This window comes from Cryptomeria japonica, chromosome 10 (genome assembly GCF_030272615.1).
Source record: "Cryptomeria japonica chromosome 10, Sugi_1.0, whole genome shotgun sequence".
NCBI classification, from domain to species: Eukaryota; Viridiplantae; Streptophyta; class Pinopsida; order Cupressales; family Cupressaceae; genus Cryptomeria; species Cryptomeria japonica.
The window spans coordinates 628,005,925-628,078,013 of record NC_081414.1 but is presented as its reverse complement, the minus strand read 5'-3'; positions in this window follow the sequence as shown (position 1 = coordinate 628,078,013).

Here is a 72,089-nt window from a genome sequence, read left to right as displayed (position 1 = left end):
ATAAATTTGACCACTTTCCTAAGTGAATATTTAATATTCATTTTAATCTCATTCCTCTATTTAATTAATTTCTTTATATTCATCTATTTGATTAAATAAATTACTCAATTTATTTAATTAAGTTCACCTAAGCATTTTCTAACCTTTAATTAAATAAATCGCTTTATTTAATTAATTCCCCTTTCTCCCCTTTTAATTAAATTGATCCTTGCAAACAAATAAATCTAATTTATTTATTTAAATCCCCCACTTGTATTTATGCAGGTTGCATCTATTTAGTTGAAATAAAGTAATTTTATTTTAATCAAATTCCTTTTCCCTCCACTTGCATTTTCCTACATCTCCCACTTGCCTCCTAAACCCTTCTAGATTCTCCTAATCCATCTCCTAATTATTGTCACAATCCTAAGCAAAGGGAAGTCACTTCTCAAAGTCTCCAAAGTCTTTGAAATGCATTAAAGGCTTTATGTCCTCAACAAGTTAACCCTCAAAGTCTTTTAAACCATTAAAGGATCTTACATAACCATTAATGGTTAAACTCAACCTTTTTTCATGATTAGACACTTTCTCTCTAACTCAACCCTCATCTAACCCAAGGGTCTAATCAAGCATTCATGGCTTTAACCTTGGCTATCCTATTAGCCATTGTACAAGAGTTTATCCCTTGGGTAAAAGCTTTATCCAATGGATAACCCTAATCTAACCTTAACCCTTACTTCCTAGGGTAACCTTCATGTCTCCTCAAGTATTAAATGCTTCTTTCATATCCTCAAGCAACCTCTTGTTGACAATTGTCACCATTTCATTGGTGAAAATTGTAAACATGGATTGATTAACTTTCAATCTTGGCCCTTGTTAAGGTTATCTAATCTTGACCATCCATTTCCCTATTTTTCCTATAAATAGAGCTCTCATTCTATCATTTCCATATATCCAAGTTTTATGCATCTAACTTGTAGTCATTTTACTAAGCATCAAACCTCTCTTTGTTAAAACATATTAAACATTTAGAAGCACTTTAATATCATAGCATATCCATGTTAGACTAGTATATCTTGTTAGGATAGGATTACTAATCTTTATCATAGCATCATATTCATATTAGTTTAAATTATTCTAGTTTCAATATTATACATGTTGTAGGAATGCATTCATACTTATAAGCAAACATCACTCGTTCTTGGAGTTGTCATTCCCAAGTCACTTTGCTCAGTGATATGAGAGAAAATACATTGACTTCTGGGATCTATGAGATAGAGAACAATGGGACATCCCTTGGGAAGTTGAGCTATTCAATATAGCTCCTATAACTTGCACCAAGAGTCTCATTGGTGTGTGGACACTTTGAAACTTGATTTTATATTTATGTTGCCCATATTTCCCATACACATTTCTGGCGCCCACCGTGGGGCCCGACCCCATTAATCACATCACTTTTGATGCAGGAGCAAGATTGCAAGCACGCGAAAAAATCTGTATTAGCGCATTAGACCCTTTCATTAGTGCATCAAGACTTTTTGTTAGTGCTTCTGGTACACTGTTTAGTGTGTAAGACCCATCCCTTGGCACATATAGACTTTCTATTACCGCATAACATTCTGGTTTTTATTCTGTACGTTGGAAAAACATCGTAGCGCATTCGGTAATCAGTATAGCGCATAGGAGTCATTCTATAGCGCATCTGTAACTTTCTATAGTGCATATGTGCAGAAGCCCAGCGCGTGATTCTGGCAGAAGTAAAAAGTTAGGCTTGTATAAGCTCACCTCAGATTTAAAATTTTCACTAACTGTTATTTTTGCTGCAGATTACTAATCTTTGTTTGCATATTGGAGGAGTTTTATTTTAGGCATTTAATTATTTTTGTTTCTAACTTTTTCAAGTTAGTTTTAAAAATAGTTCATTTTCCTATTAGTTAAAAAGAACTACGAACTCATTTCATTTTGCAAAGGATTAAAAAGAACTACAAACAAACTTTCAAAGTTTTGCAAAGGTTAAAAAGAATCCCATTTTCTTTTGGTGTTGCTTAAAAAGAACCTCATTTATCCTTTGGTGCTTAAAACAAAACCTAATTTTCATTTTGCAAAGGATTAAAAGGAACTACAAACAAACTTTCAAAGTTTTGCAAAGGTTAAAAAGAATCCCATTTTCTTTTGATGTTGCTTAAAAAAAACCTCATTTATCCTTTGGTGCTTAAAACAAAACCTCATTTTCATTTCGCAAAGGATTAAAAAGAACTACAAACTCACTTTCATTTCTTTGCAAAGGATAAAAATAATCTCACTTTTCTTGTTTTTGTATAAAGCCAAAAAGTTTTTCATTAAGGATTGATTTCAAAATTTTCCTTTTGTTGACCAACATCACGATTTACTTTGTTTGCCTTGTCTCGAAAGTGGAAGGTATATGCTCTCCCCTTAATTGGGTGACCAAAAAATAAAATCACTCTTATGCTTTCTTTATTTCAAGAATTTAAATCCTTTAGTAGGCTTGCCCTCTCGAGTTGCTCTTAGAGCGCCATTAATGGCTGGTGAGAGGGGAACGACCTAAGTGGGAAATAATTTTATCACTAAGTATTCCAACCCACTATAAAAAAATGTGGAGGCTGATGAAAGTCCCCTTCAATAGGTTTGATCAGTGATTAGCCTTCCCCCAGTATCTTTAAGATATGTAAAGCCTATGTTCTAAAGGTTGGGAAGCCTCCCGAGGGAGTTTATCACTGAAGACTGAATGAAATCCTGATCAAGAACCTTAGCACTAGAAACTTTGAGCCAAGTTAGTATCCAAACATTTTCTACATCATAGTGCAAGGGTGGGGAATAATCTGCCCCCAAGATAACTACTCAATTGTGAAGCAATTCACTTTGAGTTAATTTCTGGCAAAAGGCAAAAAAATGGGCACCCTCTAGGGGGTGACATGATTGTTTGAGTTGATAGAGTATCAAGACTAGTGGGCTATGATGTTGTTAATGACTCTTGAATAAAGAGTCTGCCCGATCTGTATTACTTGTTATCTAATCCAGTGAAAACATCGAGGATTTGAACACATCCTCACAAAACATACACTAATTGTCTAGCATAGGCAAAATTTGTTCTCTTTCATGCTGTGTTTGCAATTTATTTTTAAGAAAATCATCTATCCAAAACACAAGTTAAAAATCCCCAAAAACAACAAAAGCAAATAAATCAGGGAAACTTAGCATGTAGGAACAACTTCCTAGCATGTCTCAACCATTATGTAGCGCGTCTCAACCAAAACATAGCGCTTTCAACAGTCACATTAGCGCATAACCAGTATCCTACTGGTAAAAATTTTAGTGGCAATTTTTGACACTAGTCTAGTGCATTCAAACACCAGCTTAACACATCAGAGACATACCTTAGCGCTTTCAGCTTAAACAATAGCGCATATCAAGGACATATTAGCGCGTGACTTTTCCAACCAAGTCAATTTCAAATAATCTGAGTCAGTGTGTAGGAAAGGTAGATTAGCACATAGAGAAGCTTTTGTGACACATCTGGAACATTTGTTAGCACATCCAGTCTTTGTTTTAGCGCATATTCAAAAACCCAGAAAAAAAAAGAGCAAATCAGGCCTTTCATAAAAAATTCATCAACAGTCTTGAGTACCCTTTTTAGTCTTTTATCAAACTTAACAGTCAAAATCCAAATCAAATTATCAGAGAAAACAATTCCAAAATCAAAAAGGCGTCCTTAGAGAAATTATTTTGAATCCTAAACTAGCTCGAGATAAGACTTAATCCAACAAAATTAGGCAATATCATAACATTGATGAAGGCTTCACCACCCAACAAATTCTATCATAAACAACATATCAAGTTTAAATCTTAAGTTGTCAAATCAATTTTCCATATCGGGAGACTTTATCCATATCATTTGACACACTTTGTCACGGAGGAGAATCTAACTAAACCTCTACTTGATAAAGTAAACTTGAGTTTTCAAATGAAGTATTCAAATCCAACATCAACGACAACAATTGATCATTCATGTATGACCACTCCTCATATTTTGAGAATAACAAGTCTTCATCACAAAACTAATTTGAAGTAGAGACAACCTAGTTATAAGGCACTTGAAAAAAGGAATAAGTTTCTCTATATCAATCGTGCACTCTTGCATCACATGCGATTGTATATACAAGGAAAAATGAACGAGTTTGACAAAGAACCTTTAAGAAGCATAACTTATATTCAGAAAGAAACATTCAACCAACACCTAAATCGAGGAGGAAGGATCAATCCCACTTTAATCCCACAATTATGTATCACATATAATGAAGCTCAACTTGAACCACCAACACCACCCAGAACTCCCATAGAAAATAAAGAATTCATCACGGTAGAAATTTTCTAAATGCCTGCTGTCGCTCAATCTCAGAGAAATAAACAAAGAGAATCACAACTAGAATCAAGTATGGGTCATAGATTATCCAACCCTTTTGATGAGTATTCTAACAAGGGTGATACAGAGATCACCGAGGAACTTCTCCAAGAGTGTTAAGAAAACCCATCATTCCAAAGGCTCATGGAAAGACTTATTAATGCAGACAAGGAAAAATATATACTCATGCTAACTAGAAAAGGAGTTAGACTTCCTGAAGATTTCGATGCCAAAAACTTAAGGAATGTAGATAAAAGAATTTTTAGAACAAGGTCTAGAAATTACGCCTATCAAGACCAACAAAGAGAAGAAGAAATGCATGACCCAGAAATCATACATGAACAAAACAACACCCCTGAACACAACCATGCTTGCAATCAGGACAATCTTAATGAAAGGGAGGAAGATCTCCCTCGACATACAAATGCACCCATGGTCGCTCTTACACAACAAATCCAAATGCTACAAAGGCAAATGCAGGACATGCAACAAGGAACCATAGTGTGATACTCCTTGGACGAGATCTGTCTTTATCTTTTTGACAAGAGATTGAACATGGTACCTTTTCCTCCAAATTCAGGTATACCAAAGTATGACAAGTACGATGGTAAAAGTGATCCCCATGATCATGTTCGGGAATTTTTTACCATAAGCCTAGAGTTTTCTCATGATGACACTTACTTAATGAGACAATTCCCATGCAGTTTGGGAGGGAAAACAATGGAGTGGTTATCTAAACTCACAACTCCCATCAGATCATTTGATGAGTTGGTAAACAAATTTGTCACACAATACTCTTATATTATTCAACATGCAATAACCATGTTGGATGTGTGTAACACCAAACAAAAGAATGATGAAAGATTCATGGTGTTTCTTTAGCATTGGAGATGCATGGTTTCGAGATATCCTCGAGACGTGCCTGAAAAGGAAAAGATGGAGATCTTTATCGATAATCTAAATAGTGAGATGAGTTATCAACTCAAACTCCAATGCATACCATCTTTTTCCAAATTGATAGAAAATAGAATCCAAGTGGAGGAAGCCTGCATCAAGAAAGGAACATTGAAGTTCTTTAAGGAAGGAGCTAACTGTGTGTGTGAAAAGTGGATCTGTATCTGAATACACAACACTTTAATTAAGTCATTAGATGCATGGTTAGTAAATCAATAATCAATAATGAACAATAAACCATTACAAAGCAATCTATTGCCTTCTAGTAGATGCGAGTTTAGTCTTACTCTCAGATGTTTATAAGCAATAGAGTGACTAGACGACACCTAAACGAAGGATTTAATCTATGTGATCATGAATTTGAGCTAACTGAATGCAATATTTAAGCTAGATATGCATGATTAGTCTAACATGATTTAAACAATATCAAGCTAGATGATTTAATAAGGATGCAATAATTAATATGTAATATCTCAATGCACAATCTCAATGAACCTAGAGCAAAAACAACATAATAATAATATATTCTCCAGGATCCTTGATTAGGAGATGAGAGCTTGAATTTATAGAAAATTCAGAAAGAAACCAACGACTGAGATCAAATGATGATGAGTGGTCAAGATTTTCCAAGAATAAGCACAATCCAGGTGAATTGATGTGATTGGCCGCTTTTCTCAGTTTTAAAGGAAATTGAACTAAAATTAAGATAAAATCATAAAAAACTGATTTATTCTCTATTTCATTCAATTTTGATATTTAATCGTTTTAATTGATTTCTTTGAGATATTTTTCAATTTTTAGTTTGATTATCTCCATTTGATTTCTTTTCTCAAATTTTAATTCTTTTTTCCAATTAATTTCCTTTTTTGATGATTTAATGGCAAATTAATTTATTTAATTAAGTATACTAGGATATTCAATAAAATAAATAGGATAATTGTTTTAAAATGATTTACTTGGAATGATCAATTAATTAATTAAATATTTAATTAATTTAGAGTGATTACTTTGCCATGTGACATTTGATGATTTTATAAATTAATTGTGTGCTCAAATTTAATTTTAATTGCCTTTGGTTAGGACCTTGGTGATGTTGTCAAGATTAGGGGGCCTATGGTTTAGATGACCATTTTTAGGGTATTACATTTTCCCGTCTTTGAATTAATGTGCGAGCAGTGCATTGGTTTAAAGAATAGTTAATGTCTAGGAGATACCAGTTCTGAACTTGATTGATCATGAACTAGATGAAGAGCGAGGTATTCGGTTTGTTTTGAAGTGATGAAACTGAATAGAGTTGATTAAAGTGAAGCCGATCCCAAACTTGATTGAACTAGGAACGATGAAGAGAAAAGATACCAAACTTGAACTTGATGGATCAAGAAGCAGATCTTACTGATCTAGAACTTGATTGAACTAGACACAGTAAGCAAAAATAAAACTGATCTTGAACTTGATGGATCAACCTACGATGAGCAAAGATAAACTGTTTAACTTGATTTGATGCAATGAAACTGAACACCTGCTTAGATTGAGTGTGTGATCAAAGATACTCTTTAAACCCTTGATTGAGTTTAAACGAATAATCAACTTAATGAAAGATGATGAAAATGAATAACGTTAAGAGACTAATTTAGATGAAGAAATTATTAGCTTGATTTGATGCGATGAAACTGATATGGCCCTAGAGATTGATTTGATTCAGATGATTGAGAAATCTCAGCTTGATATGAAGCAATGAAGCTAAGGTGTCCCTAGCGATAAGGTCTTGTTTGATGAAGCTTAGTTTCTCGACTTGTAACGAAGATTTTGAAAGAAATTCTCGACTTTGAGGATGTGATCATTGATGATGATGATGTCATGAGTATGCCCCCTCGAGAGCAAAATCAAAAGATAGCGAGGGTTGCACAGTGATTTCAAGTAATTTTTTGAGTGATGATAAGTTATTTGAGCACAAAGATAAATGTTAAAGATTAAAATTAGTTGGTTTGAGAATTAAAATTGAGATTCAGAGTGGAGTGCAAATTGAAGAAAAGAATGAGCTTTTGATGAAAGCGCTAAGTGGTTGTAGTTGTATGAAAATTGACTAGGAAGATGATCTCAAATTTTGATTTCGATCCTGAAAATGGAATCAGGGCGAGCGAATTAGCTTAGGGTACAGTTTTCACATCCATCAAAGCAAGTTGAAAAATTAGGGTTTTGGCTATATAAGGGGTCCATGTGTCATTTTCAATTCATTTTAAGCTCTCCAAGTTTGAAAATTTTAAATCTCTTTGCAAAGAAAAATGACCATTCTGATCTAGGGGCATCATTTTGAGCGCCAGAGATGTCATAATCAACTATGAAACTACGACCCAATGGTAAATGATCGATCTTAAGCCTGTTTGATTTCTTAAATTTTGAATTTTGGTTGATTTTTTTGCATTTTAGAGTCATTTAAATTTGTGTGTCGTGGTTTATCATGCGAGCTAAGACTGTTTCTCGTACGATAAACTATCTTTTGAGTGGTTTGTCGTATAGGCATGTAGGGTTTATCGTCTGATGTGGAATCCACCTCTCATACGAAAGTATGCTTGAGTGCCCATTTTATCATGCGATGTATCATGTTTTATCATATGGTGATAGTTTGTTGTGCTAGGTGTAATCCTGATTTGTACAAGTTTTTGCCTGTCTGTGAAAACTCTTATGAAAAACAACAAGCATGTTTGAGGGTCAAAACATTAAATTTGAATTTTGTATTTTGTATATTTGGATTTGTAAGAATGTTTAGCATATTTTTAGCACAATTTGGATCATGTGCTGACACGGTTTATGTTTGATTTTGGAGGTTTGATCGCCGGATATCTTGTTTCGATATGTTTATCCGCCGATGATGGGATTAGTTTGCGGTTTATTAGATGCAAATAGGGTACATATTAATTTGTGCAGATTTGGATACCCTCTTCAGATATCGGATATCCGTGTGAATCATGGGATGCTGATTGCATTACTAGAGTGGTTTCATTTAGAGCATAATACCTTTCATTTACCTATGGGAGAGGTGATGATCACACCTGAGGATGTATATCGGATTCTTAGGATTCCATTTGCTGGCGACAAGGTTGATTATGATTCTGCTCAGTGGCTGGGTATGTTAGCATTGAGATGGATATTCCATGATGAGACTATCCTTGAGCGGGGTATCACATGGGATGTTCTAATGAGCAGGTATAGTGAGCAGTTTTTGCTGGCATGCATGTTAGCAGGTATCCTTGGTTGTTTTGTTATGCCAGATAGGGGACAAGAGGATTTTCTGTGTGGTTGGGATAGGATGCTTGAGAGGCTGTTGACTCATCCTAAGAGATTAGGGTGGGGATCTTATTTACTTGCCCATATGTATCATGAGATGCATGAGGTTTTGTATTGAGAGGGCAAGAGTATGGCAATAGGGGTTTTGGTTTTGCAGATATGAGCATGGGAGCATATCCCAGTATGCAGGTCGATAGTAGATGATTCGAGAGAGCCGCACCGACCCATTGTTTATTGCTATTAAAGTTATGTGACTTAGCCTCATTTGTGCAAGATAGAGTATTGGAGGAGACAATTGGATGATTTGATTGCAGTATTATAGAGACCGTATAGGGGTTTGGAGCTATGGGATGATTGGAGAGCGCAGAGGAAGGATATGTTCATGACTAGACCTCTCATCAACCGATCAGTGTCTATTATTGAGTGGTTCATTGTATCTAGGGTGATGAGGCAGTATGGCAGACCACAGGGTATATCTCAAGAGTTTACAACCTATGCTCGATATGGAGAAGAGGAGAGACAAGGATGGGCTCCAAGGTTATCATATGCGTTGAGTATGCAGGAGTTAGTCGGTTTACAATGACTGAGATGGGATTATTTGGAGGATGTTGCAGATGTGGGGGTATTGACCCAGTACAAGGATTGGTTCCAGATACATCCATTTCCTAGATTCACAGATCCTAGAGAGCATGTACCTCTCATAGAGGAGGCTAAGGATGAGGCACCACCATAGGTACGGGTACCAGTTTAGGTACAAGGACGAGGATAGGTGCAAGGAGGTGGATAGGTACAGGGACCAAGAGCAGATGCACCTAGGTGGGCAGGAGGTGATTCTGGGGTTAGTAGCAGCAGTGTGCCGACTAGGGTGAGACAACGACAAAGAGGGGAGGGTGGATCTCTAGGAGCTATTTGTGTTGAGGCACAAGAAGATGTATACCTTTGTTGATCCTGCACAAGGGATGGAGGAATATAGGGTCCTTAAATGGATGGAAGAGATAAAGGGGAAGGTGTGTACTTGGATTTTGGTTTACTAGGGTTACCAACATCTTGAGGAATGTCACTGAGGCCATGACCCTTAATATTTTCTTTAATATGCAGAGGTTCTTGTATGTGAAGGTCTACCCCTTTGCATTTATAAATATTTTGACTTGTAGGGTCATGATAGGGATTTTTAGGCATGATGGATCTGTGAGGTGAACATGGAGGATTATGACAAGGAGATGAAGGTATACTTTAATCTTGACGTGGAAGAGGACCATTGGATAGAGTAGGAAGGGTGTTTGACTCTTCATTTTAAATAGAATCACTTGAAAAAGTGGAAGAGGCATCATGATCTTGTTTAGGAAGGATTCTTTGCTCTTGAGATGGAAGGGTATCATCTTGGAAGAAATGGAAAGGTATAATGGGATCCTCATGGGATTCTAGGGAGATAGGATCTTTTTAAACCATTGGATGAGATGGCCCTTGAGATAGCCCTTGACGATCAACATGAAAAATTTCATCATTAGGTTCATTATTTGAGGGATATGATATGGATTTTTGTTGAGAAGCCTTAGGAGATGAAGGCATCATGGAAGGGATGGAGGATACATATGAGCCATTGCTAGACACATGTTCATAATTTTGATCATGCTTGGAAATGACATCTAGTTTCTCCTTAGGTGAATTTTTAGAATTTTCAATTTAAATAACACCATCATCAAGGAGGTCTTAAATTTTATCTTTTAATTCCATACGCATTGAAGTCTTATGTTTTTTATGCCTATGGTATTCATAGTAATTATTCAAAATTTCGCATCCCCATGTAGTCTTTTTAGGTAATATGATAAGATTGTTCTTAAGAAGCTCTTCCAAAGCTGACTCAATAGATTACCCTAAAGGTGTAAACTGTTTATCTAGGGGATATATGTCTTTTTGTTTTGGTGAAGATGTCTTGTGATCTTGAATAAGATTTGGCTTTTGATTTTCAATGACTTTCTGTTCCATCTAATGTAATTGTTTTAGCATTTCTTGAAGTCTAGTGTTTTTAATATCATGAATTTTTATCTCAATAGGGGTCATTGAATCTTTTCATTGGGCTTGAATGTCATATATTTCTCTCTTGAGATCTTGAATTTGTTGAGCCAAGGTAGCCATGGGTTACTTACTTTTGTCAGAATTTTTAGAAGAGCTTCTGGTTTGAACAAGATTTACAACCGATGGGACTGAGAGCTAGATGTGTTGCAGAAGTCAAGATCAAATTGAAGCTAGTTGTTTGTTTAACGTAATGATCTGAGAGAAGTAATTAAGATCTAGTCTGGTTTCAGGAATGATCTATCCTGTATAAGACGTTATCTAGGTTAACTCAGGTTTGATAAGTAGTTGATTGAACTAGCTGAGAGATGATCGACAAAATCGTGCAACACAATGACATGGGTACACTATCAAGATTGTTTATGCTCAGAATTATGATAACCAGTTTTATGCTCGCTGTAGACTGATTTGGGCAAATTTGACTATTTTGATTGACAAGATCAGGAATTCGGACGATAGATTTATCAGACCCAGACGACAGTTTAGCTATTTTCAGATGATAAACATAGTTTTTTGTATGAGTTGCTACCTGATTTCATACGATAGCTGGGTAGACTCCAGATGATAATCTACTAATTGTGATGTATATTCGTACGATAGACTTTAAAGGGCCAGGCGACAGTTCTTCAGATTTGTACGATAGGTTTTACAGAGCCAGATGACAAATTATTAAGATAAATGAAGATTCATATGACAATAGGTGTAGCAGAATGACAATTCAGCAGACTCGTACAACAAAGGATTGGACAGAGACAAGATTCTGATAGACAAAGTTTCAATGACTGACGAAGACAAGTTTTTGATAAGGACTAAGTTTTTGATGTTTGACAGAGACCAATATTGGACACAGAAAGAGTTTTGATCACTGAGTTTTTGATATTTTTGATTTATTTTCTCCAGTTTCAGTATTTTAGTTTTAGTTTCAGGGATTAAAACACAACAAACACACAAGATGTATAATGACTTCAATCACAACACACTAACCCTATGGAAGTTAGCTTCGAGAAGAAAACCTTGGCTTGCTAACTTAGGTACACACCCAATAGCTAATCAGAATACAATCATTGAGTCTCATGCAATGGATTCTCAATGCCATATTAGTTGACTCCAAATGCTAATGGGGGCATGGTATGGAAAGTGTCTTGGGAGAGTTACTATCTCTCTTGCACAAAGATCATCCCCCTTTCAGAGGTGAATTGGATAGCTTCTATCTTATAATTCTTAGTTAGGAATTCCATTCAAAATTACCCCTTGAAGTCACGCAAGCATGATTGAGGCCTATAGCTCGACAAGGTACCAAAACAATCTGTAGTCACGTAAATGTGATTGAGATTGCGAGGCCCTAAAAAATGCCCGATATGAGAGATCTCAAAGAGAAAACTCAAATAATCCCATCCTCTGAGACTTTAATCACCAGAGGCCTATTTATTATAGTGAGTTGGAATGCTCAAGTCCAACTATACTCACTTGGGTTGTTCTCATAGGGTGATTACTTTTTTGCATTGTGACAGGACCGCTAAAGGTGTACAAATCTCAAAACTTAGAAAAAAGATTCAAGGGTCTAGATTTCAGATTGTCTATAAAAGACAAGAGCATACTCTCGTACCTCTGAGATTTTTTTGAAAACACAAAGGACAAATTTGTTCTTTAACCAGATAGCAATTTAAGTACCTAAACAATTGAACTTTAAAGAATACACGATGTTTAATTGATTTTCTTTAGGCAACCTACAAAACCAACGCATCAATAGTCATGTTCTTTTTGATTCTTTGACAAGCGTATGCTAGATTGATAGATTCTTTGACAAGCGTTCTACAGAAAATTAGTTAGGTTGTAAAAAATGTTAGGCAAATAGAAGAAAAACCAGGGTTAGTGTTAGTGTTAGTAAAATCCAAATTCAATTCACGAAAAAGCCCTAGAAAGTACACTATTTTTGAAATGACAGAGTATACCTTCCCGTACGAGTATTCTCACAGACCCAAACGATAAAACACAGAGTCAAATAATCAGAGCATAAAATCGTACGAGTATTCTAGCAGAACCGCACGATAAAAGAAAGGTCTTAACAAAATGTCGTACGATGAAGGAAGTATACTCGTACGATATTTAATAGAGGCTGTACGAACGAGACCCGAAAGATGTAAAAAACTGATTTTGAGGCCGAAGGATTGAATTTTGAGCCCCACGATGGGCGCAAAAAATGTGTGTATAAAAAGTGGACATGTATCTGTAAGCTGTATGTGAATACACAACACTTCAATCAAGTCATTAGATGCATGGTTAGTAAATCAATAATGAACAATAAACCATTACAAAATGACCTATTGTCTTCTAATAGATGCGAGTTTAGTCTTGCCTTCAGATGTTTATATGCAATACCAGTGACTAGACGACACCTAAATGAAGGATTTAATCTATGTGAGCATGAATTTGAGCTAAATGAATGCAAGATTTAAGCTAGATATGCATGATTAATCTAACATGATTTAAGCAATATTAATCTAGATGATTTAATAAGGATGCAATAACTAATATGTAATATCTCAATGCATAATCTCAATGAACCTAGAGCAAAAACAACATAATAACAATATATTCTCCAGGATCCTTGATTAGGAGATGAGAGCCTGAATTTATAAAAAAATCAGAAAGAAACCAACGACTGAGATCAAATGATGATGAGTGGTCAAGATTTTCCAAGAAGAAGCACAATCTAGGTGAATCGATGTGATTGGCTGCTTTTCTCAGTTTTAAAGGAAATTGAACTAAAATTAAGATAAAATAAAAATAAAAACTGATTTATTCTCTATTTCATTCAATTTTGATATTTAATTGTTTTAATTGCTTTCTTTGAGATATTTTTCAATTTTTAATTTGATTATCTCCATTTGATTTCTTTTCTCAAATTTTAATTCTTTTTTCCAATTAATTTCCTTTTTTGATGATTTAATGGAAAATTGATTTATTTAATTAAATATACTAGTATATTCAATAAAATAAATAGGATAATTGTTTTAAAATGATTTACTTGGAATGATCAATTAATTAAATACACATTTAATTAATTTATAGTGATTACTTTTCCATGTGACATTTGATGAAATTTTAGAAATTAATTGTGTGCTCAAGATTAATTTTAATTGCCTTTGGTTAGGACCTTGGTGATGTTGTCGAGATTAGGGGGCCTATGGTTTAGATGACCATTTTTAGGGTATTACACTAACTCATCAAACACTCACCCCTTTAACAATAAAAACTACAACACTTTAGACAAATCCAGATCTTGGACAAGAAACAAAAATGTTGTTAATGATGGGGTAGTTGATGCTAATGATGTGAAGTCCAACGAACCGATTTTGGCTTTATCAGGTAACTCCCAACTAACAAAACTAAAAAAAGTGCTAATCAAGGCACTAATACTTATCTACAAAATACCAATCAAGGACCTTGAATTTCAAACACCAACAACAATACCCAAGGCAACACCAATAACCAAGGCAACAACACTAACTGATGGAATAATACAAACCAGAGAGGTAACACATACACTTTCCCGAATAGACGCACCTACACACCATTAGGGAAAACCTTAGAATCAAAGTTTCAAGAACTCCTGGAGAACAAAATTATCACATTGCCATCCATAAACAAATTTGAACCCTAGGTCAAACCACCATGGTGGAATGACTCGCATTTTTGTGATTTTCATCGAAACAAAGGACATCACACAAATGAATGCATGAGGCTTAAGAACATCATTCGGGACATGATTGATAGTGTATACACCTAAAATTGGTTTGAAGATAATTAATTGAATAAGCAATTATTTAATTAATCCCCCTTCCCAATTTAATTGAATTCACTAAGCAATTTGATTAAATTCCCTCTTTCATCTACTTATTAATAGATCTAAGGATTTATTTAATAGGTTCATTTTCATAATCTCCTTTGATTAATTAATCTTTCCCCCATCTTCAATTAATTCTTCTAATCCCCTAATTAATTAAACAAATCAATTTCTGAGTTGTTGAGAATTAATTAGTCTTATTTGAATTTTTAAATTCAAATTACCCACATGCCTCCTAACTTCTAACCACCTAACCTAACCCCTTCTAAACCTAACCCATTTCATCTAACCCTGGGTTTAATTAAACCTATCTTAGCTTGCACATCCTAACCTCCTTATCCTAACCTCCTATCGCGTGGATACTCTTTCCTTAGACACTTGCTCTCTCATGAGAAAAGCTTCTTGACACTTGTCACCATAGAGATGACAAATGTTCCCTTTCATCCAACCTCTCTAGAAGCTTCTTGACACTTGTCACCATAGAGATGGAAAATGTTCCCTTTCATCCAGCCTCTTTTCCAACCTCCTCCAATTTCACCATTGATATCTTCAGACTCAATCTTGACCGTTGATTCCTACCACCTCACTCCTGGCCTTGGAAATCCTATAAATATCCCCCATTTTGGAGCAATAATCATCCCATCTCATTTGCATTTCAAGCATTGTTACTATAGGCACATATCTCTTAGCATATCATTTGAGCATTGTTATTATAGGCAATTGCATCTTAGATCTAGCTTATTTTCTAGCATAATTGCTGAATCATGTAGCTTAATCATTCTCTTTTGTAGCTTAAATGCATCATTATCATCTTAAATCCTCCATCTAGATGTAGTCAAGTCACTAGAATTTGCTTATCTAGATCTAAGAGCAAATCTACACTCGCATTTATTAGGAGGCAATATATCGATTAGCCATGGTTTTATCTTTATTTGTTTTAAATTTTCTAACCATGCTTGTAATGATCTATTGAGTGTTTTGTGTTGTAGTTGCAGGTATATACTTCACAGGCATGACATTTTGGCACCCACTGTGGGGCCGAAATTATCATTTTTGGCCTGTCAAGCTTCATTAACATTCATCTCTACTCGGGTCTGGTTTAGAATTTCGTATGAGCTCCTTTGTTGGCTCGTACAAACTTCTTTGTGAGTTGGCACGATAGTTATTCTTTACTTGTATTAGCTCATTTCTCTGTAGTACGAATGTGTTTCTGCATTCTCACAATATCTAAAGTTCTATCGTACGATCTGGTAAAGCATGTCATACAACTTTCTGCTTCTGTTTTCTTTAAAAGACTGCATTTTAGGGTTTTCAAGTTTTAATCCGATCATTATTAATGTTAACCCTGGTTTGTTTATGAGCTTTTTGGCAGCCTAACTAGTTTTGCAGGACGATTTTCGAAGATACGCTAGCCAAAGACTTATTTCAACCAAAGACATCATGATTACTAATGGATCTATTTTGCAGGTTGCCTAAGAAGAAATCAACAAAACTTTGTGTATTTCTTAAATTTTTCTAGGAATGCTTGTCTTTTGCTAAAGGAATGAACAATTATGTATTTTGTGTTTTTGATGATAGGAAAATATGCTCTCACCTTTCTTAGGTGATCAGAAAGCTAGACTCATCTTTTACTTTCATTAGTGCATATATTTAGCGGGCCTACCCTCCCGAGGAGCTAATAAATCTTAGCCATTAATTCCGATGAGAGGGGAACGACCTAAGTGGGAACAACTAACGCCAAGTAATCCAATCCACTATAAAATAAATGTGATTTGATGAAAATCAAGTCAACGACAGTGCTCAAGAATAGCTCTCCTTCGTACCTTTGGGTATAGCAAACCTTGGTTTTCAAGGCTAGGAGACCTCTTAATTGAGTATTATACCCCGACGTGTCAAATGAATCCTTTACTAGTGCCAGTTAAATTAGAAGCTACCTGATTCACCTCTGAAAGGGTGATAATATTTGTGCAAGAGAGATAGTAACTCTCCCAAGACACTTGCCATATCTTGCCCCCATTAGCGTTTGGAGTCGGATAATACGACGTTGAGAATCCATTGCGTGAGACTCAACGACTGTATTTTGATTAGCTATTGGGTGTGTACCTAAGCTTGCAAGCAAAGTTTTTCTCTCTCAGCCAACTTCCTTAGGGTTTAGCATGCTTGAGGTCACTTAACATATCGCATGTTTGCTGTGTATTCATCCCTAAATTAAAAAAATCAGACATCTAAAACTGGAAAACATAAGCAAAACATCAGAATTCATCGATCAAAATTCAACCAAACAAACACATTTACCTTTGTTCTGTTATTTGTCGTATGAGGCATTTATCTTACCATATGGTTTAGAAAATTTTATCATACTGACTGGTCATTTGTTGTATGAGATTAATCTTTAGTTGTATGGTTCATAAAAGTTTTTTGTACGAGCCTGTTCTTTTTCACATGAAAATCCTAGTTTGTCATATGGTCTTGTATCTTTTGTCGTTCGAGGCTGTATAGTTTGTTGTACGAGTCTCTATTTCTGCAAGTCCAAAGCTGTGTCTTGCATGCCTTTTTCAGATCTATCATTTTTGCTTGATCAATTTGCAATAGTCATAAATGCATGTTCTCTGTCATTCTGTGCTTAGATTATCTCCTTGGTTCACTTGGTCAAGTTATCATCCATCAAAATCAAACTTTAGAACATAAACACCTTAATATTTTCAAGTGCTCACCCTCAACAAGTTCACGATCTAAACATCTCAAAGTGCATTATCACCCTATTTGATAAACTGATCACTCAAACATAGTTTCTCGTCAGGATCCATCATCCTTTATCATGAAACTGAATCATCTGGTCAAGATAATCTCATCCCGCATCGTAGGATATTTCGTTCCTACTGGACCCAGTTCTTATCAAATCATCATCATTGCACTCCAAAACTGAAGATCGAAAAAACTTGCAAACCTTTAAACACTTGAATCATCTTTTTCATGTTATATCGCTCTATTACATTTACATTGACAGTTGATCACTTATCAAAACAACTTTTGGACAATCGAACCCCTGGAATGGAAACATAAACATTTGAAATAGCTAAAAATCATATCAACATGACATACCAAAGCAAAACACATGAAGAAAACATAAGAAGCCAACATATCAGAGAAATCAAACAAATCCAAAATCAAAATCCAACTATGTCAAAACCTCACAAGGATTCAAATAAATCTCCAAAGAAAAGTGGCTCTTTTATGCAACTCTTAAAGATATCCCTAAAGGATTTGGTTGAGAAAGATCAAAATTGTGCACCTATGCCTAGCAATGGCTCATCCATCTATAAGGAAATTGACTCTACAAAGGCATCTATTCCTACACCTATTGAAAGCTTGCAAAAACCTTCAATAGCATCATCACTAAAGAATACATCCAAAGATGAAGTTCCCCAAGGGATATCCATAATTGCCATCAAACCTATTTCAGAGGATCCTATTGAAAGCTCATCTCCTTCATATCCAAGCATTAATTCATTGTAGCATCCCCATAACGCTCCCTTGCAAATTGAAGTCCTCAATCATAGAACACTTGTTAAATGTGTCCTAATAGATGGATGAGCTGGCTTAAATATTTGCTCTTTGAGTCTTGTCTGTGCTCTAGGTTATTCAGAAGATGCAGTTGATCCCTTGAAAAGGATAAAATTCAAAGCATATGGTGAAGAAGAACATTACTCTAAAGGAATTGTGGTATTACCCCTTAGAGTGGGACCTTTTCAGAAAGACACAACATGCTAAGTTCTAGACTTAGACTTATCATACAACATACTCTTGGGAAGACCATGGATACATGACATACAAGCTGTTACATCAACATATTATCAATATCCAAAGTTTCCCTACAATGGATAGGAAATCACAATATCAGCAGACTCAAATACATTGCAGTGTTGTAGCAATATGAAATCAGCTCAAGAGGTCATACTTTCACATAACAAAGAGGCAACATCTTCAAGCACACAATCCAAGGAACAATCATTTCTAGAAATTTTTTCAAACATGGAAAAAAATGCAGCTGAAAGATCGAGGGAACAAAGAATATTTTCTATCATGGAAAAAAAAACAAGAGCAACTTCAAATTGAAAGGGAAGAAGCAGATGTAGATGTCGATGTCGATGTAGTTCACACGTATGCAGGACAAACATTAGGAACTAGCCTACTTGAATCAAAATCAGGAGCTACTTGCGCGAGGTCATTCTGATAAGAGTATCATTCTAGACATGGAAATATATACTAAAAGCCTTGACATCTCTATCATGACCCCTAATATCTTTGACATAATCCAACATGAGGATCCTTTATCCTTAATTCATCCTGAACCTATGGACTGGGAAAATCAAGGACATACCACCATTGATACTTTTCCTAATGACCATGCCATATCTTTATATCTTAATGAAATCGAACCCACAACAACTTTCACCAGGAATTTCAGCAACGTATCTTCAAGTCAAGTGGGTGCTAAATCTCCTAGTCGCAAAAGTGAAAATCAGGTATTATGCAGAAACCCATTTCTTGGCAACATTAGACCACAAAAATGTAAAAATAAAGGATGCATCTAATGGTGAAAACCTCCTCAAGGTGCCGGAAGATGGGAGATTTGACACCTTACCTGAATTTAATCAAGAGAGGTCATTTATCCATGTAGAAACAACACAGATAGTTATCATTGGCACAACTAATCTATATCCAACAACTTCTCTATCAGAACTAGCAAGGCAAAAATATTCGCAACCCTTCAAAAGATAGCAAATCAATTTTACCTGGTCATTTACAAACATTCCAGGGTTTGAGCCATATCTTACAATACATCACCTGAATATTAGTCTAGGAGAAAGCATCAATAACAAAACACAACATGGATGAGGAGCAAACATTCTATTCATCACACCATAAGGTCATACAATTCCAAAAGCATACAAATTAAGCTTTTCATGCACCAACAACACATCAGAGTATGAAGCTTTGGTTTCAAGTATCAAAATTGCTATAGAATGGAACATTACACAACTTCAAGTCTTTGGAGACTCTCAGCTCATCATCAATCAAATCAATGATGACTATCAAACAAAGGATGAAAAATTAATGCCTTATAAAAAGATGGTTGATGATATCAAGAAATACTTTGTAGAAATAACTTTTCAGCAGATTCCAAGGAATGACAACAAAGCAGTAGATGCCATGGCTACACTTGCTTCTCTACTTCAGACACAGGAAAATCAACAATGTTATGAATTCCTGGTGGAAGAGTTGTTATACCCTGCTCATAATTGTCCTGATTCCCAAACTATCTATCACCTTGTTGGGCATGATTCCTCCCGATACGACCAAACTTACACATACCTAAAAGATAACACCTTACCTCCTAACTTATCAAAGAATTAAAAGAGAAACTTTATTCACCAATCCTCCCATTTTACTCTCGTCACGGATACCCTGTTTAAACAAGGTCTAGACGGTACTCTTTTAAGATGTCTCGAACAAGAAGAATTTGAGAAGGCCTTACATGAAGTCCATAATGACATTTATGGCACTCACTCAAGTGGTCTTACCCTTTCAAAAAAAATCATACGCTTGGGCTATTATTGGCTGACTATGGAATGAGATTCTTTTCAGATAGCTAGAACATGCAAACAATGCCAGATCCATGGGAATTTGATTCAGGCACCAGCACAATAAATTCATGCTTTAGCAATATCTTGGCCTTTCTGCCAATGGGGTCTTGATCTAGTATGAAAGATAAATCCTTCTTCATCTAATGGTCACAAATTCATCCTGGTTTCTACAGAATATTTCACAAAATGGATTGAGACAGCACCTCTCATAAATATCACAGGAAAACAAATTGCTGCATTTATCTTGAACTACATCATCTATCGCTACAGAATACCAATGACCATTATCACTGATAATGGGCGACTATTCAAGAATCAAGATATAGAAGAGATATGTGAGAAATTCAAGATCTAACATAGATTATCCACACCCTACTATCCACAAGGGAATGGACAAGCATAAGCATCAAACAAAACTATTTTAAAAATCCTCAAAAAGACAGTGAATGATGCTGGAAGAGATTGGCATATTCAATTAAACCCTGCTCTATGGGCCTATCGTACTAGTATCCACACACCAACAGGTGCCACACCTTTATCTCTTGTTTATGGATCAGAATCAATACTGCCAATAGAAGTAGAAATACCTTCTCTACGTGTATCATTAAAAGGTTTCATCCCAGATGAAGAACAATGAGTATCTATATTACAAGAGTTAGAACTGATCCATGAATGAAGACAAAATGCCTTTGATCATTTAAAGGTATATCAACAAAGAATGTGCCAGAGTTATAATCATAGGGTCAAACCAAGAGTCTTTCAAGTAGGGGAACTAGTACTAAAAGGAAATCCATGCAACCAGGCAGATCGAGAAAAGAAAGGAAAGTTTGAACCAAACTGGTTAGGTTCGTTTGTGATCACAACAACATTTGGATCATGAGCATATCAGCTATCAACACAAGATGGAGATCAACTTGAAGAACCCATCAAAAGCATGCATCCGAAGAAATTTTATGTCTGAAAAAGAAGAAAAAATCCAAAAACAGTGAAAAAGCAGAAAAATCAAAACAATGAAAAAAGTAGAAAAATACAAAAAAAACAAAAAACAAAAAAAAATCAAATATGAGAAAAAAGTGCAATAAAAATAGATGGTGAAAACTTGGCAAACAGGTGCTATCTGTCTGCTAGCTCTTCCATCTATTAGCTCATGCATCCTTCCGCTTGCATTCTTTTCCATTAGTGCTATTCATATGCATAAATAAAGCCTTGTACATACCTAGGCATCTCATGGTTTGGATCATTGAGTATATCATAACAAATTTGTTTCTAGGCCTGGGGCAAAATCCTGCACTTAGCTGGAGGCAAAATTTTTGATCATTTTGAGCTTAATCAAACAGGTAGAACAAATGATTAGACAACTCTTATCAAGCGAAAACTGAGACACATCCAACATTGAACACAAGATTAAATTATCAACCATCAAACTATCACAAAGTTAGTTTAAACGCATGGATGATATCTTTTGAATAATGATTTTAGCATGATTGTTCAACTTTTTTTCTATATTGATTTTCGCTATCATGATTTCTGAGTAACTCTAGGATGTCTTTGACTAGAGAAACAAGGAAGAAACTGTTAGGTCCCGGAGACAACTGAGAGGGGGGGGAGGTGAATCAGTTGTCTAATAAATTCAAGCCAAAAACCAATTAACCAACTTAATGCTTAATATCGGTAAACCAGTTAAGTATGCCGGTAGACAGTGTTAACAATAAATTGCTATACCGGTAAAGATTAATGCATGAAACACAAACATAAAGTCATCCACAACACATAACAACAATATTTGTACGTGGAAACCGTGTAAGGGGAAAAACCATGGTGGGAAACCTTACCCACAATCAGATGATACTACTGCAGATAGTAAGTGTACATAAATGGGGTCTGCACATGCAGAAAGGCCAATAGCCTAGAGCTCACTGCTCAATCACAAAATGGGAGTCTCACTGACTACAGTTGGATGGTTAAATCCAATAAAAATGTACTGTACAAAATAGCATCTTCATATGCTGGATTCAGTACCTGTGTAATGCTGATATGCTTATACAAAAACCTAACTTCACCTTCAAATGATGTCTTCATGTATACCTCTGCGTGATCTCGCATATACTTTCACTCAATTCTTTTTCGCATTGCACATTTGATCTTACAAATAAGATCTTACATTTATACCATAACCTAAGACTGATTTTAGTAGGTCGGCTCTACAAGATATTACAATAAAATCATTTTACATACAATATAATATTCGATGCAATAACCCATTAAACATGTTGGCTTGATGCATTTACATCAATAATAAATCATCTCCATAGTGTGCCATGCTGATCTGGAAAAGATAAACCTACCGGTGTAACCCTAGATAACTTGGACCTATTTGCTGGTAAAAGCAAATATGCAAATATGAATATACCAATGATTAATTCTTCAAAACAAAGTTTCCACATGATGTCTTCGACATTACCAAGTGTCTTCCATATCATTCCAGATATCGTTGAACATTATATCTTGCCGGTGAACCATATATCAATAACTGTGCAATAGTTACTTGCTTGCCGATGAATGTTGCTGGATCTCAAAGTGCTAGTTTTTAGTAGGTGTTGACATCAATGACAAAACCATACCAAAATACCAACAATCTTCCCCTTTGGCATTGATGGCAACACAAGATGGAAAAACCATCAAAGTGCCAAAAACATAAATGCCAAATACCAAAAACCAACAATCTCCATTTCTCCCCCTGGGAGCAACATGTGTTTATCCAAAGATTTATTTTCAATACCAAACTCTCCTCAAAAGATAATGTGTTTTTCCATAGATATCTCTCCCCCTTTGATATCAAATGCCAAAGCTACAAATTTTTATACAAAATACCAACTACTCCCCCTGAGAAGTAGCTTCCTCATCAAAGACCAGAATAAAGATTTGTCTTTTTAATTCTGCCTGTTGATGATAATCATCAACTGTCTAAGTTTCTACCGGTGGTGGTATGACTCCAAGTTGTTCTCTGAGATGTTCAAAAGTCTCCTTAGGCAAAGGTTTTGTAAAAATATCTGCAAGCTGTTCTTTAGTATTTACATAAACCAGTTTTATCTCCTTTTCTTCAACTTTTTCCCTTAGAAAATTCAGTTTGATAGAAACATGTTTAGTTTTGGAATGTAATACCGGATTCTTAGATATATCAATTGCTGCAGTGTTATCACAATATATAGTAATGGGTTCCTTGCATTTTACCTTTATGTCTTTCAACATTTGCTTAAGCTATAATACCTGTGTACAGTTAGTTGTTGCTGCAACATATTCTGATTCTGCTGTTGATAAAGATGTACAACTTTGTTTCTTACTCAACCAAGAAACTAATCTCTTTCCAAGAAAGAATGCTCCTCCAGTGGTGCTCTTTCTATCATCCACATCTCCTGCCCAATTTGCATCTATGTATGCACATAGATCAAAATTTTCATCTCTAGGATACCATAATCCAAGATTTGTTGTGCCTTGAAGGTACCAGAAAATCCTTTTTACTGCTGATTCATGATTTTCCCTAGGATTACTTTGAAATCTAGAAACAATACATACTGCATTCATAATATCAAGCCTGGTTTGTGTCAAATACAGTAAACCTCCTATCATAGATTTGTATCTAGTTGGATTAATAGGTGTAGATTCATCCCTTTGAGATAATTTGTCATTTGTAGTCATAGGTGTGCTTACCGTTTTAGAGTTCTCCATCCCAAATTTCTTTAGTAATTCTCTCAAGTACTTGGATTGACTCAAAAATATACCTTTATCAGTCTGTGAAATCTACAATCCTAAAAAGAATTTTATTTCTCCAATCATAGACATTTCAAATTCTTGCTGCATTTTAATGGAAAATTCCTTACATAATCCATCTTCTCCTCCAAAGATTATATCATCAACAAATACTTCAATAATCAAGATGTCATCATTAGTTATTTTGTAATATAAATTGCTATCTGCATTTCCTTTAGTAAAACCAATCTTTAAAAGATACTTATCCAATCTTGCATACCAAGCTCTTGGGGCTTGTTTTAATCCATACAAAGCTTTTCTTAACCTGCAAACCATATCATTGTCATATGTTAAAGAAATTCCATCAGGCTATTCAATATATACTTCCTCTTCAAGATCTCCATTCAAAAATGCACATTTAATATCCATTTGATAAACTTTGTAGTCCTTGTGAGTTGCAAAAGCCAAGAATAATCTAACTGCCTCAATTCTGGCTACCGGTGCAAAGGTTTCATTGTAATCAACTCCTTCTTTCTGAGAATATCCCTTACACACTAGTCTTGCTTTAGTTCTAACAACCTTACCATCTTCATTAAGTTTGTTTCTAAATACCCATTTGGTTCCAATTACATTTTTATCTTTAGGTCAAGGAACTAATGTCCAAGTATTATTTTTCTCAATTTGTCCTAATTCTTCTTCCATAGCTTTAATCCAAAATTTATCTTCACATGCCTCATTGACAGATGATGGTTCAATTTGAGAAATAAGACATACCTCTTCATTTTCCAATCTTCCTCTTGTCATAACTCCTTTAAATTTGTTTCCAATTATTTGATCTTCAGAATGATTCAATCTTACATACCGAGGAGTCTTAGTTTGCTGTTTTTCTTCAATTACTGCGGAATCCTCTAATGATACCAGAGTAACTGGATCTTCATTTTGTATCGGTGGATTCAGTATAGGTTCATTTGTCACACTTTCTGTTACCGGTTCAGAGTCTATATACCTTGAAGTTCCTCTGAATTGTTCATCAATCTTTACATTTGTACTCTCAACAATTTTCTGCAATCTCTTATTGAAACATCTATATGCCTTGCTCTTAGATGAATAACCAAGAAATATTCCTTCATCACTTCTAGGATCAAATTTGCCAATATACTCATCTCTTCTAATATAACATTTACTTCCAAAAATTCTGAAATACTTAAGAGTAGGAGTATTACCAAACCATAGTTCATGAGGAGTCTTACCGGTTTCACCTTTGATGTGAACTTTGTTGAATGTATAGATATCAGTGCTAATTGCGTCTCTCCAATACACATGTGGTAGATTTGCTTCTGATAACATACTTCTTGCTGCATCCAAGATAGTTCTATTTTTCCTTTCAACAACTCCATTCTGATGTGGTGTCTGAGGTGCTGATAACTTTCTTCTGATTCTATTCACTTCACATAATGTATTAAAGTCCTTAGATGTGAATTTTCCTCCTTGATCTGATCTTAAACATTTGATTTTCTTACCGGTTTCATTTTCAACCATTGCTTTGAACAGTTTGAACTTCCCAAGTGCTTCTGATTTTTCTTTGAGAATAATCATCAATAATTAGCATGAAATATCTATCACCTTTTAAGCTTTTAGTTCTAGCTGGACCACATAAATCAGTGTGAATTAAATCAAGAGCATTATTGGATTTTTCTGGAATACTTTTGAAACTAGCTCTAACTTGTTTTCCAAATTGACATTCCTTACAAATTGTATTATGAGGTTTCACAATTTTAGGTAGATCTCTAACTGCCTTAGAAGTACTGATTTTTACCATGCAATCAAAGTTTACATGACATAGTCTCTTATGCCATAACCAACTTTCATCTATATGTGTAATCAAGCATGCCTTTTCACTATTATTCAAATGAAAGATATTGCCTCTAGTCTGATTACCGGTTGCAATTTCCAAACCAGTTCTATTCATGATTTTGCATTTTCCATTTTTAAATTGTAACTGAAATCCCTTCTCAACTAATTGACCAACACTTAAAAGATTATGCTTTAATCCTTCAACATAGTAGACATTGTCAGTGTTATGCTTACCATCAAGATATATTGAACCCTTACCTTTGATTGAACAGGCTTTGTCATGTCCAAACCTTACTAAACCTCCATTGTATTCTTGAAAGTTCAAGAATTTGCATTTGTCTCCTGTCATATGATGTGAGCATCCTGAGTCGATGATCCATTCATCCTTTGCTTCAACTTTAGCTGCTAGGGCTTGTTCTACTGGTTGAGCAGTATGTGTCGGTTGATCTTCTTTTATAGAAACAAAATCCCATCCATTGTCTATTGGATCCTCATCAGAATCATCAGTCACACCTTCATCAGCAATGTAACAAGATTTGTCTTTGTTCTTCATAAATTTGTATCTCTGATATTCCGGATTAGGCTTGTATGTTCTTCTAGCTTCTTCTCTTAGTCTAGCATGTCTATCAGGGCATCTCAAAGCCATATGACCAATCTTATTGCAATTAAAACATTTAAAGGGTGCTTTACCCTCATACTTACTTCCAATTGGGCCTTTTGGCATTTTCCTTGCAAATAGTGCTTCAAGTTCTTCAAGCTCTTCATTCTCCTTTCTGGATTCTTCAAGTTCTCTTGCATAAAAGGCTCTCCAATCTGATTTGTCAAATGATGGAGCAAATGATGTTGATGCTTTAAAGGCCAAATCAATTTTTATAGTAGCAACATGACCAAATTCCTCAATTTCAAAGGCTGAAAGTTTTCCAATCAATGTATCCCTAGTTACTGATGTATTAGGCATTGTTCTCAACTCATTTATAGCAGTAAACTTCATTTTATATGCTGGTGGTAATCCTCTTAATATTTTTGAAACAATTTCATCCTCACTCAGAGTTCCTCCACAACATTTAATACCCAAAACAATTTCATTTACTCTCTCCATAAAAGCAGAAATCCTTTCATCTTCTTCCATTTTCAGATGTTCATACCTGACTCGGAAGCTTTCAAGTTTTGCAATTTTGATTGTGGAATCTCCTTCATTTAGTGTTTCCAAATGATCCCAAATAGCTTTAGCAGTAGACCTATTTGATAATCCCATGATTTGTTGATCTGATAATGCGCTCAAAAGTGCTTCTCTTGCTTTGCAATCATTCTCTTCATCTTTAGCTAAGGTAGTTGGAGCAGTCCGACTAGCTACAATAGTAGTATAACCATTCTTTGTAACTTCCCATATGTCTTTGCCAATGCAATTTAGATGTGTCTCCATTATGATCTTCCATATCCCATAGTTGGTTCCATCAAGTTTAGGACTGTCCTTCCTAAAGTAATTAGTAGACATTGGATCTCCTCAAGTTGTTAAACTTCTGCAAAAGAGGACTAAGCTCTGATACCAATTGTTAGGTCCCAGAGACAACTGAGAAAGGGGGGGGGGTTGAATTAGTTGTCTAATAAATTCAAGCCAAAAACCAATTAACCAACTTAATGCTTAATACTGGTAAACCAGTTAAGTATGCCGATAGACAATGTTAACAATAAATTGCTATACCGGTAAAGATTAATGCATGAAACATAGACATAAAGTCATCCACAACACATAACACCAATATTTGTACATGGAAACCGTGTAAGGGGAAAAACCACGGTGGGAAACCTTACTCACAATCAGATGATACTACTGCAGATAGTAAGTGTACATAAATGGGGTCTGCACATGCAGAAAGGCCAATAACCTAGAGCTCACTGCTCAATCACAAAATGGGAGTCTCACTGACTATAGTTGGATGGTTAAATCCAATAAAAATGTACTGTACAAAATTGCATCTTCATATGCTGGATTCAGTGCCGGTGTAATGCTGATATGCTTATACAAAAACCTAGCTTCACCTTCAAATGATGTCTTCGTGTATACCTCTGCTTGATCTCGCATATACTTTTACTCAATTCTTTTTCGCATTGCACATTTGATCTTACAAATAAGATCTTACATTTATACCTTAACCTAAGACCAATTTTAGTAGGTCGGCTCTACAAGATATTACAGTAAAATCATTTTACATACAATATAATATCCAATGCAATAAACGATTAAACATGTCAGCTTGATGCATTTAGATCAATAATAAATCATCTCCATAGCATGCCATGCTGATCTGGAAAAGATAAACCTGCCGGTGTAATCCTAGATAACCTGGACCTATTTGTCGGTAAAATCAAATATGCAAATATGAATATACCAATGATTAATTTTTCAAGACAAAGTGTCCACACAATGTCTTTGGCATTACCAAGTGTCTTCCATATCATTCCAGATACCGGTGAACATTATATCGTACCGTTGAACCATATATCAGTAACTGTGCAATAGTTACTTGCTTGCCGGTGAATGTTGCTGGATCTCAAAGTGCTAGTTTTCAGTAGGTGTTGACATCAATGATCAAACCATACCAAAATACCAATAGAAACATGATATTGTTCTTGTCCACTGTCTATAAATTAATCATTAATATGTGCAAATTTGTTTCAGGACATGATCATCAGAGTATCATTGAAGACATTTTTGATTTGCGTATTGAAATGATTAATATTGCCTATTTTATGCAAGCAATGCTAAGGTCATCTCAGTTCAATTATACCTCGATGCTTGTGCTAACTTGCCATATCAAAATCTAGGAAAGCAGTGCTCAAGTCATCATGGTTTAATTATACCATCGATGTTTTCACTCACTTCCCACATTTTAAAAAGCTCAATGATGACAAAACACAATAATCCAGTGACTGGTCCGATCGTAGCTTTGCATTTCATTTGCATTTGCATTTGCATTTAGCTTGCATTTCATTCTTGCATGGGTTCCCGCATGCTTCTTTTATCCAAGGTTCAATCTATCACAGGAATCATCAAGGTATCATCACAAGTGTATACGCAATCAGACTAATGACTCATATCTCTCCAGATATTGTCAAGCCAACAAAAATCTTATGCTACCCTCTCAACAGAATCAATATCAACATATCTAAATCTTTCTACAACTTCATATCAACAAACTGTCAATTCTTTATCCAATAAATCTTATCAATTCTATCAATTGATCACATCTAAATATATTCTATCATGTTTTATACAGGATGTATCTTTCCTGAAACCAGATGTTCTGATCATGTCTTATATAGGATATATCATTCCTGAAACTAGATGCTTTGATCATCTTTGTCTTATACAGGAGGTGTCATTCCTGAAACCAGACTGAATCTTGATCTTATCAATCTAATCAATCAAGCTTTATCAATAATCAAGAACCACATCACCGTGATCATAGAACTCGCATTTTCATCAACCACGGTTGCGGAAATCAAATCATTTCTAATCGGATATCAATTTCGCAAAAAAACACAAATCTTCAAAGATCAATTATCTCAATTGATCTCTCGAGGGGGCATCATCATACCACAATTTATCAATCAATATCCGAGGCATCCTATCAAACCAATATCATCATCAAAATGAGATTATTCTTTGAATCAACGCGTCATCACACCTCGCTTCAAAGAGGGGAAAAATGTATACACCTAAAAATGGTTTGAAGATAATTAATTGAATAAGCAATTATTTAATTAATCCCCCTTCCCAATTTAATTGAATTCACTAAGCAATTTGATAAAATTCCCTCTTTCATCTACTTATTAATAAATCTAAGGATTTTTTTAATAGGTTCATTTTCATAATCTCCTTTGATTAATTAATTCAAATTAATTAATCTTTCCCCCCATCTTCAATTAATTCTTCTAATCTCCTAATTAATTAAAATAAATCAATTTATGAGTTGTTGAGAATTAACTAGTCTTATTTGAATTTTTAAATTCAAATTACCCACATGCCTCCTAACTTCTAACCACCTAACCTAACCCCTTCTAAACCTAACCCATTTCATCTAACCCTGGGTTTAATTAAACCTACCTTAGCTTGCACATCCTAACCTCCTTATCCTAACCTCCTATGGTGTGGATACTCTTTCCTTAGACACTTTCTCTCTCATGAGAAAAGCTTCTTGACACACCATAGAGATGAAAAATGTTCTCTTTCATCCAACCTCTCTAGAAGCTTCTTGACACTTGTCACTATAGAGATGGAAAATTTTCCCTTTCATCCAACCTCTTTTCCAACCTCCTCTAATTTCACCATTGATATCTTCAGACTCAATCTTGACCATTGATTCTTGCCACCTCACCCCTGGCATTGGAAATCCTATAAATATCCCCCATTTTGGAGCAATAATCATCCCATCTCATTTGCATTTCAGGCATTGTTACTATAGGCACATATCTCTTAGCATATCATTTGAGCATTGTTATTATAGGCAATTGCATATTAGATCTAGCTTATTTTCTAGCATAATTGTTGAATCATGTAGCTTAATCATTTTCTTTTCTAGCTTAAATGCATCATTATCATCTTAAATCCTCCATCTAGATGTAGTCAAGTCACTAGAATTTGCTTATCTAGATCTTAGAGAAAATCTACACTCGCATTTATTAGGAGGCAATAGATCGATTAGCCATGGTTTTATCTTTATTTGTTTTAAATTTTCTAACCATGCTTGTAATGATCTATTGAGTGTTTTGTGTTGTAGCTGTAGGTATACACTTCACAAGAATGACAGATAGAGGTGATTTAATAGTTGATGGTCTGAAAACAAACCGTGACCATGACACCTTTAAAAATCCTCTTCCGAATTACAACAAGGGAGGATCTTCAACATCAAACGATACCAGAGGAGCTTGTATAAATCACCTGTAAAATAACACCATCAATCACATGTTGAAAAATGACAACCAAATAAATTTCATAAAATTTAATGACAAACAAGATCACGCATCGATCAATGTAACCACTAGAGCACAAAAATACGTCTTGAAAGGGCATACATCAACATCCACCACTATCCCCAAGAATCAATATAATTTGGTTGATCAACTGTAGAGAACTCCCACTCAAATATCCATACTCGAGTTACTCAAACTCTCACCAGAGCAAGCACTTGTCAAAACAAATGTTACTAAAGATCTGGACATATATAGATTCAAAGCCATGGTGATTCATATGACATGGCCTCATAACCTTACATTTTCTGAACACGATAATGTCTCCTTGAATCATCCACATAATACTCCTCTGCACATTTAAGGCTTAGTCTATAAACATTGAGTTAAAAGAGTATTAATAGATGGAGGAGCTAGTCTTAATATCTATACTTTAAAGCTTATTCGTGCATTGGGCTTCTCCGGGAAATCTATTGATCCAAACAAAAAGATCACCATCAAGGCCTATGATGATGAAGAAAGGCCATCCAAAGGAATAGTGATACTACCTATTCAGGTAGGACCCATACAAAAGGACACTATGTGCCAAGTCTTAGACATAGACTTAACATACAATATTCTATTGGGTCATCCTTGGATACATGAAATGCAAGCAGTGCCTTCAACATACCATCAGTGTATCAAGTTCCCATATAAGGGACATGAAATTTCCATATCTGCCGATAATAACCCTTTTTAGCATTTCAATGCTATGGGGGTAGCTCAAGTCAACCTCACTCCACACACCAAGGAGGCTAAAGCTTCCTCAACATTCGATCATCATCAAGAAAAACTCAAGTCTTTATCCATAGACTTCAAACAATAGATGAAAATCAAAGATCAAGGCTTGGGGGAATAATCTTTTGAATCCATGTGTCTATCAAAATTGCCAACATCCCCAAAAACTTATGGACAACCTTCGACATCAAAACATCAAGCAACACAACCCATCACCAAGTTTGATGGAAAATTTATCCAATTGGGCACACTAGCAACTTAATAAGAAGAGATAGACATCCTTAGTTGTCCATACAAGGATGAGGAAGAGGTCAGAGATGCTACTATAGAGGTGGCCATACCAACACAACAATATGGAAAAGGACTCCGGATCATGCAATAGATGGGATACAATGACAAAGGACCTATAGGCAAGCGTTGGGAAGGCATTACAAAACCACTAGAACTTCCTTCACAATTTTCACAAGACAAAATAGGATAGGAATATGGACACAACATACCACCTAGGTAAAAATAAAATAAATATCAGAAACCTCAGTGGAAAGAAAAGAAGAAATATAATGAAAACTCATGGCAAGAGGCACTACACCAAGCAGCTGAAACAACAAGGAAAGAGAAAGAACACCAAGAACTAGAGAAATGACAAGAGGAATTGGCCATTCAAAGGGAAGAAGCATCTTATAAGATAGTGCATCATATGCAAGAACCTATTCAAACCAAGGTAGAGTAACCATCCGAAGAAATTCCTACTCCCCAATGGGAAACAATGTATGAAAAAATGCAAGGGGTACAAAAAGGCTTTGATTCCGAATCAGAAAAATCTACAAAACTAGTATCAATTATCAGAGATCTTTTCTCACCCTACAACATACCTGTTAGCAGCAGTGAGAGACTTTGGGACAATACTTCTAAAACTGGTTCTAATGAATATGAATGAGGTAGCTATTTAGATATTAATTAGGATATTGAGGTAGGTATTATCCATTCATACACACCCCTTTCTGAGGAGGGACCAGGTGCAGAGTCTTGATCACTTGAATTCAGACCATGACATATCTACAAGGCTAAGGAGAATGAGAAACAACAATACAAACAAGTCTACATTGAAGATGATACCATCAAAGACCTTGACAATATCATTAACCTAACCAGCATCCCAAACAACTATAATGCTACCTCTATCATGACACTTACCACAACCAATCTCAACCCACCAAATGACTCTCTACCACTCGTATTTCCTGATCTCGTAGACTGGGAAGAACCTAAACACCATGATATACCTATTTTCCTAGATGATGAATCCATTGTCCATTATCTATGTACAACCAATCCAGAAACATGCTCTACCAGTAAAAAAAATAACGATATCTGCAACCAGGGGAGTGCCAATTCTCTTAGTCGCAAAAATGAAAGAAACAAAGGGTGTAATACTCAAAACTAGTCAATGACAGTATTAGATCACAAAAAAGTAAAAATAAAGGACGCATCTGTAGGTGAAAACCTTTTTAAGGCACCTAATTATGGAGGACTTGACACTCTTCCTGAACACTACCAAGAGAGGTCACCCATATTGATCAAGCCCACTCAATTAGTAAACATCGGTACAGAAACAATAGTAAAAGCCATACACCTAGCAGAATCGCTGACAGAAGAAGAGCAACCAGATTTTATGAAATTCTTCAAGGAAAAGAAAATCAATTTTGCTTGGTCCTATTCTGATATGCCTGGAATATATCCAAACCTGATCATGCATCATTTATCCATCAGTCTAGGAGCTAAGCTGGTGAAATAAAAGTTAAGAAAGATGAACCCACATGTGGCATTGTTTGTCAAAGCTGAACTAAAGAAGTTATTAGATGCCAAATTCATTTGACCTATAAAATATGCTGAATGGATTTCAAACATTGTACCAGTTTCAAAACCTGATGGAAGCATCAAAATATGCACATATTTTAGAGATGTCAACAAAGCCTGTCCAAAGGATGACTTTCCTTTGCCCAACATCGACATAATTGTGGATCTAATAGTAGGCCATGCAATATTATCATTAATGGACGGTTTGTCAGACTATAATCAAATCAAAATTGCCCCAAAGGATCAAGATAAAACTACGTTCACCTATCCATGGGGAACTTATTGTTGGAACGTCATGCCTTTTGGCTTAAATAATGTTGGGGCAACTTATCAAAGAGCCATGATGACAATCTTCCATGATATGATGCGTTCCTTCATGCAGGACTATGTGGATGATTTACTGGCTAAATCATTCACCCGAACATAACATCTGGGCATATTAGATTAAAAAATTCAAAGATTGGAATAATTCAAGGTCAGACTAAACCCTAAGAAGTGTGTCTTTGAGGTCACATCAGGCAAACTATTAGGCTACATTGTGTCCATAAAGGGAATTGAAGTAGATCCGGTGAAGGTACATGCCATCATGGAGATGCCACCTCCTAGGAACATTAGTCAACTTAGATCTCTACAAGGATGAGTGCAGTCTATCACGCGATTCATAGACCAACTAGTAGATAAAGTCTACCATTCAATTATCTACTACATAAGAACATACCTTTCAGATGGGAAGCCAAGTGTGTAGAATCATTCTACCAACTCAAGCAATATCTAATGAATCTGCCAGTTCTGGTACCACCAATAGCAGGGAAGGTGCTCATTCTCTACATATCAACAATTGAATTATCATTGGGGGAATTTCTAGCATAAGAGGATCCAGAAGGCAATGAAAGAGCCATATATTACATCAACAAAACATTAAATGTATATGAGCTAAATTACACATTCATTGAGAAGGCTTGTTTAGCTGTGGTGTTCGTCTCTCAAAATTTGTCACTACATGCTAGCTCATATAATCAAGCTAGTAGCAAAAATTGATCCTCTCAAGTATCTACTCAGCAAAGAAGCTCTTACAGGATGATTGGCTAAATGGGTCATGATTCTCCATGAGTTTGATATCCAGTAAATAGAACGTCGGGCTATTAAAGGACAGGTAATTGCAGATCAATTGGTTAAAGCACCGCTACCAGATAAACAACCAATGCAGGTGGAATTTTTGGACATGGATATACTCACTGTCACACCCAAGCAATGGACCCTGTGATTTGATAGTTCCTATACCGAACATGGATCAGGTGATGACATCTTGTTCGTCATTCCAGAAGGGCACACAATTCCATGATCTTATAGACTGATGTTTCCATGCACCAACAACATCGTTGAATATGAAGCCCTGGTCACAGGAATCAAAATGGTTGTGGAGTGGAGAATCACAAAATTGAGAGTCTATGGGGGTTCTCAATTAGTCATCAATCGGATCAATGATGAATATCAGACAAAGGATGATAAACTAATGCCCTATAATAGAATGGTGGATTATTTCAAACAGTAATTTGTACACATCACCTTTGAGCAAACACCAAGGTTGGACAACAGAGTGGCTGATTAAATGGCCACTATCTCTTCACTCCTTCAAATTCTAGAAAAACAAAGTCGTTATGAGTTCTTGGTAGAACAATTTTTTTCCCCAGCCTATGAAAATTTTGCATCCTAAGTCATCTATGCCTTAATCAGTTCACACTCCCCTCTATATAGGACAATCTATGATTATCTTAAGAACAATACCCTTCCACTCGATCTCGCCCGTAACAAAAAACGTAGCTTCATTCGGCAAGCCGCCCGTTATACCTTAACTGTTGACACCCTTTACCGTTGAGGTCTAGATGGTACTCTTCTTCGTTGCCTTGATCATAATGAATCAGAATCTACCTTACAAGAGCTTCATGAGGGTATCTGCAGCACACATTCAAGTGGTCCTACTCTTGCCAAAAAACTTCTGAGAATGGGATATTACTGGCAGACAATGGAGAAAGTCTCGTATCAATTTGCAAAGAAATGTCCTAAGTGCCAAATTCATGGCAATCTTATCCATGCACCAACATAGGAGCTGCATCCATTTACAACATCTTGGCCTTTCTGTCAGTGGGGACTTGATATAGTAGGGAAAATCCATCATTCCTCTTCAAATAGAGACAAGTTCATTATCACTGCGATAGAGTATTTCACAAAGTGGATTGAAGCAGTCTCGATGACCACAGTAACTGGAAAACAAGTTGCCTCATTTATTCTCAATTGTCTAATTTGCAAATGCAACATTCCAAGTTCCATCATCATAGACAATGGGTGTCCTTTCAAAAATCAAGACATACGAGAGCTCTGTGAAAGATTCAAAATCCAACATCACTTCTCTAAACCTTACTACCTACAGGGGAATGGTCAAGAAGAAGAATCTAATAAAACAATCTCGAAAATCCTTAAGAAGACAGTAAATGATGTAGGTAAGGATTGGCATGTACAACTCAATTCGACACTCTGGGCATACATGACTAGCATTTAGACACCTATAGGGGATAGGTCATATTTATTGGTGTATGGATCAGAAGCAATTCTACCTCTTGAGGTAGAAATTCCATCTCTCATAGTATCTTTGAAAGGCCTCATACCAGATGAGGATAGGTTGCATGAACTAGAGATTCTTGATGAAAAATGCCAACATTCCTATTGATGAGTAATGATGAACAACTAATACTCTAACTGGTACTGAGAGGGGGGGGGGGCTGAATCAGTATAGACAAAAAATTGCTTCAATATTTTGACACTCTCTGAACACAGATAACTGGTTGTCTATACCTCTGTACTTAACCATAGCAATACCGGTTAACATAAATACTTCAGACAGCTAAACCGGTAAAAAAAAAGTACTTCAAATAGAATCCAATAGTTCTCAAATCTAGATAGCTATTTTACCAGTTTGATCATGCATGAGTTGCATTAGTAACATCACAACCATTAGCTCTGCATGCATATTCAACTTGAACAAAAACTACTCAATCATCACATGAAAAATACACTGCCCATGACACACAAATTTTTCACATGGAAACCCAAATGGGAAAAACCATAGTGGGGATGAATACCCACAAGATTTGTTTTGAACTCTTTTTAAGTCCACTCTGTTAGGATCCTATTCTGGTTAAAGACTTTACAATAAGGTTCTATTAGGAACCGATCCTGTTAGGGATCACCCGGTTAAGGGATGGCTATAAACCCTGTTAAAGGTTACCTCACTAGAGGATTTAAAGAACTCAATGAGTTTGAGTCACTTGGTTAGAGGACTTGCAACAAGTGTGTTAAAAGCTACCCGGTCAAGGGATTTTATTTCTGTTGAAATGGTTAGAAGACAACAGATAAAACTCCAATCTGATAACAACACTACTTTGCTAAGGTAGATCCTTTTCAGTTCCTCTCTTCTGCAATCACACTCTGCAGACTCCTTACTTCGGTTTGGTAAGTATCAAGTCTTCAACACACATACATAAACACAAATTTTTCCAACACAAACAATAACAAACATCATCGACCTTATAGACAACAATTAGGTCGGTAGCATAAACCCTAAACCCTAAACATTTAGGTTTTCAGTTACAAGCAGTCTGATCCTGACCGTTAAAATGAATTGCATAGAATAAAACAATCTAAGAATGATCTCAAGTTATTCTACATCGTCCAATCTTCACCGCAACTGGAAATCAGTAACCCATCACGCGTTCTTCAGACATTGCTAAGAGAAACTCACATTCTTGAGGTAGACATTCAATGCCTTTGCTCTTCATGCACAAGATCCTCAAAGAGATTCTTCACATGCATAAGATGACATGGCATCTTGATCTCATCCTTATCTCTTAACTAAATCATCACAAAATATCATTGGTTGCACTCCACAAGTCAGATCGCCAAACCAGAAACCCTCGAGCTAAACTGAGACTACAAACCGATAGTCAAACTATGAACCCCAACACCGGTTCACTCCATCCCAGTTAACTATAGCCGCTTCCAGTCTTCACACCGATTTATACCGGTTCACCTACTTGAACACCATATATCGGTTCACTTATTGACATCAATGACAACATACATTATCACCGCTTCATCATATGCCAACAATCTCCCCCTTTGGCATTGATGGCAATACTCAATGAATCCTTGCTTAGTAAAAAATATACACCAGTTGACACTATACCTGTGCAACATAAAAGATCACCATCACCCAGACTGATCGGTGTATACATGCTCAACATCTTCACTCCAAACAATATATCTTCTCCCCCTTTGATAGCAATGCCAAATTGGAGGCATAAGCTTCCAAGCTCCACCATGCTGCTCCCCTTGTGGAGTAGCATCCTTCAACACATAAATCCTATAAGATTGGTCACTGCAGTACCCGACTAATGTGGAGCACACATCTTTAATTTACTTCATGAAGGGGCAAAACCCCTAATTCACCTCTCAAATAGGTAAATGTAGTCTTCGGAAAGGGCTTAGTGAATATGTCTGCTAGCTGCTCCTTATTGGAAACATGTTCTAATACAACCTCTTTATTCTAAACCTTTCTCTCAAGAAATGATACTTGAGCTCAATATGCTTGGTCCTAGCATGCAGTACCGATTTTTTGGAAATATTGATTGCACTAGTAATATCATAGAAAATACTCACCGATTCAGATACAACCACTTTGAAGCCATCCAGTACATGCTTCATCCAGATTGCCTGAGTGTAGTTCATAAAAGTTGCCACATACTCTGCTTTAGCTGTAGACTGGGAGATACATCTCTGCTTCTTACTCATCCACGAGACTAGTCTTCCACCGAGGTAGAACGCTCCACCGGTTGTGCTCTTCCGATCATCCACATTACCTACCCAATCTGCATCAATAAAAACTTTGAGATCAAATTCACCATTATATGGATACCACAATCCATGATCAACTGTCCCTTTTAGGTACCTAAGAATCCTCTTTACCGCGACTAAGTGGGATTCTCTTGGAATCTTCTGAAAAATAGGCCACTATGCCCACTGCATGAGCAATATCCGGTCTGCTGTGCACCACATAATGCAACTTACTGATCATTGATCGATACTCCTTCTCATTCACCAATGCTGAATCATCCTCCTTGATCAATTTGCAGTTAGTCACCATTGGTGTTCCGACCATTTTGCTCTCCTCCATGCCAAAGGTCTTCAATACCTCTTTGATATACTTGGACTGGGTAATGAAGATACTCTCCTTCATCTGCTGAATCTGTAGACCAATGAAGAAATTTATCTATCCAATCAGAGACATCTCAAACTCTTTCTTCATTTCATCTACAAATGCATGACTCATTTCATCATCTCCTCCAAAGATTATGTCATCCACAAATACTTCACAGATCAGTATCTGATCACCTTTAGACTTTAGGTAGATGTTGTTGTCCTCACTTGTTCTTTTAAATCCTATCTTCACAAGATGAGAGTGTAACTATTCATACCATGCCCTTGGTGCTTGTTTCAATCCATACAACGCCTTGTATAATATACACACCATGTTACTATCCTCTAACAAAGAAAACCCATCCGGTTGCTCATTATACACTTCTTCTTCTAGGATTCCATTCAAGAATGTAGACTTCACATCCATCTGGTATACCTTGAATCCCTTGAATGCTGCAAATGCAAGTAGCATTCAGACACCTTTCAGTCTAGCCACTGGGGAAAATGTTTCTCCATAGTCTTCTCCTTCTTCCTAAGCATATCCTTTACATACAAGTCTTGCCTTGTTTCTTAGCACTGTGCCTTCTTAATTTAGCTTATTCCTGAAGACCCATTTGGTACCTATGACATTCTTGTGTTCCGGTCTGGGTACCAAGGACCATGTTGCATTCTTCTCTATCTGGTCCAGCTCCTCTTCCATTGCCTTTGTCCAGTCTTCATCAGTAAGTGCCTCTCTAGTGGTCTTAGGCTCGAATTCTAAAATCATGCAGGAGTTTTCTTTCACCTTTCTCCTTGTGAGTATCCCTGTATCTTTGTCTCCAATGATATGCTTTGGATCATTATGCTATTTACATACCTAGTAATGACCCTAGCTAGTTCTTCTTGCTTTTCCTCTTCTTCTTCCTCTTCCTCTTCCTCTTCTACTGCAACTTCTACTGGTATAGAGACATTGAGGTCTTTCTGGTGTTTGCAACTTATTTCCTTCTCAATCGATTCCTAGAAGATTACACCCGGTTCATCTTCCGCTAGCTTGCTGCTAGTTTCCTCAGGTTCCTCAGGGGATTAATCAACCCTGACATTGATACTCTCAACAATTTTTTGAGTCCTCCTGTTGTAGCACTTGAGAGCTTTTCTTTTAGTGGAATATCCCATAAATATTCCTTCATCACTCTTAGCATCAAACTTTCTCAGATGCTCACCTCTCCTGATATAGCACTTGCTGCCACATACTTTGAAATAACTTACCTTAGGAGTTCTCCCATTCCAGTACTCGTAGGGGGTTTTGTCTTTACCTTTCTTGATGAGTACCTGGTTCATAGTATAGACTGCAATGCTTACCACTTCTCTCCAAAACATGTGAGCTACCTTTCCTTGGATCAACATAGTTCTGGCCGCTTCCACTATAGTCTTGTTATTCCTCTTTGCTATGCCGTTCTGCTATGGTATCCTTGGGGCAGAGAACTGCCTCTTGATGCCGTTCTCTTCATAGTACTTGTTGAATTCATCAAAAGTGAATTCACCTCCCTGATCGGTTCTAAGACATTTTATTCTTCTGCTGCTCTCCTTTTCAACCAATGCTCTAAAGGCTTTGAAAATTCTAAACGCCTTAGACTTGTGTTTCAAGAATGTGACCCACATCATTCTTGAGCAATCATCGGTAAGAATTATGAAATACCTATCTCCCTGAATACTTCTTGTTTTCATTGGACCACACAGATCGATATGCACTAGATCAAGTAAGTTCTTTGCTGAAAAAAACTTACCTTTGAATGTTGAGGAAGACATCTTCCCTAGTTGACATTCTCTATACAAAGAATTCTCTGGTTTGTTTAGCAGAGGCAATCCTCTTACTGCCTTGATCTTACTGGCCTTTACTATATTGTTAAAGTTTATATGACATAGTCTCCTATGCCATATCCAACTATCATCAAACTTCACCATCAGACACTGACTACTTTGGGCATTCAACTGAAACAGGTTTCCTTTGGTTTGTTTACCGGTGGCAATAAGTTCACCACTGTTTCCAATTATTCTGCAAACTCCACCTTTGAACTCCGGAATAAGTCCTTTGTCATTTAGCTGAGCAACACTCAAAAGGTTGTGCTTAAGGCCTTCCACACAGTAGACATCATCTTCATTTCTCTTTCCATTCAGTGAGATGGATCCTTTTCCTTTTACCATGCAGGGTGCATCATTGCCAAACTAGACAACACCTCCATCATATTCTTCCAGAGTCATAAAATTTCTCCGATCACCAATCATGTGGCGAGAACACCCGCTATCAATGATCCACTCATTAGAGTTGTCAATGTGAGAGATAAGGGCTTTCTGGTTAGACACCTCTTCTTTGATAGCTACGAACACTATGTCCTTACTCTCTTCATCCTCAGATTCTTCATTGGTAACACCTTCATCCACTGCAATAAGATAATTTCTCCTACCTCCTCCTTTATACTATCTAAACCTTTCCGGTTTATCCTTATTATCATTGTTAGGACAATTAACAACTATATGTCCTATCTTATTACAGGAAAAACACTTCAAAGGAAGCTTACCTCTATATTTTCCTGTGCCTTTTGGAAGTCTCTTGGTGAGAAGAGCTTCACTCCATCAGAATCTCCTCATCATCCATATCTCTGCTTGGCCTGGATTCATAACTAGTGCTAACCTCTTTTCCTCTCCTGGTAGGTGCAGAGGAAGAAGATTCTATGAAGGCTAACTCAGTCTTCTGAATGCTACCGTCATAGCCATTCAATTCATATGTAGTCAATTTAGCAATAATAGAGTCTAAGGATACCTTTTTTTTGTTGATAGACCTTAGCTCTTGGATAGCAGCAACCCTGATTGCATAGACCGGTAACAATGATCTTAGAGCTTTACTGACAACTGTGGCATCATCAATTGTTCCACTAGTGCTCTTGATATCTCCAACCACAGTCTTGATCCTTATGCCATATTGCTGAATGGTCTCACCTTCAACCATCCTCATGTCTTCAAATTTTCCTCTGAGGTTTTCTTCCTTAGCCTGCTTGACATGCTCATTATTTCCATAAATGGTTTCTAGTGTGTCCCAAACATCCTTAGGATTGTCCTTATCTTGTGCATCAATGAACTCAATATCGAACAAGTTGCTAATAAGGGCTTTCATGACTTGCCCATTTTTTTTAATCTCTCTTTTCTGATCATCAGTCAGAGTGCTAGTAGGGATTACATAGACATTCTCAATATAGCTCTAATGTTGAGTACCCAAACTCTTGATATAAATCTTCATTCCGTCCTTCCATATTTTGAAGTTGTCCCTATTGAACTTAGGACCTTCCCTCTTCATCATTAAAGCAGGATCTTTTGACTCAAGTGGTTAAGCTTATATCACCAAGGACCTAGAGGCGCTTTGATACCAATTGATGAATAATGATGAACAACTAATATTCTAACCAGTATTGAGAGGGGGGGGGGGGGTGAATCAATACAGACAAAAACTTGCTTCAATATTTTGACACTCTCTGAACACAGATAATCTGTTGTCTATACCTCTGTATTTAACCATAGCAATACCGGTTAACAGAAATACTTCAGACATCTAAACTAGTAAAACAAAAGTACTTCAAATAGCATCCAAAAATTCTCAAATCTAGATATCTATTTTACCAATTTGATCATGCTTGAGTTGCATTAGTAACATCACAACCATTAGCTCTGCATGCATATTCAACTTGAACAAAAACTACTCAATCATCACATGAAAAATACACAACCAATGACACACAAATTTTTCACGTGGAAACCCAAATGGGAAGAACCACGATGGGGATGAATACCCACAAGCTTTGTTTTGAACTCTTTTGAAGTCCGCTCTATTAGGAGCCGAGTTCGGTTAAAGAATTTACAATAAGGTTATGTTAGGAACCGATCCTGTTAGGGATCACTCGGCAAGGGGATGGCTATAAACCTTGTTAAAGGTTACCTTGCAAGAGGATTTAAAGAACTCAACGAGTTTGAGTCACCTGGTTAGAGGATTTGCAATAATCCTGTTAAAGCTACCTGATCAAGGGATTTTATTTCTGTTGAAATGGTTAGAAGACAATAGATAAAACTCTGATCTGATAACAAAACTACTTTGCTAAGGCAGATCCTTTTTAGTTCCTCTCTTCTGCAATCACACTCTACAGACTCCTTACTTCAGTTTGGCAAGTATCAAGTCTTCAACACATAGACATAAAAACAAATTTTGCCAACACAAACAATAACAAACATCATTGACCTTATAGACAACAATTAGGTTGGTAGCATAAACCCTAAACCCTAAACATTTAGGTTTTCAGTTACAAGTGGTTCGATCCTGATCGTTAAAATACATTGCATAGAATAAAACAATCTGAGAAAGATCTCAAGTTATTCTACATCGTCCAATCTTCACCACAACTGGAAATCAGTAACCCATCAAGTGTTCTTCACACACTGCTAAGAGAAATGCACATTCCCAAGGCAGACATTCAATGCATTCGCTCTTCACGCACAAGATCCTCAAAGAGATTCTTCACATGCATAAGATGATGTGGAATATAGATCTCATCTTTATCTCTTAACTAACTCATCACAGAATGTCATTGATTGCACCTCACAAGTCAGAATGCCAAACATGAAACCCTCGAGCTAAACTGAGACTACAAACTGGTAGTCAAACTATGACCCGACACTGGTTCACTCCATCCTGGTTAACTATAGCCACTTCCAGTCTTCACACTATTTTATACTGGTTCACCTGCTTGAGCACCATATACCGGTTCACTTATTGACATCAATGACAACATACATTATCACTGCTTCATCATATGCCAACACCTATGACCATCTCAAGGCATACCAACAATGAATGTGCAGGAGCTACAATCATAGAGACATCCCTAGGGCTTTCAAAGTCGGTGATTTTGTACAAAAAGAAAATCCCAGAAATCAACAGGATCAAGAAAAGAAGGGGAAGTTTGAACCTAACTGGTTGGGTCCTTTTGTCATCCTATCACCTTACGGATCAAGCGCCTATTAGTTAACAACCTTTGAAGGGGACATGCTCGACGAACCAACCAACAACATCCATCTGAATAAATTCTACTTTATTCATCTAGTGCATGGAAAAAGCAAAAAAATACAAAAAAATATAAGAAAATACAAAAATACAAAAAAAATAAAAAAATAAGAAAAATACAAAAAAATAAAAAACAAAACAAAAAAAGTGCAATAAAAACAAGTAGTGAAAACCTGGCAACATGCACTATTTGTGAGAGACTGGCTCCTCTATCTATCAGTACTCATATCTTTTACATCCATCCAAATCTTAGCTAATGGCCATCCCCCAACACTTATTCACATAGCATTATCCCGGACATACTTAGCGTAGTCACTGTCCTTGATTATCCATATCATATCCCACCATGGAGTGGTGATCAACATATATATCCACATTGATAGACATCTATCACTAGGGGAAATACTCCTCTCGCTTTAAACGTTCCGACAACAAATAACAAGGCTCGCAACATGCTAAGGAAACGATGTCAACAACTGCTCATTCGACTAGAAAACAAGACCAGTATCCAACTACAACTTCAACACACACATTATGGATGATTTTTTGAATTATAATTTGTTTACATCTAGCATGAAGTTTTCAATATTTTGTATTTTTGAATCATTGGATCTCCTGAGCTACTTGAGGATGCCTCGAGCTAGAGAAAGCAATGAAGGAATCTGATATTTTTTAGTTTTTTGTCTGTGAGGCAATCATTCTTATGGTGCAAATATTGTCTCAAGACATGATTGGAAATATATCATTGAAGAAATTGTTCCACTTTGTGCATACAAATGGTTAACTCTTGTTTGTTTTACACAAGCAATACTTAGGTCATATTGGTTCAATTATACCTTGATGCTTGTGCCATCTTGTAATATCAAAATCCATGTAAGTTTCACTCAGGTCTTTATGGTTCAATTATACCATTATGCCTACATAAAATTCCAACATATCAAAATCTCAATGATGACAAACAAAAATAGAGCACAAACAAGTGACTAACAGGAATGGCAATGACAAAATTAAAGTGATCATTTAGCTGCATATCATTCTCAAGCTTGCATTTAGTTGCATATCATTTTAAAATCATTTTAATCTTGCATTTAGCTGCATATCATTTTAAAACTTGCATTTAGCTGCATATCATTTTAAAACTTGCATTTAGCTGCATATCATTTTACATCTTGCATTAATCTCACATCATCATCATTATCATACATCTCATATTCAAGATACATCTCACATCATCATCATCATCATCATCCTACATCTCATTTTCAAGATACATCTCATAAACCAAAGTAATCAATACAGATACATCATCACATTCTCATCTCATCATAAATCATACATCATCATCAAAATCAAGAACATCATTATCTAAGCATCACATCAAAATCAAGAATCATCATATAAATGCATCTCACATCAATCATCATCAATAACACATGTGGATCAGAGCGAATCAGTGCCATATATATATATATATATATATATATATCTCTAAAAAATGGTTGAAATGTACAAGGGATATCATGTTCGTCAAAATACAACAAAATGATCAAATTACAACAGAGACAAGTCTCCCAAGTATGACTATCTCCTGAGGCTGACGGTCTCATAGTAGATGTCCCAACCCTTGGATCTCCACTAGGTGGATCACGTCGAACATGCCCCATAACACCTCTACTCTCTATCCCCGTATGACTGCGAGTAGATTGACTGGTAGTATAGCTGGGATCTCTATGATCTCTAGGGACCACCTCCTCATATAGATGCCTGTAGTACTTGGCCTCCTTGGCCATATACCATATCTCCCTCAGCATGGCCTGCATCAGGGCACCACCTGTCGCTCTCTCCAATCTCTCAACAAGATCCTCTGCCCGACCCCAATACTCTCTCTTCGTATCCCGCTCTGCCATAATTTGTGTAATCTGGCACTCCTGTGCTAGCACCTATGCCTTTAGCTCCTGCACTATGACCTATAGGGCTCTAATATGTGATCCTATCGATGGGTGGGTACCCTAATCTGAATAGGTACCTGTGTTGTGGTCCCACCCATACCTATCCTTATTCGAGGCACTGATGGAGGTAAAACATCAGATCTCCTCTTCTAGGTAGGTCACCTAACATCCTCTATACCACCCACCACTGCTAGCACTGCACCTACCCTACCAACCCCACCAGCACCAAGAACCAATCCTCATCCTATATCTACTCCTACTCTCCCTCCATCTCCCCCTCATCCTCTATCTAAACCAACACCTCCTCTGCCACCACCTCTATCACCTCCTCCACCACCTCCTCCACCATCTCCTCCATCACCTCCACCTCCATCTCCTACCTCCCCTGCCTCTTCATCTCTCTATCTGAATCCCCCTCACCTCTCTAGATGCTCATCCTCATCATCATCAAAGGTAGGTAGCATCTCTTCCGGATCCGATATCTGTGCCACTGCATGTGCCACAAAGTACGCTGCAAACTCCTCTGTCATCCCAACATCAACAACCCCAGCTCCATAAGTCTAGAGCTGGCTTGCCAATGTCATATACTCCTCTACCGCCACTACACTATCCATAGTGGGTCCCCACTCAGGCACATCTTGTCTCTGGTGAGCATATAAAAACACTCCCTGTGGCATCCCCTACTGTCTACCATACTGTCGCTGAACACGACTGTGCAAAAATCGCTCAATGATAAAGGGCATCTGCCCGATGAGATATCTGACCATATAAACATAGGGCTTATGCTGGACAACTATATCTGTATAACCATAAGCATATGCTCGAACAACTAGGCTATCCCTATCTGCAAGTGGTATCAACATAGGATTGTGCTCCCAGGCCCACACCTATAGTAACGTCACCCCCGCTGATAAACTGTTGTATCCTAGATACACCACCTAGTGAAGCTCTCTGTAAAGGTGGGCTAACATACAAGACCCTCATGCAAACCTACGTCCCTGTGCGACCATATCCTCCAACACCAATCCCCATCCTACGGATAGTCCCTTCGACCTATAGTTGGGACACATAAATCCACCAATGAACCTTGCTAGTACAGATGGCAACGAAGCATAACCAAGATCTAGAAAATCTTGCCATGCGATCTCATACCCACTGATGTGATCATCCTAGAAGATGAAATGAAGAGCCTCTATCCCACCATCCTTAGTCTTCTCATATGACAACAAGGCCCCAACTATAGGAACCCACAAAATGTGATAACCGTCCTCTGGTGTGACTGTTATCTCTCTCGTAGGCCAAGTGGAAGGTGTTTGTGTCACTGTGCCACTTCTCTGCCAAAGCTGTCAGCAAACCCCAGTCAATGATATACCGAGGCATGTCTAGTAAGGATGATAAACCACATCTCTCAATCACATCTCTATCAACCTGTCATAAGCGAGGAATCAATGACCATGGTCTCGGAAATTGCTCTCACGACTGAAGTATGCCAAGCTGCTGCAAAACAATAAATGTCCATCATCAATTCCCACATCTATCCAATATATACAATCAAACCAAAATCAACTTGAAACAATAAAGCATCAAATCAAGACCCATATTGAAAGCAACATCAAAGAGCCATATCAAAAATCTGACCCATATTGAAAATCTGACCCATATCAAAAATCAAGATCCATAACGCAAGCAATTCAAGATCCATAATGCAAGCAATTCAAGACCCATAACACAAGCATCAAATCAAGACCCATATCAAAAATCAAGATCCATATCACAAATCAAAGGACCCATAACGAAATTCAAAGGACCAATATCGAAAATCAAAGACCCATATCACAAGTATCAAATCAGGAATCATATCAGAAATCAAGAATTGAAACTCATATTGGACATCAAATTTATATCGCAAGGAAAAAATCAAAGATCCACATCAACATCAAAATCAAAATCATCATCAAAACAATTAATCAACTTGGCACTCCATATCAAAAGCAATTTCAACAGACTCCAAATCATCATATAAAAAATTAGACATCATCACTACAGGCAAAACATTGGCTCAAGAGCCATCTCAAAACACTCAACATGCACCTATCAACCCCTAAGCCATCTACATAATCTATTCGACCTGCAACACATTCTTCCAAGCCTTTTTCACCCATTTTGGACCCTATGCATGAAACTAGGACTCCTACATGCTAAGCTTCTACTTATGCGCTATCCTTTTCCTCCAACACGACAAAAACTTTAACCTACGTGCTATATCCCCTGACGCACTAACTGGTTCCGCCACTGTGCTACCCTGCTAACCGTATGCGCTAATCTACTCGACGTGCTACTCTATCTACCCCATGCGCTAACCCGTCAACCCTATGCGCTAAAATGATCTACCCGCTAGCCTAACCTATTGACGCACTGCAAAATGCTAGTTGGACGCTAACCTACCTAGGTTTACCCTACACACTATCTTAACTATCGTATGCACTATGCAAAAACCCCTACGCGCTAAAACAAAAAAAAATAAACAAAAAGAATAAAAAACGTGATCAAAACAGGCAAAATCAATAAAAAACATGACAAGTTTTGGATCACTTACATGTGTGCCATATGCACACAGGCCCTTGATATCGACAAACGCACTCAAATCGGTGCGAAGCATATGGAACCGACTTCTTCGTTAGAGCTCAATTGTCACAATCACAAGGAGAGAAATGTGCAAATGATAAGAATCAAATCACTTTTTACCTTTTTATAGGGTAAAGGTCAACAAGGTTAATAAGTGGGGCATATATTTTCCTCACCTTCTTATTTTTTAACCTTATCAACATCATTTTCAGGAGATGAATCAATTAAAATGCATTCAACATAGTCAAAATATTCAAAATACAATTAATTTAAAAACACTAATCAAATCAACAAATTTTTCAAATCCTTCATTCATCTCTCGAGGGGTCATCATCAATATTATTTATCAAATCTAGGGCATCATATCGATATTTCAACACAAACAACATATCTGACAATTTTTCTTTGAATCAACAGAAAGCACTTACAAAGATATATCTAGTCATAAAAGATAATCATCTGAGTTGGAGACATGAGAATATTGTAGAACACAAAGTATATAGTGGCATCATAAGGCGTACACTTCATTTCAAGGCTCCAAACTTAAGGGCAATACAAGGAGATTCCATCAATGCCAATTTAGTCCATTAAAGCCTTGTCACAAAGCAAATCAAAGAAAAATTACAGTCATAGAGAGATAAGAAGATCAAGTCTATCAAAGAAAAAAAAAGAACTGAAAGGCATTCAAATATGTAATAGTCATAAGGCATGCACAGAGGCTAAGTACAATGGTGATACAGTGTTGCAGAATAGTAATGAGGAGTGAAGAATAAGGATTGTGATAGATATCAGGTTCTAAATACAGAGGCACATGAAAGTAAGTTTGAGATTAGAAAATGTAACATGGAGATATGATCACCTTCTATGAGAAATGAAAGTGCAGTCATGATAGTATTTTTTAGTAGATTGGAATAGCATAAACATGCACATGGAAATGACTAAAGGGTGGGAGTTTCAGTTAAGTGAACTTCAAGTTAGAATGCAAGTTCTTAGTATCATTCATCAGTTCAGGCATTAGTTTTTAGAGAAAATGTGGATTTCTATGTTCATCATCAGTTTGAGGCCTGAAAAGGTGGAGTTTTGAGAATAATTTTATTAGTTATACATCAGTTAGAAGCCCCTCATAGGTCATACATGATACAAGACGACTTTTAGATAATTTAACATCTAAGTTACCGATTCAGGTACACATATGGATACATAATCAGGTACAAATTCACAAAATCGACAAAAAATATCCTTGGGTATGGGTATGGGTACGTCCGTACACACACACATATGACATAAAAAATACTCCAATGATATAAAAGCAATTGAGAGCAAATGTAATCTTGAATTTATTTAGTTTATGACATACTGGAATGAAATCAAAGTAAACACTTATATAGTGAATTGCATAGATGCAGAAACTGATTTGATTAATGATGCTCAATTAGGTCTTGAAACTCTCAAAAAAATATTGATTACTAGATCTAGTCATCAAGATAGTAGGATGGAAAAATCTAGTGATAAATAATGCCACTATAACTATTGGAAGATCTCAGAGCTGATTACTAATCAATATGATAACCAGTTGACCAATAAGAAATCATTAATAGCAGTTTCAACAAAAATAGAAATAAAGATCATATTACACCAATGATGACATGCTGTGTATTTATGATAATTGCAATTTGAATAGTAGTTTGGGTCAGATCACACCCCTTACAAAAGGTTGCAGAGTATATGAGATAGCAATTTAAATTGTACACTTTGCAGCCATCACTACTTTATTAATTTTCCCCAAAATTAGGCACATGAGATGATGAATAATTACTAAGGACCCAACACCTATGAAGGACCTTGGAGGAATCCATGGGGAATCAAGCTTGGACTAGGATCCAGGCAGAATCAGAATTAGGATCCAGGGGTTTTAGTGAAGAATCAGTAACTCATTTTAATAGTTAGTTTCCAACAGTTCCACCTCCTTTTATGCATGCTCTTTCTTCAAATTCAACCCAAAATAAACTCAAAATGAACAATGAATGAACGAAATAAGGAAGTGTGTCTATTCTAAAATAAAATGAACAAATGTTAAGGAATGAACAAAGAAGGTATGTCTATTCTAGAACAAAATAAACTCACAAAACCAATGAGGTATCCATTCACTTGTAATGGGGAACTGTCTCGTAGAAGCATCTTCACAACCTGTAACATTGAATATGTAACCTACAAACAAGATGCTTAACATCAATAAGATTAATAGTGGAGCATAATGAAATATTGAAAAGTGCATTACTTTATTGAGCTTCTCTTTGTTTCAAGAATAGTTTAATATTCTCTACTTAACAGGGCCAACCACGTGAAGGCAGAAGCTCATTTGGCCCCTCCCCCCCCTAATATCACTCTAATTCCCCGTTAACGTCTAACATTCTTTTATCCATTTATGAAACATAACATTCATTCATTATGACATAACATTAATTAACACATAACATTCATTAACATTCATTAACACATAACATTCATCAACATTCATTAACATTCATTAACAAGTAACATTCATCAACATTCATAAACACATATCATTCATTAACATTTATTAACAAGTAACATTCATCAACATTCATTAACGCATATCATTCATTAACATTCATTAACACATAATTAAATTTATTAACACATAAAATATAGTTGTTAACATATAATAAGATTACAATCATTTTATTTTTCTTTCTTTTTGAATCTTGGAGGTAAAGACTAATTGGACCATCGTTGTTGTCATCATTTGTCTCCTCTTTAGTTCTTCTGCCCTGTGCTCGTGATCTAGTTAATGTATGCCTAGTCTTGTACTCACGATAAAGACACATATGCAAAGGTGGGGGGGGGGGGTCTACTGCAATAACAAAGAAATGGGTTAAATTCATGAGTTTTATTACTATTGTTACTAGTATTTTATTAATTAAAAGAAAATTATAGGGGTTCTCTTTACCTGATGGGGCCACATCATCTTCCTAATCATTTTGTCTAGCCTCATCCTCAACATCCTGAACACCCTCTAAATCCTCTAAAGTTGAAACATGAAAGGTTACATTATATACACCAATTGCAATTAAATTCATTTAAAGGAATAACAGTGGTCCTCTTTACCTGGTGGGGGCCCATCACATTCCTGATGTTGTCTACCTAGATCATGCTCAACTTTCTCACCATGGTCTACATGCTCTAAAATAAAAACAAAAAAGGTTACATTAATTACTACACCAATTTCAACTAAGGATGTTTAATTGTAATAATCATTACATTTTTTATTTTTTATTAGCACGTGAATACCTCCATTACTAGGATGCACACCACGCCCTTTATCATGTACAGGTTGTGTTTCACCATGTGCAAGCTGCATTTCAATGTCAAGTGCGTTGTTATGATTGCCTGATTAATTAAAACGAATATAGTCACATTATGTTGGAAATTAACATCGAATAGATTATTACTCAAGTATTCAATTTTAAATAATTTTCACTTAACGTATTTACATGATTGACGAATGCACCAGATTCTTTTGTTTTCCCACTCAATCCTTTTAGATGTTTAGCCATGACTCTATAGCCCTCCTGGAAAGCAATTTTCATGTCATCTTCTGTGGGTACTCTATTGAATTCAGAGCCTTGCATTTTTTTCTTAATATCATGAATTTTTCTTGTATTATTTAATGATTAAATAAATTGTCTGCAATTTATTATTTCTATGCAATACTTCATTTATTGATACTTACAATTCGTACGACAACTTTCATATAACCACCAGAGCCGATTTTGTGTTGCCCGTGCTTTTCTAGTCTTGCCTTAGTTGCCTTTGATGTATCGATCAGTCTATGAAAAGTTTGAAATATGTTAGATTATATAAATATAAAGAGTAAATAGTAAATAATTACATTCTTAATAGTATCACATACCTTCTTTTTCCTGGTGGTGTATTTCCTTTTTTCCTTTCATCTCTCTCCTTTGCATCCAAAATCAGGTCCTTCCACTCCCTCTCTGGAATCTTTATGTTCTTCTCTAAATGTGTCCTATACTGGTCCCTCACATAATTTAGATGTTTTCTAGCTTGGTCAAGGACCTTTCTTTTCTTGAATGTGTCATTTCCGAACAACCCAACCAAACGGTTTATGAGCTCATCTTTTAACTTTTTTTCTTTCTTATACCACCATTTACGTATGGTGGGCCCGAAGATCTCCAATATAATTTCATTCAGATTTTTATGAAAAAATATCATTTCCAACAAATAAATCATGGGATGATTAGTCCAAAATGAGTGATCAATAAGTAAATTACAATTACTCTATATAGCATAATAATTTTAAAGTACCCAGAACCTTCTCTATCTTTATGGGAAACAAATATTCGATCACCACAATTGTGATTGACAACGTTACTGTACTAGAAATATGGGAAGATCCAAGAAATGCTGCTATGGTATCACCACTAGTGGCCTCTGCATCCTCATGTACATGTCTTGCTACAGAAAATGAATCCATTATGAAATGCCCCCAAGAAAGAACACTTCAAGGGAAATAAACACACAACAAAAGAGAGAGAAAAAGAGGTATCTACCAACTACGGGGTTAGTATGATGTGTACTAGTGGATGTCTACATGCTGCGTGTTGCCAACATTGTAGTTGGCATTATAGGTGGAGATGATGGCCTCTGATGAGGTGGCGTTTGCACAAGAACATGGACATCACCTAAAGAATAATACATTAAATATACAAAACATTAAATATATGAGCAATAACACAATGGTGTAGGAGCACCAAGAGCACAATGAGGAACTAGGACAACAAGGAGCCTATGAACACATAAAGGATACATGAAAGAATCAAAGTAGTTTTAATGTATGGAATATGGTCATCACCTAAACTACCTAGAGTACCCTGATCATGGCCACCAGCTTGATGTGGATGCAATATTTCCTGTAAAAACAACACGTACATATTTTTGTTCCTGACATAAAAGAGTATAAAATATAAACCATTTTTGATCTTATGCTATAACTAAAGATTTCATTACTGCTTACTTGCAAGTTTTGTGTTCTCTACATCAATTGTTGCAACCCCTCTTTTATTGCATCAGTTTGAGGGACTTGGTATGCCAGAGCAATAATTTCTCTATTAATTTTTTTTGGGATCTTTCTCATAAGTGTGACACAGTTTGTAGAATATGCGATGTCATCATCACATAATCGTGAGTCCACCGATGTATTATCATCAGGTAATGTAGGTGCCTTTCCCCGAACATTCGTCTGTGACAAGAATATTAGTAACATTATCAAAATTACTCGAAAAACCTAAAGAAAAGAACATAATAATATAACATTTTGCTTCTATCTAATTTGTACAATTACAATGAGGTTTACCTGCTAAGTAGAAGGGTTGGGAGCTACAGCCCTATATGTGCTATGTGTCAGATAAATGTCGCCCTATGACAAAGATTAAATATAAAAAAAAACATTAGTGAAATGAAACCAATAGACTTGGCAACAAAAACTTAATAATAAAATGGTATATTGGAGTCATTAATTGAAGGTTGGTTTAAATGGTATATAGTATGTACCACCGCCATGATAGTAACTTTGTTTGTATCTATCTGATTCAAATTGTAAGCGATTATTAGCTCTTCCCCTGCACTTTTTAATTTTATCGTACATACAAATACACGATTTCCCTCGCGCGCCTCAAATATGCAATTGGGTTGCTTATTAGTTGACCCAGGTTGTGTACTATTTAAAAAAACCTATAATATTCCTTGTTGCTTTTGGCCTTTCATCAATGTACATAGCCACTCTTTTACTTTGATCATTATCTTTCCATTGTATATAATTCACTGAGAGTGCATACCAATGCATACTTTTTTTATATCGAACAATCTGCATCAAGTTTTTATAATTGTAACAAGGTCCGACATACTCCATCAATTCAGAAACTTTGTTGTATTAGACCTTTATGTCATCCATGGAAAATAGGTCCAAACCATTTAATGATGATGGTGCTATGCGATATATTCTCTCGTTAACACAAAAATCTTTGTTTATTGGAGGAAGTTCCTTGGGTACCCATTGTTTCCGTAGATATTTGTACCTCAAGGGAACCTCGATGTCGCCTATGCTCTCATCATCATCATAAGAAAAAATTGCATGCATTTATTGAATTTTCTCCAAATCTTTTGACCTCTAGTTGATCTCCCTCTTTTAGATGCACTACATGTCTCGCTTTCATCTCCTCTTCCTGAATTTCCCTTGCTTGAGGAAGACAGATCTGAAAAATACCTATTTGGTTGTACCTTCACTCCATCAAATGAAGAAGTCATCCCTAAAGTTGATGTTGAGATTAAAATTTGAATAAGAGAAACTGGGGCCTCAAGTGTTGATTACTGTATTAGATTTTTTGCATATAGGAGGGCCAAGAAGGTGGAATGAGCTATAACATGTGGTTTCGATGAGAAAAAAAATCAATTTTTTGACAAAATATTGTTGTAAAACATGGCTTATTATTAAAGAGAAAGCAAGCAATTAATAAATGGTTTCTATAGGGTGTATTGACTTATACCCATCGTTCCATGGGTTCAGGTTCCTTGTCAAAGGGGTTCAGGTTTTAGCATATGTAATTCGTTTATCTAATGTTAGATAAAAATTACATGATACATATGCTAAAAATTACATAGTAGACAACATGAACACTATGCAGACATCATAATCATTGTGTATTTTTTTCCTTACCTTTCGTTTATCTAGAAACTACAGGGTCCTCAACAAAAGGGTTGACAAAGTCTGTAGTCAATTACCTATTTCCACCAAGGATGACAGAATCAAACAAAATATATACATATAATCAGCACCAACAATTGAGCATCATAAGCATTACATGATACGTACGCTAAAAATTACATAGTAAACAACATGAACAATATGCAAACATCATAAACACCATTGTTTATTTATTTTTCCTTACCTTTCATTAATCTAGAAAGTGCAGGGTCCTCAACAAAAGGGTTGAGCATCATAAACATTAAATTTTCAATTTAATAAACAATAAATACATTAAATATATGAATAATAATAGAAACATATGTATCATAAATCACATATGTATCATCATAAACATGTTGTAATCCATCATATATGTTGTAATTCATCACATATGTATGATAAATCACATTTAGGAAATCATGAATACATTATGTAATGACATTAGAATTTAAAACGCAACGAATTAATTATGTAACCATATATATAAGTGAAATAAATTTCTATCAAGAAATCAATATCAAATAGATAATATTCTAATCGCATACCAATACATTTCATTCATGTCATTGACCTTCTTCTTCTTCCAACTCATCATCATGATCATCATGGTCATGATGATGATGATGATGATGATGATGATGATATATAAATATTGTGATTAATGAAAATGGATATATATATATATATATATATATATATATATATATATGCTTGTATGTTCTAACCTTTAATGCAAGAGTAAATAAGTTGCTGCAGAAGCAGCTGTTTTAAGACGGTGTTTGAGTGAATAAAAAATGGAACAGCGAGGCGATACCGGACTCGTTTATGGTTGCCTCCAACAAACATCAATCTAGTAACCACCACCATGCTATATTCTTGCTTGTGGTTTAGTAAAGTCCCACGTTCTCTGTGGATTAACTTCTTCTCCTTGCTGTAATCAATGTTTCCGCCTAATTTCATGGGCATGATCTAGGTAGTTGAAAGTTTTTTATAAATTTCTTATAAATAAAGACCCACACCTCTTCACAGGGGATACAACCTTTTCCAGAATTAGAAGCATTTTCTCTAATTTTATGCATTGCATCGACTTTTGGAAATAATGAATAAAAGATATGTTATTATGAGTATATAGCATAATTTTTGAAGTCTAGATACACTCATCCAAGGGGGCCCACTTGGTGAGTATTCCCATGTGATTGTTATATTAAGTTTCATTTTTGCTGCAGTAGATGTTCTAGCAACTGACTGTTCCGACAGTCACTGGAACCAGATCCTATGACTGTTCCTGCAACCAAAGCAGACAGAGTAATTCCTGTTTGTCAACTCTTAACTTAATTATTAGGTATTTAGTTAGAATCTTCTGTTTAAGTTAAGATTTCCTGTAGCCATTCAGTTGTTATATGTTTTTCTTGTTTATTTTAGATAAACTTAGTTGTTGCAGTAGTACAGAATGACTTTCACTGGAACTTAATGCATATATAATGCAGATCCATTTGAAGTAATAAGTCCCTTGGTTGACAAGTAAATGAACCTCAATCATGGAAATGATAGCTACTTAGAATGGATGACTAATATTTGAGTTAAGACTTTAAATTTAGTTATTGTTCTTATTGGCTAGGCAAACAACCATTGCACCACATAACCTTGTGGTGTTCACCTACAAAATGTCAAACATATATAATATGTACATCATTACAATTGGAATAAAATTAAATAATATGGGTGATTAATATATTTATACATGCATGTTTATCTCTTAAACTATATGCTAAATCAATTTCTCTTTGTGTAACACTGGAATCTCTATTACGGTGAGCTTCTTTAACCAATGAAGCCACACCTTCCCATGTTAATGGGCAACCAATTTATTGACATCGTTGAATCCATTTCATCATCCAATCAAGATTGTTTGCAACACACAAATGTAGTGCATCCCACTCTCAAGCAACTGTACAAAAAATGACTATAAATTTATAACTGAAGTATATTGAAGATTACGAATAAATTAACTGAAATATATATAAAAATAACTATACTACTGCAACAACTAAGTTTATCTAAAATAATTAGGCATTGGGTCAACTAAGTCCATTTGCACTCCAGTACCAGAGATGGTTCATCGAGTACCAGTAACACAGTTAGCATCAACACTAGATTGAGAGCCTATAAGATCCCTCCCATTTCTTGTTGAACCATAGCCTGTTTCAAATCCGATTGTTGAACCTATTGATTCACAACTACCCATACTTTGTCATTCCTAGGTCAACATAATCGGAAGTTTTTTAATGTTTCCCCCATGCCTCGGTTGTCGATGTTCAATCTTTGCCTTTTGCCAGTGAGTACATAGGTTTTTTTTTAAAAAGAGTATATCAAAATAGTATATTACTCGGTCTAAATAAGCAAAATAGAGCAGCAATACAAAGAACATAAATTTTTTAAGATAGTCAATTTTGGTAGAAATTTTTGGATACCAAGAGATGAATTGTCAGCAATAGACTTAAGGATCTCAATAAAAGGGAAACAATAGTCATTTAGATCCTTTGAAAAAGCATGCTAGGATGTGATATTTGTGGTCTAAATGAATGAGTCAAATAAGTATAACAAGGAGCACAAGCTAGTCCATGATGATACAGAGAAAAATGGAATGATTGACAATCCAATCAAATGGGAAGACATCACATTCCAAGTAGAAATAACAATCCCTACCATGATATAGAGAAGAAATCCTAAAAAAGGATGTTCAACTTGAGCATTGATACATTGATGAAGGCGATTCCCAAAACAAATTGATAGTCTTATAGAAGATTACAACAATTAGGCAGATTTGAAACCAAGAAGAGAAAACATGACAGTCTAAAAAGGGATGTGGACATTATGGCAGTCATGGAGGCCTAATTTTGTGATGGTCAAGATGCAATAAATGCAGTAATATATTTTATATAAATAGACAAAGGTTTATTCCCACCATTATATGTTAAGGTATGAAGTCTGTGGTGGACTAAACAACAACAATGAGAAAGCACAAAGATAGCATTACATGATAAAGATCATTTTATAAATCTATTTTCAACCATTTGGAAGCTATATACTAAACTAGTTGGAAGCTATACCTCAATATTGAAATGCTTGGCATGAAGTTCCACACAAGCCTTAATATTTCTATAACATGTTAGTGTATGCTTTCATCATGGAAAAACATAATGTACTTGATCATAATTGATGTAAGAAAGTTGTATCTTTTAATGCCTTGTTCCTTGATTATAGATCTATGCTCAATTGAATTGAATTGCTTGATTGAAAATTGGTAGATGTGGGCTGGAGTTGATAGGGGTTTGAAATGAGAAATAAACTTGTATCTATATGCAACTTGCACCTTTTCAAATTGAACTTTTGGAAAAGTACAAAGTTGGAGAGGAAATTTATACTATTTGCGAATCCAACATTAATCTTTCAAATTTTAGGTCCAATTTCCATGAATAAGGGTTCCCAAGACCCTAGTCCTAGAAAATTGAGCCACGAGGAGCATTATTAGTAAGGTAATGACCAAATTTATGGAAAAATTCTCAAACCTAAGTAAAATTAGGCATAAATAAGGCACAACCACTAAAGTGAGTCCAAACCTAGTGTATATTTATAAAGAGATACAACTTATGATGCAATATTTAGCCCCCTCTTAGCAAGAGTATGAAATTATGCTCATGTACTCTTGGGAAAATATGGAGAAACCAAATATTATTTCACCAAGATATTGAAGAGTTAAGATGACTACAAGTTTGGAAAGGTGGTAGCTCCCAAGACTTATGATATTGTCAATCTACAATATTTAGATAAAAGGGAAGTACAAAGTGAGTAATATGAGTAACATTGGTAACACACATGGAGCATGCAAAACAAAAAGTTATGACATTTAGAACTAGTAAGATTCATATATTCTCACAAGGAACCATATAAAAAAGACAAGGCATAGATCTAGGACTAGTAAGATCCTTATATAGTTACTAGGAGTCATGTCAGAGACACATAAAAGCATGATACCCAAGTTAGTAAGATCCTCTAGTACTTAGTCATAGATCGCATTCTAACAACAAATAGAAGGTCATAACTTGGTAACATAAGTAGTCCATGAGTAGTAGCTCAAAATGTTATCAAAGCTAGGTTAGGTTAGGAGCGCCAAGAACCTTTAATGTGTGTTATAATGGGTGTTGAAAATAATCTACACTCAAGCCAACAATGGAATGGTAAGAAAGGGGGTAGTAGCTCAATGGTAGAGAAATTTATTAACAAATAGAAGGCCTTAAGTTGGATTCGTAGCTATTTTATGAGTATTAGCTTAACATTTTCATGTGTAAATAACATCTACTCCCACCTCTACCATAGATCCAACTTCTACCATTTCTCCTTCCACAACCTCTAGTCACCTTCATGTACCAAAGCCACTAGTGCCACACCTTTAGTACTCACATCCTCCCCTTATCATCCACCATATGACCTATTTATCAAATTTATTTCTTCTGCATGTAAAAGCCATATGCACAATATGGAATGACAATTGGTAGATGTAAAAGCCACATTCCACAACCATTGCTAAATATCCTTTCTCCGAGTGCCAAAATGTGAGGTTTGTAACAAGATGGGACATCCATCAAAGCATAATAGAGAGGAGATTTCTAACAAGATGGTAGATCAAACAATGTAGGAAATAATCAATTAAAAATAAACACAAGATTGCAGTTTATAGAGTTTAGTAAAAGGGCAATGGACAAACATAACACTACTTTGGAGGCCGTAGAAATGGTGCATGGCATAATATAGAGACAGGCTATGCAAGAAACAAGAATAGAAAAGATGCAAGGTTGAGCCATAGAGTAGGGTATGATATCCATCAAAGCGTAAAGGCTTTTGAAACTCTACCATAAATATAATTGCCATGTGTTTGATCAAATCAATAACTATCTAAAAAATTGAAATGCTAGGGAGAGACATTAAATGGGAAGAGGATTGATGTGCATGGAGATTGTTAATTGCATATTTGAATAAATATTTTATTGTAATATTTATATCAGTTTAATTTGTGTGCAAGCTTTACACTCTTTGGAAGCTTCCATACCATTCAAATATTCATGTATTGGGACCTAATTGTGAAAGTTTGAGGTCCATGTGGAAGCTGCCATACGTGTTTGGGCACGAGGACCAAGCGATTGGTATTTTGAAGTGGTTGATGACAGAGAGAGGGGTGAGGGGACCCTATGAAACCTTCATAAGGGTTTATGGATCAAAACCAAATGAAATATATTAAATTTGTTAGGATTAATGATAGTCCCAAAGATATTGAGAGGGTGGGGGGTGAATCTATATCTAACCGGTTGACAAAATATTTAACAAAAATATTTAACCTTATTAAATATCTTGCATTCCAAAATAGTGTACCGGTAAATAAGAATTAATGCAGTAAATAGGAACAATAAAGACAACATAGAAAAAACACCATAACACAAGATGTTTAACGAGGAAACCCGGTGTGGGAAAAACCTTGGTGGGATTTGTGACCCACAATATTCACTCACTGGCCAATGAATAAATATTACTTACAATGAGGGGCCTGCACATGTAGGAAGGCCAACTGCCTAGAGATCACTGCTCAATCTACAAAATAGAAGTCTCACTGACTTACAAAATGGATTATAAAAATACAATACAATGTACTGCTTCAAATCAACATCAACTATGCCAGGTTCAGTACCGGTTTAAGCTCATACTATAACCATAAACCTTATACAAAATTTGTCCTATGTATTCGCATATATCTCTCTCATCTCATGTATCCTCTTATATATCAAAATTATTTACAAGGTCTCATACATATATGAGTCTATTACAATATGCCATGTCAGATTTACAAAAGATATTACAATTAAATAAAATAAACAAAAGTTTATTCCTGTCGGTTGGGGTGCCAGTATACATTGTTGCCGCTGCCAGTGAAGTGTCTGCCAGTGCCGGTTCCTGTCGGTGGTTTACCAGACGATTGCCACAAGGTTACCTGAAGGTTGTTGGTAGGTTGCCATCAATGAAAACACCATCATTTCTCACTAGAGTGTAGAATGCCAACAATCTCTCCCTTTGGCATTGATGGCAACACTCATGAGAAAAATCCAAAAATTGTTTCCAAAATGTGAAGTCCAAAAATATGTGATCCCCCTGAGCAGATGATCTCCTCTGAATAGCCATTTTTCTCTATCCACTACTCCCCCTTTGACATCAATGAGAAAGGTTTTCAAAAATTGTCAAATGAGTGCAAAATTTCACCTTAAGGTTTGTAACCGGTTGGTTACAATCTAAAATATATCAGCCAGAACCAAATTTAGACTCTGCATGAATCTGTTGCTATCATTCATGGTTGCCTCAGTTCATTGGATCATGTCGGTGAGATGATGCATATGCTCCTCCGGTGATCTTTCTCCTTGAATTAATGCCTTAGAGATCTCATTTCTCAGAGAGATAAGGTTATCCAATTTAGGACTAAGTTTATACTTCAGCTTTCTGGCATTTGCCTTGATCCTTGCTTTTTCCTTCTCAAATTTCTCCAACTTTTCCTCAAATCTTGCTATTTCTTGCTCAATAACTGATATAGGTTTGGATGAACCAATGATGTTATTAGCTATATCATCAATTTCCTTTTGTACTCTGCTTATTTCTTTTTCAATGTCCTCGGTCAACAGATGTGGTTTGCATGTTTCTCTGTACAGTTCTTTATACTCCAAAATTGTTGTATTCAGTGCCAGTAAAAATGTGTTAATATGTTTAGTGCACTTCTTTATTGTCTCCTCAAAGAATTTTTCCTTTTCTTTTTCCATTTTCTCTTTGAATGTATCCTCATTTACCTTATCAACTGTTATTACATTTCCAACAATGAATTTAGACAATGTGTCTAACTGTCCTAAAGAATCCTTTACATGATCTACATTGCATTTTGGCACAATCACTTTAAGAATAGGTATGGTATCATCAATTGCCTTGTAGGCCAGTGCATTACAATCAGTTATCTTCTTAATTGAGTCCAGAAGTACCTCTGTCACATTAGTAGGTCTGAATTCAGATGTTTGACCAACTGCCTTTATTATTTTAGTGCTTCCAGTGTTAGTAACCAATTTACTTGTATCAACCTCCTGTGGATCAGTCTGAGTTTTTGTTTCAACCTATAGTGGTTTGGGTTTCTCAGTGATTACCGGTTTTACTATCTCAACATGTACGCGTGCCTCTATCGGTTTCTCTATTGGTTTCTCTGTGTTATCAATTGCTAGTATCTCTGTCTCTATCAGTTTCTTAGTGCCAGCATCTATACTACCAGTATTCATTCCACTGTCCAAAGGTTGCTTTGTATGCTCTGTTTTTTCTATATGCATTTCAGCCTCAACATTTTCTGCTAGTTTCTCAGCAATGTTTCCACTGCCATCAATATCATTCTATACCTCTGTGTTGTCCTTGTCCATAATAATGTTCACTTCCTGAGTATCAACATTCATGGTGAATAGAATTTGTGATTCAGGGTTATCGTCATTATGTGTTATGTCCATATTTTCAGTAGCCGGTGTATCATCAAAATGTACCAGTGTAGTATCCAAGGGTGGTGGTAAGTTGTCAGTTATTTTGATGTTTGGTATTCCACCAACTTTTCCTTTCCTTTTGTCCTTGTCCTTTTGATAAACTTTAAATGTTTTCTTGGGTTGGTTTAATTCTTCCTATTTTTCCTTTTCTACAAAAAAAGATATCCCATTTGTCAGTTGTTTCCTCTGTAATTTCATTTACTCTACCAGCCATTAAGCTCACTTGCCGGTGACCACTAGCAAAAACTGATCTGTTAGCTTCACAAATTAATTCATCAATCTCCTCTTTTGAGTTAACTGGATGAACAACCAGAAGTTTTTCAACCTTAAGTTTCTTGTCCAACTCCATTACAACAATCCTTTTTGCATCTAACCTTCTATATAGATCATTTGGTAAATCATCTACAACTTCAATTAGCACTTTCTTGTAGATGTCCAAATGTAGAATAATGTTGTTTTCAACACTTTCCTTTTCAGAATTAGTGAATGTGTTATACAATTTTCTCACATTTGCCAAGTTACCGTCATCAGTGATTTCATTCAATAAATTATCCAAAGGTGGTATCACCTATTTCTGTCTCTTCTTGGGTGTTAACTTATTTGCCGGTTGTCTTACCGCTTGTTGCTTCTTTCTCAGAGTTCTTGTTTTCTTGGGTGGAGGAGGGTACCGATGAAGGTTTTCTCTTCCTATCAACTCTCTTAAATTCAGTAGGTATCTCACTATCAGATGATGTACCAATCGGTGAGATATGTGCCTCCGGTTGTAATCCTTCCAGTTCACTTTCCTTTATTCCAGTAAGGTTCATAACATTTTCTTTTATTTCCTTTACCTATTTTGATGCATCTCTTATATACTTTTATCTTCTCTTCCTTTGTTTAATTGTTTGTACACCGCTCTCAATTCTTTCTGCATTGCCAAAAAATTCTTCCGTTGGTTCTCTAGGTGCTTCTAACAGGGCTTTAGTATAAGTCTCAATAATTTTCACATAAGCCTCATACCCCATTTCAGTTACCCATATAGTTCTAGGAAGAACTGCTTCCATCCATATTTCATCTTTCTTAATCACAAAACAACTTTCCTTATCATATTTATCTACTATACTTTGTGGTAGTCTCTCTCTTGTTTTCATTTTGGCTTGGAAAGATTTGAAATATTCAGTTATATTATTTTCCCTAGAAGTACCCATGCCAGTGAAGGCTTCTTGAAATTGTTTGCCTACCAGTATGTCATATCCAAAATCTTTCTGTCCAATACTGGGAATTTGTTTTGAGAAATACAACATAAGGCATACCAAAAGATTACCAAAATGAAATGTCCCTTTCTTGTCACCTTTTATCTTTTTCAAATTGTCTACTAGTTCATCCTTCAACCATTCACACACTTTTTTTTTTGCATCATTATTTACCATATCATAAGCACTTTTAATGCAAATAGTAGAAACATAATTAAGTCGGTTTGCATGTGTAGTCTTGTAACCTAAAGTCATACTTATGAATCTCACATTGATATCCTTGATGTCATTTACTCTCAGAGATCTACTATCAAATGTTGCTCCTGTTAAGGTCATGACTGTGTTGTTAGGTACCTTTTTTGTCTTGTCTGGTCTGCTACCAGTAGAGGGTAAACCTGTCATTGCCCTAATTGCTTGTCGGGTGAATTTGCAGACTGAATCTAACCAAAGAAATTCTCCATGTGCCCTACTTAGGACAATTCTCACTACCTCCTCCAAAAATTTAGGGATGTTCAAGATTTCTACAAAACCTAAAGTCTCAATAACCTTGTGCTCGGGTTTGACATTTCCATTTTCATCATAAATTATGGTTTTAAACATCTTTAACACTTCCATAGAACCTAATTCTTCAATATTGCAGTGAATATAAATTCTAGGGTCTTCAGCATAAGCTACACCTTTAGGAGTATTTAAAAATGTGCCTATGGAATCATCTTGCTTAGCTATCTCAGAAATAATTTTGAAAACGGGCCTAGGGCGTTTTACAATTTCCACAATAGTAGGGTTTGCAATAAATTCGGGAGCAAAAGAGGAAGCCATTTGAAAAATACCTTAAGCTGCCTGATACTGTTTGAGTGCTTCGAAGAAATCGCTTCACTTCTTCGCCTTGAATGCCTTCGCTCAAATTTTCACGCTCTCTGCTAGTTTGAATGCTTGATGAATAAAAAATGAAGGAAAAACCAATGATTTATAATGAAATTTCATTCAACAACCGCAATAAATGCTCGACGGTTAAGTGAAAACTTAACACATCTGCTGGTAAAGAAGAAATATATCTTCTCACCATCTACCGAGGGTAATATGCATGATATTCAACTTGCTGCAATACCCCCAAAGGGTTACTTCTCAGTTGGATGAAGAATATCCTACCGGTGGAGTAATACTTTGTTCTACTAGTGAAGAAATAGTCTCATCAACATTCTGATCTATCTTTCTAATCCATTGTCTTGAAAATTCTTGCTTTACCTCATCAACCTTTTCTTTGCCTTTCAAATTGAGTCCTTTATTGTTTTCCGGTGAAGTCTTGCTTCTACAAAATTTTGCAATATGTCCAATCTTGTTACAAGCATAACAAGTCACATTATTCTTCTAAATAGCCTTTCCATAGCCTATGTCAATTTGTGTTCTGCATTGATTAGATAAGTGCCCAAATCTTCCGCAAACATAACATCTTACATTCATTCTACAGTTTTCTGAATTATGACCAACTTTGTTGCATTTGGAACATTGACCGGTGGGTACATTAGTGGTCTGATCATTTCTAGATCTACATTGATTTTCTCTATGACCATACTTGTTATAGTTAACACATTTCCCATTTAATTTGTAAGCATTAGGTTGTCTTACCGGTTAATTGTGATCATGATTGTTTGTAGTACTGAAACTTTCACCAACTTCAAATCCAAGTCCATTAGTATCTCCATTAGGTTTCTGACTTTTCAACATATCATCAAGTTCTTCTGAACTTTTCTTGAATTTCTATTTATGTTGATTGGCAGTTGCCAACTCATTTTCCAGAATTCCCATTTGCCTCATAAGTTCAGTTTTATCATGTTGCATGTGAATAAGATCTATCTTTAACATATCATTTTCATGATTGAGTCTTAGATTTTCATTTCCAACATCATTGAGTCCCCTAGTCAAGTCATATTCATTCTTCTTCCTATCTTCAATGTCTTTACAAAATATCATAGTCGTATCTTGCATTTCTGTGAGGCCTCACCTCGACTCAGTTTGACATTCAGTGGATGTTATATTTTAGACTACTATGGATACTTTGTTTTGATGCATTTTGAGACTTAGAACTTATATGATTTCAGGATATTGGATAACATTGCTATGAATTGATGTTTTACTTACATGCTTTATGAGATAGAACACTACATGATTATTAGATAGAATGATATTGCAATGATAGATGTCGTTAATGAATTTGCAGGACCTTACTTTGAATATAGAACTATGATGTATGTTTAGTTTATGTGAATTGGGATGAAAAATTGTTTATGTGAATTTGCTTGACAAAAGATGTATTCAATCTGTGCAGATGAAAATTGTATGCAAGTAATGATGTGCATTGTTGTATTATTGAATTATATTTTATATGAATATTTGGGAGTACTAATATGTAAATTGAGATGCGCAGGAAATTTACCATGTGACCATGGAAAATTACGGAGAATCAAACCTAGACTTATGTATGTTCGTAAAGCCAGGGTTTGTCTATTTGGACAGACAACACCCCGTTTGTGTTGTATTTTATTTGTATCAGTATATGTGGCATGAGTGTTAGGTGTTATTTAAATTTATTGTGTAAAAACCTCAAGAGACAATTTCATGTTTATTTTCGTAAAAGTATTTTATTAGTGTCACTTGACACATGTGTGGATTTAAATTTAAATATTTTACTTTGTCTCTTGATGGGAAAGTGTTAATTATAATTAATTTTAAATAAAATAATGTGTTGTTAAAAAAGATATTTTGAGAATATAATATTTGGAGTGGTCAACTTATGTTTGACCCGAAAATAAACTTCAGAGGGGTTTAAAATGGGTTAAATGAACACCTAGGGGTAGTTTATTAGGGTTTCCTAAAGCCCATAAGGTATACCTAGGGGTTAGGGGTAATTTTAGGCAAGTTTCTACTTTATAATGATCTTTTTAATGCTTTAAAAATTGGTTTTTTTGAGTTGAGCGAAAATTGGAAATTGAAGTGAAAATCAAATCAAGATTTTCCCTCTTGAAAGGAAAGTCTTTTTGCATTTTTGCTTTCTTCCTTCTTTTTGTTGATTTTTTTTTAGAATCCTGTGAGAACTCAGAGAGGGAGCTTCTTAAGGAAGATTTTTGGGAATAGCTGGTTAATCACCCACTCTCCATTTTTGGAGACAAAAGAAAATTTGGAAGAAAAATAACGTTATGGGATAAAGAAATTGATTAAGGAAAAATAAAGAATTGTGGATTGGGCAGCTCTTCTTCAGATATCATTATAACCTTTGGGCAGAATAAGGTTGGTTTCATTTTTACTTTTAATGTCTAGTTTTGTTTATTTCTGAAAGTTGTTGAATAAGAAAATCTGTATTCTTGAAAATGAATGTTTGAAAATCTTTTGGTTTTGTTTTATGAATGAATGTGTTTTGGGAGTTTTCTCAAGATCTCTCTTTCTCTTGGGAGAGAAGAGGATCTTGAGGGTGGTAGCAGTGACAGCCCTCGAGTGAGAGACTCTCTTTAGAGAGAGATCACAAGGGATCTTTGTGTGACCCTTGCTGCATGGCCTGTTTGTGCAATGGGGGTCATAAGGAGGGTTATAAGGCTAGAATGCCTTTGGGGGGCATAAGGAATTTATGGGGTTGAGATTTTGATATGTTATTTGTGCCATGAGGTGGCTTCTTGTTATTACATACTTGCAGAATTCTCCTCAGGGTATTTGGTCCACTACCACCCTTTGAAAATGTTCACCACCAGAGTGTGGTGCTGTGAAAGCCAGGTTGGGAATGTGTCTGGAATATTTGTATGCTTTGTGTTTCTTTGTGTTTGCCTGTTTGTTACCCGTCTACGAATTGGTTCTCCGAGCTCGGGGGTGGCTACCAGTTAGCCTAGGCTGGGAGGTGAGCACTCTGTGGTCAGTTTTGTGTTTTTTTTTATTATGCAGGAAATTCAGAGGAAAGAGGATAGGATTCATGAAAGATATTCAGAAGATTGTTTTTTGAAGATATTTGGAATTCAGTTGCAGATGTTGATTTAAAGTTGTTGTAAATAAATGCCTTATTCAAGAGAAAGGAGAAGCAAGTTGTAATTTTGTAATAATAGACTTGAAGTCTTATTGTTGTAATTGTTCAGAGAAAACATTCTGTAAATATGGTAGTATATTTTAGAGATGTTTTAAAGAAAGAAAAGCTTGTTATTTCTACTTCTAATTTTTTTTTAAAAAAAGAAAGGATTAAATTGTGTTGCATGCAAAAAGCTTCTTGTATTATGGAAAGAAATAAAAGATTTGTTTTCCAATTAGACTTTAATTATATTTCACTTTTGGCAAATAAAAGATTTTTGTTGTTGAAAGATTTCTATGTAATTTTAACAAGAAATAGATTTATGAAATATTAGATTAGTGGACAAAAATCAATGAAAGATTTCCTTTTAATTTAGGAAAATATTTTGTAATCCTTTAAAAGTATTCAATATTGTATTTTGGGATTAGCATTGTTTTAAAAGCTCAACGATTTTATATAAACAAATATAAATACTTTTAATTCTGAATTAACTTCATATTCTTTCCCTTTACTATATTAGTTTAATTGTAGCAAGTAAAATTCTTTAAAAAAATATATATATATATAAATGTTATATTGAATTTAGGTTTATCTTCTTATCTTTGTTATTTAATTTGTAATTGCCAATATATATATATATATATATATATATATATATTTATATATTTATATGTTTTATTTTTAAAAAAATAAATTTAAAATAAAAATAAAATTAAAACGAAGTTTAGGGGTCCCCGCGGGCTCCTCTGTGCGTACGCATAGTGGATGACCGCGCGGCGCCCACTGTGTGCACGCACAGTGGAGCCGCTTGCGGCTCCCACTGTGTGGGCACACAGTGGACGGCCGCGGCCGCCACTATGTGGCCACACAGTGGTGCCGCCAGCGGCGCCCACTGTGTGGGCACACAGTGGAGCCGCGACGCCCACTGTGCGCTCACACAGTGGCGCGCACGCGGCCGGACCTGTTTTGCTCCTCCGTGACCTGCATTAAAATATAGATGGAATTCATGGTCGCCAAGGGCTTCGGCCCGGCCATGAATTTTAACAATTAAAAAAAATATAATAATATATAGGGTTTAAAACCCTAACCGAGTGGAGGTTAGGGCAGGTTAATGTTAATTAAAATAATAATTAAAATATTTACCAGTTTAGTTAAATATACATATATATATGTTTCCATAAATACATATGGAAATTATATATATGTATATAAATGTATGAATTTGAGCATTTTTGTATAAGTAATTAAATTTTAAATATATAAATATATGCATAATCAATTATGTATATGTGTATATATTTATTTAATCCTGATTTTAATTTTGGTTAAATTATAAAGAGAAATATAAAAGAATTAAAAAGACTATATAGTCATAATGGAGGATAAATTAAAATATCTCTCCTAATACTTTTAGTATGATTAATTTAATAAAACTATTAATTAAATATCTTTTGGAGATAAAATTTAAACCAGTAGGTTATTCTGCGATTAGAATATAACTGATTGTCGATGCTTCGTTCGTTTCAGAATGAGCTCGAATTTATTAATGGAATTTTCTCTAGCGCTTGTCGCAAGAGTGTGCTTTTAAATTAAATTAGTATCTTTTTTAGAAAAAAAATTGTTCCGTTTTTGCCCTAAATTTTGGGCACGACATTTTGGTATCAGAGCAAGGTTTCCACACTAGGAGCCTTACTCACTTACGTTTCGCCTTAGAATATTTTTTAATTATTTTGTTAATGGAATTTTGAATTTAAATAAATTTAATTCTAAAAGAAATAAATTAATTATTTTGTCTTATTTCCTCTTAGGATGCCTCTGTTGACGCGACAAGCTCGCAAGCGCGGACGTGGTCCTAGACGTGAGCGCCTAGCTCGCGAGGAGGAAGAGAGGGAGACATCGGTTCCAGAGGATAACCCAAGAGCACCTCCCGAACAGCCAAATGAACCTAACCGTGACCTTCTAGCAGCCATTCAGAATCTTATTGGCATTGTTCAGGAAAGGATTCCAGCAGAGAACCCTCTGGTCAGGAGTCATGACTCTGGGAGTCATAGATCTGTTGATAGAGAACGAAGCAGGAACCCGGCTCCGATTCCTGTAGAGAGCCAGGGTGGTAATGAGCCAGAGTCAGTGCATATGCCAGGACCACCTCCTGCGGTGGAACCAGTCTATTTTGAGAGAGGTTGTCGAGATCCAGGGGATCTCATCAGGGAGGTCATGCGCCTCCAACCACCATCCTTCGGAGGTTCTACAGATGGAGTAGAGGCCGAGGCATGGCTTCTGAGTCTTGAGAGGTGCTTTGCGTTGCGTTCTTATGAGAGCAACTTGAAAGCACGTGTTGCAGTTCATCTTCTGAGAGGGACAGCCTCCACCTGGTGGAGACAGGAAGAGTACAAATGCAGATTAGCACCTGATACACTCACTTGGGAGATATTCACTGAGAGGTTCCGTGAGAGGTACCTATCAGAGCACTTCAGGCAGCGTCGTATAGATGAATTTCATGATCTCCAACAAAAAGGCTTGTCAATAACCCAGTATGAGAGTAAATTCTTTGAGTTGTTGCCATATGTAGATTATCTTAAGGATGAGAAACTTCTTGTAAACCGCTTCATCAGGGGATTGAATGCCGGTATAGCCGGGCCTGTTAGGATGTCCGCTCCAGAGAGCCTTCGGGTTGCTGTAGAGAAGGCACTGATTGCCGAGGAAATTCAGGTTAGACCACAGGACAATAGGGATCGATATCAGAACCGAAATCCCGTACCTCAGACTTATGGATTCCAGAAACCACATTGGAAGGGGAACAACCGAAATTCTCAGGGGTTTTCCAAACCTCCTCCTCCACAACAGACACCACAGAACCAGAAACAGAAGCCTCCATAGTATCAGCAGGGCTCCAAGCCCAAGCAGTGGCAGACTCAGGGACAGAAACGTGATCAGAGAGCACAGGGGCAGTACACACAGCCGGCGGGGACTCAGCAGTCCTCCAGGGGTGGGTACAGCGGATCCAGTAGGACTGGAGGTCAGGGTTTTTCTAGGCCTCAGGGTGCCCAGTTCCAGGCACGGGGTGCTTGCTTTACTTGTGGAGCCATGGGGCACTTGGCGAGGGATTGCCCTCAGGGACAGGTAGCAGGGAGTCAGCGGATGGCTGCTTCAGAGCCGACAGTTGGTGATATGGGCAGGTCCCATAGAGTATTCGCAGCGGTTGACAACCGCCAGGCCGACCATCAGGCCACGGTTATCGAATCTTCAGGTATAATCAGAGGTAACAATGTATCTATTTTGTTTGATTCAGGAGCTACTGACTCCTTTATATCTCCGTTGGTTGTGGAGCGTTGCGGGCTAGTGGCAACTAGGCAGGGTGTCAGTTGGGAAGTGGAATTAGCTTCAGGGGCTAGAGTGTCAGTGGAATCAGAAGTTAGGGCATGTCAGTTGCAGATTGGCAAAACCACCACTGTAGTAGACCTTAGAGTGACTCCACTTGGATCTTATGGTATCGTACTTGGCATGGATTGGCTTTATGCCCACAGAGCCAAGATGGATTGCCGCCTGAAAAAGATCGAGTGTGAGGATGATCATGGTTTGCCCATAGTTATCACCGGAATTCAGAGGCCCGTGTCTCTTCGTATGATCTCCGCAATGCAGCTCAAGCGGAGCATGCGGAAGGGATGTCAGCTTTTTGCTATCACTATCAGTGACAGAGGAGAAGAGGAGGAAAAAGAAACATCACTCGATGACCATCCTATCCTTCAGGGATATTCAGATGTATTTCCTTCAGAGTTACCGGGAATGCCTCCCCGTAGAGAGATTGATTTTCATATAGACCTAGTACCAGGAGCCGAGCCAGTTTCCAGAGCACCTTATAGAATGACCACAAATGAGCTTAATGAACTTAAAATTCAGCTTGAGGAACTTCTTGAGAAGGGTCATATCCGTCCTAGCGTATCCCCGTGGGGTGCACCAGTTATCTTCGTTAAGAAGAAGGATGGATCTCTCCGATTGTGTATGGATTATCGGCAGCTAAATAAAGTAACCATCAAGAACCGATATCCTTTGCCTAGAATTGATGATTTATTTGACCAGCTTCAGGGTGCCAAAGTCTTTTCCAAAA